Source organism: Primulina tabacum, chromosome 1, assembly GCF_025594145.1.
Source record: "Primulina tabacum isolate GXHZ01 chromosome 1, ASM2559414v2, whole genome shotgun sequence".
NCBI classification, from domain to species: domain Eukaryota; kingdom Viridiplantae; phylum Streptophyta; class Magnoliopsida; order Lamiales; family Gesneriaceae; genus Primulina; species Primulina tabacum.
In genome coordinates, this window is record NC_134550.1 from 51,335,601 (window position 1) to 51,397,305 (window position 61,705).

A 61,705-nucleotide genomic window follows, 5' to 3' on the forward strand; every position below is an offset into this window, starting at 1 on the left:
TGGCTTTTGTCTTAAATTGAAGCCATAGTTAACTGCACCGACTCGATGAGCCAGGAAGTAAGAGTGCATGATGCTTATTACTTTGAAACTTGCACCACTACTGGTTCAAAAGGGTCTTTTATAGTTGGTTCTTTGTAACAATAAATTTTAAGAAAGTGAAAATATAATTCAGTTAGTACTACTCTCGAGTATCGAATGTATATAGTAGTTTGTTATTTTTTTGGTAAGATCTAAACATATACACTCAATTTTATCCATACGATCTTCATAATCTGGGGTCGAATTTTTTTAACCGGTTTTCGGATGTCAAATACTATGGATGTGTTACTTTTTTATTGGGATTGGAAGCACATCATGTTATGGTAGGGTAACAATTTACGGTGTAGTGAATCTTCTTCTTATTTGATGGACTGATTAAGAAATTATTTATGATTAAACTCTTCACAAATTATCAATGGATAATAACCCTTTTCGTATGAATAGTCTGCTTCGAATCATTTCTATTTGAATCGAAAATATTCTAGAAATGGTGGATGTGTTTCGAATTGTTTGTTGTCATGGACAAAGTCGAGAAAATCTACGAAATTATTTCAATATTGAACTTTATACATAGAGGAGTTCTAGACAAAATCTCTTTAGAAATAAGATTTTTTATCTCGTGGTAACCTGCCCAAGTCTCTTACAAAACCTTCATTATTGAATTAAACATACATTTCACATGTTTCTAGCGATTGACATGACATCATGATCAAATGATGCTAGTTGTCTTGATAAGAATATATAACGCATCAGAACATCATTGTTAACGATCCTTTACTCCGACATCATCTAGGATTTTGTGAAAGAATTTTTTGGCTTATTGAAAACGGTATTTGTGTTTGTGGAAATTATCGAGTAACTTCGAGATTAGATTGGAAAGCTATTTAAGTTGTATTTGAATTGAAAATTTTGTGTGGATTTGATTTCAATTCCAAATATCAAATTCATTGTATGCATTTGGCTCAAAATTGAACTAATGATTTGAAATAACTTGTTTTGTTCAAGTATTTTTTTTTTTTGGCTTCAATTTCAAATTCAATATCCAATAATGGCTGGATTTACGTGAAGTGGCTTGATATCATAATGGTTTTATGTCTTTCATATGATACTTATGCCCCATGAATTTTAAATCCATCAATATTATAAGTCAAAAATTTGTGTGATACGGTCTCACAAGTCGTATTTTGTGAGACATATCTCTTATTTGGGTCATCCATGAAAAAGTATTATTTTTTGACAATAACTTGTGTGAGACGGTCTCATGGGTCGTATTTTGTGAGACAAATCTCTTATTTGGGTCATTCATGAAAAAGTATTACTTGTTATGCTAAAATTATTATTTTTTATCGTAAATATCGATAGGGTTGACCTGTCTCACAGATAAAGATTCGTGAGACCGTCTCACAAGAGATCTACACTTTTTTTTATGTTAAGAGTATTATTTTTTATTATGAGTATCGGTAGGGTTGACTCGTCTCACAGATAAAGATTCGGAGATCATCTCACAAGAGACATACTCTTATTATAAATGATGGATTTCAAGTTTTTTCGGCAGCTTGTTTGGATGAACCTAATTCAAGTAAATTTTAAATTTTTTTATGTCGTTATGTAATCCTAATAATAATTGCGACAGATTTTTATGAAATCAAATATTTGCGTCCAAATTAAATAATTCAATCCAATTACAACCCAAAAGAAATTCAAATACAATAATAAGATTTTTAAATTTTCTTCAATATAAGCATGGGAACTTCCATGTATCAAATTAAAATACTATCAACGATCCCTAGATAAATTGTAATTAATATTATACTTTTGTTTTTTGCTTTTTTTTTTTCAATTTCAACACACAATCTTCCAATTTTACCCTTATATGATACTAATATTACCTTTTGTTTTTTGTTTTTTTTTTCAATTTCAACACACACTTTTTTTTATTTCAACAATTCAAATATCAATTTAATCCCTCCATAATTTGTCAAACTTCACTTTAATCCATCGATAATGATAAAAAAAATTGTACACACGCATCGCGTGTGCAGAGTAACTAGTATAATTAAAGAGTGCCCACCCTAATACCTAATGCCACGCCCGGAAATCAATTTTATTGAATTTTCAAAAAAATAATAATTATATTATGCCAAATAAAATTTTTATTTTCCGTGATGCATCTGGACTAGTTTGGACGCGTGAATCATGTGCACGTGTCTATTGATTTGGCAGTACAGGTTATGTTGATTAGGCACAAAAAGCTCCTTAAAATATTTAATGAAAGTTAGGGATGATTATTTCTTTCGAACTCAGAGAATCTGATACTTAACTTGAATGGAGGATTGTATGAATAAATTTTTTTATCTGATTATGTTGGGTGCAATAATTGTCCCTACTTGGTAGAGCGATTGAACCATTGTGCGGTTTAAAAAAGATTTAAGTTGCATCATTACCACCAGCTATAGCTTTTGGTAAAGCGGCAAGCGCTCAGTCCTACAGACTAAATAAATAAGTAATCGAGTATAGGGATTTTGGATATGTGGATGGAGACTGATATTTAAGATTCGTTCTCATACCCAACTCGAATACCCAATCACACACACACATATACGATTTTTCGTTATGATATTAATTATAATATGTTTTTGTTCAATGATATTAGTTGGATGAACTGAAGAATATTATTTGTATATAGTTGATGTTATTTTTATAGGATAAATTGTTTCTAATTTCTAATTTTTATATTTACTTTTTTTTATTCTGAATAGTTTTTTAAATATTCATAGCTTACTCGAGTAATTCAAATATGAGAAAATACAATTATGAGTGGTAATATGATATCTGGGTATGATATGAATATTCAATCCTCTGACGGGTATAGGAATGTAGATGAAATTCAGGACTCGGTGGGGATGATGAAGAAGAAGTTGAATATAATAAATAAAAATGTGGATATAGAATAAAATATTTTACCCAAATCCAACCCAATTGTCATCTGTAATGAAAGCTTATAGCTTGATTATTAGGTACAAAAGAGTAAAATTAAAGGAGTGTGCCTGATTGGTCAAATTTTTCGGGTAGCCATCAAAATTCTCGACTCTTTTAATGTATAAGATAAGATATTTGAAGCTACTAAAAAGTAGCACATGTTAAAATACGTCGAAAGATGATCATGAATCAAATCTAACCATTCACTTTAGTCCATCGATAATGATAAAAAAGATTGTACACACACGTATTGCGTGTGCAGAGTAACTAGTTCAAAATATATTTGTTTATCAAATAAAAAAGTGAGACGACTTACGCAAAAGACGGAACCACTGTGGTGGTGCTCGAATCAGTATACAATTCAATGAGAAAAAGTACTGAAATTGTAGGATTGTGCACAAGTAATTACATATGAAAAACGTATCTTATTGAAGATTATGAGCCCTCTATACAAATCTACGTAACATTCTAAATAATCAATAAAATAAAATCAAAGTTATTATGATATTTTTACCATGAGTAGGTCTCTTGTGAGACAGTCTCACGAATATTTATTTGTAAGACGGGTCAACCCTACCGATATTCACAATAAAAAGTAATACTCTTAGCATAAAAAGTAATATTTTTCATGGATGACCCAAAATAAGAGATCCGTCTCACAAAATACAATCCGTGAGACCGTCTCACACAAGTTTTTGTCTTTTACCATATCATCATTAATTATAGTAGCCACCTTTTGTTTTTTTCAATGGTTAATGTTTTATATATATATATACATATATAAAGCTCAATTTAGATGAGAACTAGAGTATTCAAAAAGCTACAATAAAAAAAATGTTCAAAAAACTATATAACAATAATTCCATTAAGAACCTGTTATTTTTATCATAGGGAGCAACTCAATGAGGGGAAAAAAAGAGGTGTTTTACACATAGAAGCAGGTGTGCAATATGTCATATTAACAATTGATGATTTTGAAATAAAAATGGACACCCTAAAGAAAAAATCTAGCTTCGTTACTTATCAACTCGATGAATTTAGTAGATCAATTTAGAAAATCCAAATCAGATTACAATAGATGAACCAATCCAATTTTTTTTACTTTGGCTAGTTGTTCATGATCTGGATCTTGATTATCGTCTAAAATTTTGAGTATTAGATGAAATAAAAGGGTTATAATAAATGTAAAAATGGAATACCATTTAGACCAACAATTATATTGTGTAGGGTCATGCTACATCGAAGTATTACTTTCGATGTATTTTTATACAAGATGTTAATATGAATATCTTATATAAAAACAAACAATATGGGTTAAATTTGAGTTGTCTCATATGATATATTTTTCAATGTTACACCTCGAGTGTTTCTATCTGTGTGACGTGTGTTGGAGTGAATAATTGTCCTTGTTTGTTATTACAATCGAAACGTGGTGTTTTGGCTATTATACAGTTTAAAATATTTGAGTTGCACCATTACAACCAGCTATAACTTTTGGTAAAACGGCAGACGCTAAGTCCTACAATTGGAATCATAGCCAAGATCAAGGGTTCGATTCTCATTGATTGTTTAGGAGTGCAATTATTGAGATGGAGATTGTCTGAGTGATAATTGTTTGTGTTTGTTATAGCAATCGAAACGTGGTGCTTGAGCTGCTTTAAAAGATTTGAGTTGCAACATTACCATCAACTATATTTTTTTGTAAAGCTGCAAGTTTTCAGTCCTTCGTTGTGATAGAATTTTAGCATTTGGATATTCAACACACGATGTCAACTTCTATTAAAATTTGAGGGACTCGTATGATATAATGACGTTGGAATACAGAGAGAATTATTTTGAGTAAACTATCTCCTAGAAACAGGTTGTTTTTACTTCAAGGTTGTTGGTTTACTTCAATTAATTTTTTCTTTTCCAGTTTTTTTTGTTAGTCGTTCAAATTTCTGTAAATATTGATTTAGTCGCCCTTCTAACTAGTTTATTTATTTAAAATAACTAGTTTATTTATTTAAAAACTATAATGCATTATCAATAAAGCAGTAATTTTTTAAAAAAACAAATTAAAAAATGTAATATATAACCAGATTATTAATGGCTACTGTTTATGAGATTCAATAAAGATATGTTGAAGTTTCAACCAAAATTTATTATCAGATGGCAAATCTTAAACATTTATATTTGTTAAGGAGTTATATAACGAGTTATTAATTATATAAAATGAAATGTAATTTAAGAAATCTGGTTTATTATTAAAACTTTGTAATTACAGGTTAGTGATAGATTAGGTGCCCTTTCTATGATGTCAAATAGATTTAAAAAATTGACATTTAACCACCAATTATGTCCTGACTTTCAATTTTATGAGTAACAATGTAACATAAACTTTATTAACGCTACATATGCTATGTAGGAGAACATCGATGTCAGTTAAGCAATATTCAATGAACTTAACTACGTCGGACAAAAAAAGAAGATAAAAACGAAAAAACATATCAATTTATAATAGTGAAATTGTAACTTTTCTATTATGTTTATAAATGATTGCGGTTTGATTTTGGTTTTGAAAGAAATTAAACAAGTCTGTATTATTTTATTGAGTAAGTCTTTTGTGAGACAGACTTACGGATCTATATTTGTGAAACAGTTTAACTCAATCCATATTTATAAGGAAAATTAATATTTTTTATATAAAAAAATAATTTTTTCATGGACTAGATCGAGTTGAAATTATATCTCACAAAATTAATATGTTAGATAATCTCATAAGAATTTTTCTATATTTTATTCATATACAATATTTTTTAGTTAACATGATAATGTTCAACTATATAATGCAAGTAAAATTAAGTGGAAAGAGAAGTCTTCTCCACCAATATAATTTTCCTTGGTGGCTTGCGTTTCGCATTCAATAAAAAAGGTCATTCATCAAACTTCGGTTGAATCAAATAGACTACAGAAGTTTTTTTTTTTTTTTTTTTTTTTATGTATATACGAACTTATTTCATAAATTACATTTTATATATCCAAAAACTCACTGGGCCAAAGATCCAGCCATTTTTTTGGGTTAATTGAGAATCAGTACCTAAAATGATTTGTATTTGGTTTTAGTATCAAGAGAGAGAAAAATTCTTTAAAAATGCCAAATTGCCCTTATTCAATATTTGATTTTAATTGGTCCCCGCGCTTCTCAAAATGATATCAGAGCATGGTTAATTTATTTCAAACACAAGATTTATTATTACAAAGAAACTAAAATGTTTGAGGAGGAGAATTTCGAAAAAATTATGAATCCGAACTTAGGTTCGAGAAAAATAATTTGAAATATCTATTCCAATATTTTGGAATATATACAAGTTAATCTAACTATTGTTAGATATCAGAAGCAGAAAGGGAAGTATCAGCACCCTCAGGTAAATTCTCAGGTAAAATTATGATTCAAGCAAATAAGTTTTTGGAGATAGTACCAGATTCTTCTAAACTCTTTTCAGATCTTAGGGAAATCCAGAAAACAGTACAAAATTATGGCAATATGCTATACTTTGTACCCCAATTAGTTGAAGAAATCCATAAAAACCAGGAAGAGATTCTTGGAATATTTAAAGATATTCAAACAAGAATTCAGAAACTAGAACAACAACCAGGTTCTAGTAAAAGAACTTCAGGAGGTTGGTTACCACCATCATTTGGTATTGAACCTTTGTTACATCAACAAGGAAAGGCCAGAGTGGTGTCAAAACCTTTGACTGAAAAAGAAAAGATGATCAATCTGATTAAATCTGTCTCAGAAAAGAAATTAATCTGATGACAAAATTAGAAAGGATTGGTCTGGAGGATCTACAAGAGCTTGCGGAATCCTTCGCAAATCTCAAAGTTGTAGATCTGAATATGAACACAACATGAGGTGGTCCACCTGCTATCACCTGGTCATCTTCTCAGGAACCACCAAAAGAAAGTGAGGGATCTCAAAATGTTAACATGAGATAATCTCAAACTGATTTCCATACTGGTGGAGGATCACACCCAGCGGGAACAAGGACAAGGAGAAGTCAAACTCCCTTGCACCAAACACCCTACGGGAAGACTGTTTTAGATCGATATATCCTTATGGGGTTATACTTAACCTTGATGATTAGATTTCAAAAACAGAGAAGATCTCATAGATGATTGGACATCTACTATGAGAATCGCAGCATGAACACTTGATCTCAACAAAAAAGGATTCATTAAACTTTTAGAAATGAGTCTTATGGGATCAGTGAAAATTGCTTGGGACATGACTTCATTAGAAATGAAAGAATCAGTCCTGGCCGGAGAATCTATGAGCGAGATAGCCGGAAAAATGGCTACCCTATTTAAAGCACAATTTATAGGGGTAGACTATTTTAACAGTCAAATGCAGAGAAAAGGAAGAAATACACTCAAGTTCTGTATAGTCTTGAATTACATGATATATGTTTAGTGGATGAATACATTATGTTATTCACTAAATATAGATGGAATTCAGGAGTCGAAGAAGATATAGCTATGCAGCTTTTCTTCGCAAAAATGCCATGTCCCTGGAGAGAAATGCTCATAGGGGAATACGTACCTGGTAATCCAGATACGTTAGCACGAAGAGCCTCTTTTCTTAAAGGAAAATTGACAGAATGGTGTCATATGGCAACATTACAAAAGAATTACAAACGCTTAAGGGGTATCAACAAAAGAACTCATTTGTGTTGTAAGAAAAATGATCTTCCAACAATTATTGGAAGTAAACCATAGAAGCATAAGAGGAGAAGTTTCAGGACTCATCCTTATGCTAGAAGTGGAAGAAGTTCTTGGAAGCCGAGAACTGTTTGGTCTAGACAGAAAGCCAGATCTTATAAATCTGGGCAAAGAAGTGGACCCTCAAGGAGTAGGATATCATCCCAAGCATCGAGTATATCTCGAAGCACAGGAAGAACACCTACGAAGAAAACTTTCAGAAGAGCTCATACTCGAGCAAATGAAAGTTTCAAGGATTGTAATTGCTGGACATGTGGAGTAAGAGGTCATATCTCGACCAACTGTCCAGAAAATGAAAAAAGAGGTATTAAATGCTTCAATCCAACCCCGGATATCGAAGAAGCAGTTTATTACCAAGATCTTGTTCAGGTATACCGATTTGAGGACATTGCCTCAGATGAAAGTATATATGAAGAAGAAGAAGTCTTAAGTCAGGGAGAATCTGATGGAACAAAATCGGAATCTGACTGAGGACGATGTGTTTCGATACGAAACACATGAAGATTTGTCTGGGTTTTTCAGCCAGACAACAATATCTCATAACATGGTCCAAAGGATCATGAGAGAAAATCCTAGCCTACAGAGATATCAAAGATTCTCTGCAGGACATGTAGAAAAGTTCTTAGGAAGTCTTGGCCTAAGAAACAGAAAGCATCATCTAATTTATAAAGTTTCTAGAAGGAAATGACAATCCCGATGGAACTTACAGGAAATAGAATGGAGATGCAGTTAATTCCGTCTGAAGAGATTAAGGATGAATTACAAAAACTCAAGATAGAAATAGCAAGGACTATGTCCTGGATTCATATCGGAGCAATCCAGATTATGATAAAGGCTACTTTTAAAGTAGGAATAGATTTGCTTATTGATATCGCTATATGCGATAAAAGAATGAGGAATCTACAAGATTCAGTACTGGGAACAATCTCAGGAAATCTCTGTGCAGGAAAAATTGTAGGAGTGATCTATCCAAGGATAGCCTACAACCTGGCAGATCGAGATTTCAGTCGAACCTTGACATTACATCAGAATTTCAAGGAAAAAAAATTGATGAAAGAAGGTAATAGGCCATATTCTGTTACCTATCAGATTTCATATGCTCTATCTAATACACATCATTCAGAATTGTTTATTAGAAATGAGTTTATCGAAATACCTGAGATATTTGGAAAAGTTGCCCAGGAAATTTATCCAGAACGAGTTGAGTTTCCTTTAATACAGGAAACAGATATCCAAATACAAGACAAACCAATTCTACAAAGGAATCAAAGTCTTAGATTGGAATCAAGAAGACTATCTTTCCAAGGAAATAGAATTACTAGTTACAGGTGGAGAAAAACACCTATCCAAGAAACCCAACAGGAGCCGAAAAGCTTTTCAACCATGGGAAAGCTCAGATGCCCAGAAGGGTGGAAGGAAGTAGAAATAATATTTGATATTACGAAGCAAAGGAATCAATTTCCTTGTAATACAATATACTATTTGGAACAACCTATGATAGGAACTTACAAAGGATTGATTAATATCGGAGAATTGGGAGTTCATATTCAAGGAATTCCAGGGAAAGAATCAGATCGACTAATTCTTGGACTAGAGTTTCTCGAGGAACACAAACCTTGAAAATGACTAGAGTATAGAATGGAGTTTGTGGCAGATGATAAGATGTGGAAAATCCAATGACCACAAGTCCATTCTCCATATACATTCCAGTAGGAATGTTATACGAAAAATATAAGGCAGAATATTTTATTGCTTATATTGATTCAGGTGATGGAATCTGTACAGCAAAACGAGGAGTTTTTCCAAATAATTTGGAAGAAGAATTACCAAAGATTGCTGGAAGAGATGTTTCCAGAAAAATCTTAATATTATGTAAAGGGATTAAGATGACGGAAATTATGATTGGCGGTGCTGGACAAACACCTTGGTACAAGGTAAAGACACCACCAATTTATTTTCATGATACATGAGCTGACATATTGTTAGGAAATAATTTTCTACAAATGTTCAAATCATATACTCAAGAAAATGAGACTAGAAGATTAGTGTTCACCACACCGTGTGATCACAAAATCATAGTCCAGAGACTAAGAGAGGCATTTTATAGAAAATTGCCAATCCAGTTTCGCAGCAAGCCTGGTGATGAAGGAAAACTTCTGAACCTAAAAATGAAGGATTCTAGATGGTTTGGAGAAACAATGCTCCAGTTAAGAGCAGAAAAAATACTCCAACCAGAAGATATAGAATGCCTAAAGATAACTCTACAAACGAATGAAGTAGAGTTCGAATCTAAGGTATCATTAGAAGATATCAAGAAGAGGATCAAAGAAAATTACAATGAAGATCCCTCGGCATGGTGGGACAGAAATCAAATCAAAGCTTGCCTAAAAATTAAGTAAGGCAAAGAGTATGAATTTGTCCGTTGCAAGCCTATCCCAATGAATATCATTGATCAAAGGGATATGCAGATTATAATCAAGGAACATTTGGATCTTGGTTTGATCAAAGCAGGAATGTCACCATATAGCAGTCCAGGTTTCCTGGTAATAAATCATGGTGAGATAAAACGAGGAAAACCCAAATTGGTTATTAATTATCAAGAAATTAATAAAATTCTGGAGTTTGATGGGTATTTTATACCTAGCAGAGAACATCTAATTAGTTGCATACGTAATGCCAATATCTTCTCTAAGTTTGATTGTAAGTCCGGATTTTATCAAATACGGATGCAGGAAGAAAGCAAGAAACTCACAGCTTTCTCCACACCTCAAGAACATTATATTTGGGAGGTATTACCAATGGGATTGGCTAATTCACCTCAGATATTTCAAAGAAAGATGGATAATCTTTTTAAAGATTATTTTAAATTTATGTTTGTCTATATTGACGATGTTTTAATAGCATCTAAAAACATGGAAGAACATGTTAAACATTTAGAAATTTTCTCTAATGTTTGCAAAAAAGAAGGATTGGTTTTATCTGAAAAGAAAGCAGTCATTGCCACAAGAAAGATCGAATTTCTAGGAATAGAAATTGATGAGCCTGGAATAATTTTGCAAGATCATATTGTAGAGAAAGTGCAAAATTTTCCAAACGAGTTAAAAGAAAAGAAGCAACTTCAAAGTTTTCTGGGAGTTGTTAATTTTGCTGGGATGTTTATTAAAAACCTAGCAAAACACATGAAAGTGTTTAGTCCATTATTGAAAAAAAGATGCAAGATTTATATGGACAAAAGAACACACAGAAGGACTTGTCTATTTAAAGAAGATTTGTAAAAATCATCCAAAAATGGCTATTCCTCAAGATGAAGATGATCTGTTATTATACACAGATGCCAGTGATCATTGGTGGGCTGCAGTATTAACCAAGATCACACCAGAGGGAGAACAACCATGCAGATATTGTAGCGGTTTATTTTCCGATGCAGAAGCCATAAGATGGCATACCAATGAAAAAAATTTATGCAGTAAAAATGGCTTTTGAAAAATGGCCATTGTTTTTACTTGCAAAGAAATTCACTTTGAAAGTTGAGAACACATAGGTTAAAGCTTTCTTAAGGAATAGAATTGAATTTAAACCTGAGAAGACCAGATTATTAAGATGGCAAGCTCTATGTCAGAATTATATTTTTTGATATTGTGATAAAATCTCATGAAAATATTCTTGCAGATTTTTTAACAAGAGATGGACAGCGGTAATATCGATGTCATCATCAAGATGCAGAGGCATTTGAGGGAACACCTTGAAATGCTTCAAAACGAGTTTAACAAGCTGGTCTTAAACGCAGAAGTTGCGGGAAGACTACAACAAGCCGATAAGAGAGTTGTCTCTGATCGAATTACAGGATGTTTACAGGCTTATACTCAGTTATGGTCTGTAACACAAAGGCCTATCCTCCAAGGCATTGAGAAGCCATTGGTTTCCCAAATGAAGAGTTTTTGAGTACAGGACTTTATACCTGGAGCAGGGGATTCAAATACTCCTAGCACAAGTGTTAAGTCGGGATCATCTCCAGATGAGTCGGCTGAAACAAAAATTAAGACTCCCGATCCTTATCTTGAGTTCTCAAGTCAACCCTTCACCTCGGGGATTGAAGAGGGAGAGATCAACCTTAGGCCTCGTACTGACAAAGGCAAATCTAAGGTTGGTACTAATGAAGTTACAATTTCTCCATTTCAGGTCTACCAACAGAACTGGGAGAAATTAAAAACAAGAGTTGGCATTAACCCAGCTACCAACAGGGTTGATGTTTCAGGAAAATATCCTAGGATATGGATGAAACCTAATTCATATCCCAAGGAGGTCAAAGCCTGGTATGAATTCGGGGCTCTTGCCTCAATTTATACCACATCACCCAGCTTTCCAGAAATTTCAAGACTACTTAAATGGATTCAGGAAGCTGTTCATGAAACTTGGGCGAATAACGATTATTTGTCCAGAGAAGATGTTTTGGAGCTATACTTTTTCAGTGCAGCACCAGAACCAGCAGGGAAAGGCTCACACGAAGCCTTTCATTTTATCAAGTTAAGGAGGCCAGATACAAATATTCAGAAATTTATCAAGGACCCTCCGACAGAAGAAACACCCCTGGTTGCTTCAATAACTGAAGACGATATTTCAACCAGAAGAGCATGGGGTTTATGGGTTTGTATGGATAAAGTCAAGTTTTCATTTAAGTTTTATCAAAATTCTTTAAATGGATCGTTCCTGTTAAATACAAATACAGGAAAAACCACAAGTCTTGCAGAAGAAATATTTGAAAAGAAAAGAAATCTTCTGTGGAACAGCAAGCTGCCGGCAAGTAATGAGACTCGTCGAAAATTCTGCAATATGGCACATGTAAGAAGATGGTCAGAAAACATCTGTCCTGAATGCCAGAATCAGAAAGAACCAGAGTTCGGTAAAGGTTTCAAACCGAGATCTGATCAAAAACATTTTACCGAAACAAGGACAAGTGGGGAAGGACCACAATCGCATTTTCCTCGAGGATACAAAAAGCCAAAGATTCCTCGACAAAGCTAAAAGAGACATGTGATCATTCCACTGAGAAAGAGAAGAACCACCATGTGAAAAACCATGTGAGTGGAATTCAAAGACCACCAATAATCGGTGGTAAAAGAACAAGGACCACCAATAATAGGTGGAAAATGACAAAGAACATTGGATTCCTTATCTTTAAAGATAAATAAAATCTGATAAAAAGACAAGAAAACTGGACCCATAAAACATATTATAAATAAGGGTAAATGGGAACCACTAAACCACACTAGAAAGAAACCTAAAGAAAATTTATTACACATATCTGAAGGTTTTAAAAAGAAGGATCAAATACAAGAGAAAAGATATGAAAGCTCTTAGGGAGCTAGTAAAACATTTCCAAGAAGAAGGAAATGAGATTACAACGGATCTCTTACAGACTCATTTCTACTGGTATCACGGGGAAATGAAAGAAGATGAAAAGTTGATTTCTAGATTAATAATCTAGAAGAAGACAAATCAAGAAAGATGGAGGGACCATCTCAATGGACCACTCAACCACTACATGGTCCATGTGCAAGTTGTAAAGCCTTATCAAGATTTGGAATCCGAATTTCAAATCCGAAGAAGCCTTCTATAAATAAGGAAGGAAGAAAGAAGTGAAGATCATCGAACATTTTCCTCATTTCTTTCAACAAATAAATTGTAATATTTATCTTTCTAGTTTATGTTTTTTTCAAGTTCGGCTACTATAAGTAGCTAAAACAAGTTTCTCTTCCTCTATAGGAGGTTTCAATGTAATAAAAATGTTTGTGTTTGAATAAAGAGATCTTTGCTCTTAGCCCTCTCATGTATTATTTTCAAAATTTTATCTTCTACTATACATCCTAAGGTAGGAAACGAATTAGGGTTGTGCCAAGTGCTGCTGAAGGAATCTGCGTCGGTAACCATCGGTTGCGATCGCGTGGTTGGACTGTGAGGAGCAGTTTGTAAAATACGGTGGATATAACCCGGTGGTACTATGGTCAAAGAGGTAAAAGATTTAATTTATTTTACGGAAGCATGATGGGCCATTATTTAAAACGAAATTTCAAATTTAAAAATAGGGTTGAGGGGTATTTTGGGGAACAAGGTAGTAAAACCAAATCTAATAAGAAATGGGTACCGAAACATAAGTTGCTTTTTTTTTTTTTTTTTTTTTTTGTCAAAATGACGTTTGATTTTAGCTTACATAGGAAATTATTGGACCATAAATTTATTTTAATCATAATATATAGAGTAGGTATCTTGTGAGAAAGTCTCACGAATCTTTATCTGTGAGACGGGTTAACCCTGCCAATATTTACAATAAAAAGTAATACTCTTAGCATAAAAATAATACTTTTTCATTGATGACCCAAATAAGATACCTGTCTCACAAAATACGACCCGTGAGACCGTCTCACACAAAGTTTTGCCTAAAATCTATTAAAAAAAATTTATATTTGTTATTCATTTGAATTTAATTTAATTTTATTCATAAATTCAATCATTAAACCATTGAGGATGATTATATGCATGCGGAAATGTATATATAGTCATAAAATAATCTTTAATTTTTATAAAAAATTTAAATGTATAATATACGGCGAAAGATCAAATGAAATTAAATATAAAATATGTTTTTTTAAGACGATCACAGACACAGACGAAGCCACCCGAAAGGCCAGGATAGAAAAAAAATTAGTAATATACCATATATTTTAATCATTACGTTGGCCCAATCAAGATTTGGTTAAACCCACGAGTTGGCCAAAGAATTATTGTATTGACAGCATATAGAAACCTTTCGATATCTTCTCAAATATTTCCTTCGTTTTCAATCGACTTGGAGACATTATCTCGTGGATTACTCATCGAACCTTCCCACACCATCTGCGCTTTCGTGTTACCTTCTAGCGAGTTTTATGGCCCTCTTTTTCTCTATCATTGCTTCTTTTTTTTCTTTTATGTGAAATTATCATTTTGGATTTTTGAATACCTTGGATTTTATTTAAAAAAAAAACATCGAAAGATGATTATTTAAATAAAATACTATTACGAAAGTGATTAGAAGCTTGATTACTGGAAATTTGATTTACAAAATAAAAAACAACAGACATTATATAAAGTATCGAACTTTCTTATTATTTATTCATGAATGTGGGGTTAAAAAGTGGTTGAGCAATCTCGTGTTTGATTTTTTTCCCCCCTTAAGGATCCAAATTTCATTAAATAAACAGTAGATCAGTTTTCACGTAAGCGTATATATTATTGTAAGTCATTATTATTTTTCTTGGAAATTTATTGTCTTGTATTTCCTTTACTTGTGCCTCTATGTTGTGGGTTGTAACTATTTGGGTGAAGCAACCCAAATAAAATAATGGTATTTCCTTATGTTTGGTCAAGATGGATGAACTGATACATCAGGAATTATTCAGTTCGAGAACATTTCAATTCATTGATTAAATATTGGTTTTTGTGTTGGGTTTGGGGGATTAATTTATTGAAATGTGATATTTACTGTTTTAATTATATTCAATATCTTTTAAGGCTGAAAAGTTTCGCTAGTTGATTAGTTTCACCAAAGGTGAATAAATGGTTCTATGTACTTTAATAATCACTTATTAATAGCATCGCGGTGTACCATCGTTTAAAGTGTTTGGAATTGTTTAAATTTTTTATTTTTAATAAGCATGTGATAGTTGATTGGATTAATACTTCAAAATAATAATTTTTTTCAGTACCTGATAGGTTGGTTTCTCTTATGGAAGCTCAAGGTGGCAAGAATAAAAATATGTTTTCATTTTTTAAACCAAAAGATAGTATATCAACTGGAGAAGATCATTCCCCAACTAATGTTGAGATCTTAAACCATGATGACTAACTTACCACTAAATATCAAATGGTTGAAAGTGATGTTAGTTGTTATGTTCAATTAGATCCGGTTATGCATACTCCACTATGGCAATGTCCTATCAATGAAAGATATGCAATCAGACGAGCCTATATCTTAAGGGGACATATCAACCTGTTATGGAGTATCCGCGAACCAAATTAAGAGAACAATATCGACGATTTCAAAAATGTTGGTGTGAGCAGTTTCCTTGGTTTGAGTACTCTCCTAATAAATATGTGGCATTTTGCTTCCCATTCCCATGTTTCATTATCCTCGGAAAAAAAATTTGTTATTCTACATTCACAGTTAATGGTTTTCGAAGTTGGAAAAAGAGTTAATAATGAGAAGAGATATGCTTTATTGATGCATGTGAGAGTCCCACTTCACCACATAACAATGCAGTTCAATCTATGTGTTTTGATGAATGTAAGTGATTACATAGATAAAGTGATGAATGCACAAATATCAAGAGAATCGAAGAAGAACAGATCGAGGCTTAAGACCACAATCGAAAGCATTCGTTGGCTTTGTTTGCAAGTGTAAGGCCCGATATTTTATTACCGTAATCTGAGATTAATCTGAAATGATTTATTTATTAATCGAGATGATTATAAACGGAACGGATCAGACCAGGAGAGCCGAAAGAGATTTGACATGAGATGTAAGGAGAAGTCCTCGCGCACATGCGCGACGTGTTGGGCGCACATGCGCGAGGAAGGCAGAATGTTTGGCGCATATGCGCGACGTAGATGGCGCACATGCACGGGATGGGCAGAATGTTTGGCGCATATGCGCGACGTAGATGGCGCATATGCGCGAGCTGACAGAATGCTGGTTCGAACTACCGGCACATATGCGCGAATTTGTGCGCGCATATGCGCGCAACGTGCAGAACATGCACGATGCCACTTGCCTTGCTGCATGCCTGGTGTGTGTATATATATATAAGAACAAGCCAATCTTCAGAAAAAAAAAAAAAAAGAGGAAGTCGAGAAGCTCCAATTCCTTCGAGTGAGAATTTGAGTGTTACGCAAAATCCGTCCGTTTGTTTTTAAATCCGACTTCAGTACTGTGTTCCTATCAACGCAGGCTAAACTGGACGTAGGTTTTGTTACGTTTAGACGTGATTTGAAATTATGATATTGTCGGAATTGAATATGAATCAGATATGATGTTTCTGCTACAGTAGGCATTGTATAATTGAAGTCAGATTAAAGAATAGACTGGTTATACAATTGTTATGATTTTCAGAGTTGAATTGATTGAAATTTGATATCAGAGTTGAGTTATTACTGATTTTAAGTGTACCGATATTGAGATTAGGAATTGTATTGATACTGATTATGAATTCTGGTAGTATCTTTGTGATGTTGAGATTGACGGGGATATCGAAACTGTATCGTTATGCCGTCGAAACATCAGTTGATTTAGATTGATCAGATTCAGTAATGATTTCGATTGTATCGTGATATTGTTGATATGAATTAGATTGTACCTTGTTGAGATATGGATCAGATTATGTATTGATTTGACTATTGATCAGAACAAGTCTTGAATTGAGTTATATACTGATATGGTATTTATGTGACTTGTCATTGCCAGACTGGGCATGGACACAGATTGGAATACAAGACTTCGTCTTCATCAGACCGAGAAGAGAAAGGTATAAATTGATGTTAATTGGGAGATCGACTTGAGTTAGATTTAACTCGAGTTTCCCTAAACCACATACTTGTATGGTATTGTTTTTATACCTTTGTATTTTAATGATTATGTTTATTCTATTGAATTAGAAGTAGAAAGCAGAGAACTATTGAGTGAGAGTCACTGACAGAGGGGTTAGATTTTGACAGTATAGTCACTGACCCATTGCACATTGTCAGACTAGGCTTAGTCTTGGTGGACGTTTGGTGTATCGATATGCTTAAGATACAGACATTGTTCTTATTGTAGATTATTCGATACAGCTAGACCAAAGTTCAGAAATAAGAACGTACCGCCACCGCGACTGGTAATAGTAGGTGGGAGACTTGTTACGTTTTTATTCACCGGGATCCCTAGATTAGAATGAGAGATGAGTCGAGTCTTAGATATCGAGACTAGAACTTGATTACAGATTTGTATTGATTTATGTTTCGTAGATTACGATTCAGATATTATTTACAGATTGGTATTGATACATGTTGTTTGATTATGCTACATGTGATAAGATATAATTCATGCTTTTATGTTAATTCAGTTAACTGCATGTATACATTATTTATACTGGGATTTATTCTCACCGGAGTATCCGGCTGTTGTCTTGTTTCTATGTGTGCATGACAACAGGTGGGGCAGGATCAGGGTCAAGAGGATGATGAGAGATCGAGATTAGAGTGGTGATTCCGGACTTGGATGTAGACTTGGTTTAACACTGGAAATTAGTAGTTGAACCTTAGACTAGTTTGAATAATTGTTGTACATTATTGTACTTTTATACTGAGATGTATATTAGTTAAATTCCATTACGTTCCACACTTATATTTTAAAAAGAAAAATTTTTAGACCCTGTTTATCTTAATTGATAATTAAATCCCAAAGATGATTAAGAAGATGATTAGCGTCCGGTCCCCACAACAGGTGGTATCAGAGCGATAGATCCTTTAGACTGAGATAGAAGAGAATGAGCGGGGTAGATAGATTGAGTTTTCTTTCCTTGCATGTAATTGCTAGCATGAGAATTATTTTAATGTTGATTGACATTGTGTATGCTAGCATGAGATTATGTTTTACTGCTTTAACATACATGTTATCTAATTATCTGATTTGAATTGGTAATATGTATTATTGAGTTTGAATCAGATTTGATTCTCGATCAGCAGTAAGATGATCAGAGAAGGATTTGGAACAGATTTGTAGTATTTGAGTACTAATATTTTGATAAGTAGATATACCTCCACGGAGAATTCCAGAAAGGGGTAGTACTTCGACTGAACAGATAGATATATCAGAAACTTCGATGGAAATACAGTTGGAAAAGTTTCAGGTATTTCAGCCGCCGATTCTTAGTGGTATCGAGACGTCTGAAGATTGTGAGAACTGGTTTGATGACATAGAAATACTGTTTGATTTACTTGATTATTCAGATGAGCAGAGAATTAAACTGATATTCCACCAGTTACGAGAGACTGCCAGGAGTTGGTGGATTACAAGTAAAAGAATGCTAGAACAGAGAGGTACAGTGATTTCGTGAGAAATATTCAGAATTGAATTTTATCGAAGATTTTTCTCAGTTTCGTATCGGGAGGACAAAAGAGCAGAATTTGAGAATTTGAGACAAGGCCAACTGAATATTGAAGAATATGTTGCTAAATTCTCTACTTTACTGCGTTTTGTTCCTCAGATAGCTGGGAATGATGAAGCTGTAGCTGAGCAGTTCATCAAAGGATTAAATTCAGAGATATTTGCATTGATAAATATGCAGCGACCTTACCATTTTGCTGATACTTTGAGTAGGGCAAAGAGAGCTGAGGTGAGTTTGATTCGACAACGTGAAAGGTTAGAGGTGATTCAATTCCCTCTTAGACTTGATAAAGGCAGTACGAGTGGAAAGCAAGATTTGCTGAAAGCTCGAAAGAAACAGTTTAAGAAGTTAGGGAGCTGACTGAGCGGTTCATCTAGCTCCAGTGGTTCCAGCCCAAGTTATACTGGAGTGTATTACAGGATTTGCAGAGGAAGACATTCCACAGAGCAATGCCAGGGAGTGATTGGTAGTTGTCGTATCTGCCGACAGCCGGGATACTTTGCTAGAGTTTGTCCACAGAGAGGTTCCCAAAGATTTCAGAGAACAGAATCATCTGGTGGCAATGACCGAAGAACAGCCCCAGGAGGCACTTGATAATATAGTGGCAGGTACTGTTACTCTATGATTATGTTGCATATGTATTGATATATACTAATGCATTCATTACGAATATGTTGGAATGAGTTGCATAGAGATATGCTTTATCGGTTGGGTCTGTTTGTACTGTAGTATCGATTTCTTTACCTTTTGGGAGACATGTTGATATCAGTGAATTCTATAACCTATCGTATACTACGGTAAGATAAGAATGAGATTGAGTGGGACGATGTTGTACTTGTATTGTCCGATTTGACTGCATTATTGATATTAATATACAGACCAAGTACAGAATCATGATAGACTCCTTTTAGGACAGTATAAGATTCAGACCAGATATGGCTAAGTGGAGATTCCACAGTAAGGATTCTAGATCCCGAATTCCTTTGATATTTATATCATCTATGACTCGATAGTTACAGAAAGGAACAGATGGTATCCATATGTATTCAGTAGATGTACTGAAATCGAGCCTAGCATTGGCAGATTTGCCAGTGATGTACGAGTTGGCTGATATTTGCCCAGATAAGATTTCAAATTTGCCTTGTATTAGAAAGATGAATTTCAGAATTGAATCGATACCAAGTATTGGTTGTCGTTTTAGAATTCCGTACAGAATGATATTGAATGTACAGAATGACACTGAATGAATTGAAAGAATTGAAAGATCAGTAGAAGAGTACCGACCAGGAGTTATATCTGATTTAGTGTTTCTCTTTGGCATGTTTCAGTATATTCAGAGATATTATGATGATTTCATGCTTATTGTATCTATGATATTTTGATATATTTGCAGCATTTGATGGATTGAATCGAATATCTGAAAATTGTATTGAATACTCTGAGAACTGTGATTATTGTATACATAAATTATTCAGATATGAATCCTGCTTGAAACAGATTGTATTCAAAGTATGCGATATCTGAAGTTAGTATACTGATTGATTTTGACACAGTTGAGATTGTGATCAGTGACTGAGAACGATACCGATATCAAAACGATCAGAAATATCAGAAATTTCAGAAATGTCAGAAATTTATTTTTGGTCTGAGTTGGCAGATTATCTTATACGATTGTTATTTTGTGTCTGCCTGAGTATTGTTATATTTTTACAGCAGTATTTAATATAGATCATTGTGAACCGTTGAAATTATATACAGTTCAAACCGAATCAGAGCTGAATTCGAGAATTACAGCAGTTCAGAACGTGATCAGAGTGACAGATATGTGATTGTTACTGTATGAGAATGATTATCTTGTGATGTCTAATGTTTCAGAATTGTACAACAGAATTGATATCGATAGTCAGAACCGAATACCAGGTAGGTATTTTTCTTTAATTTATATTATTAACTGATTTGTTTGTACCAAATAGTTCGAATCTGAAATTGACAGATAGTGTCAGAAACACACAGTAGTGGATTCAGTTTTCATTTTGGTGACAAAGAATGCATAATATTCGGACAGACAGCTTTGATATACACAGAATAAATCAATTGTGACAGAATTGTACTGATATGTTTGAATTATCAACCGATGAAGCTAGAAAGATAGAAATAAGAAGATATATTACAGAATTGTTTATGTCTGAATAGAAATTATGTTCATTCTTTCAAGATTTTGATATGATATGATTGTTATTGATAGATTATTCAATATACAGATGTTAGTTTGTACCAGATAACGTACAAACATGACCAGAGGACAAAGATCGATGTCAAAGAAATGGTTAGATTGACCAGAATGTAACAGTAGATTATATCAGATTGTGATTTTTGCTTGATTTTGTACTTGTGGCAGAATATACCACAAACTCCTTCGCATACTATCCAGATCTGAGAGATTATGTATAGAGCTATAGTGCTGGATGTTAGCACTAGTTAATACGATGCAGTGTCACTTGGTGCAATGAGAATCATCAAATGAGTATTGGGATAGCTACATACGAAGCATTGTACAGTAAGTACTGCAGATTTCTTTGGTATAAGAATAATGTCTCAAAGATATCTGAGATAAGATCTGATACAGTCAGAGATAGAGCAAGAAAAATGAAACTGATTCAGAAGAAAATGAAAATTATTCTGTTGTTGAAAACACAGTAAGATTTTCAGAATAGCAAAGAGATTATTTGAAAGACAGAATCTGATATGAGATTGAGATTTCAGAATGGATTCATTGAGATGAGTTTCTGATTTAAACTCTGTATACATTCTTCTGATATATCTGAATTGAATACTTGCGAGTTCGAGGACGAACTCAGATCTAAGAGGGGGAGAAATGTAAGGCCCGAGATTTTATTACCGTAATCTGAGATTAATCTGAAATGATTTATTTATTAATCGAGATGATTATAAACGGAACGGATCAGACAGGGAAAGCCGAAAGAAGATTTGACATGAGATGTAAGGAGAAGTCCTCGCGCACATGCGCGACGTGTTGGGCGCACATGCGCGAGGAAGGCAGAATGTTTGGCGCATATGCGCGACGTAGATGGCGCACATGCACGGGATGGGTAGAATGTTTGGCGTATATACGCGACGTAGATGGCGCATATGCGCGAGCTGACAGAATGCTGGTTCGAACTACCGGCACATATGCGCGCAACGTGCAGAACATGCACGATGCCACTTGCCTTGCTGCATGCCTGGTGTGTGTATATATATATAAGAACAAGCCAATCTTTAGAAAAAAAAAAGAGGAAGTCGAGAAGCTCCAATTCCTTCGGGTGAGAATTTGAGTGTTACGCAAAATCCGTCAGTTTGTTTTTAAATCCGACTTCAGTACTGTGTTCCTATCAACGATGGCTACAACTGGACGTAAGTTTTGTTACGTTTAGACATGATTTGAAATTATGATATTGTCTGAATTGAATATGAATCAGATATGATGTTTCTGCTACAGTAGGCATTGTATAATTGAAGTCAGATTAAAGAATAGACTGGTTATACAATTGTTATGATTTTCAGAGTTGAATTGATTGAGATTTGATATCAGAGTTGAGTTATTACTGATTTTAAGTGTACCGATATTGAGATTAGGAATTGTATTGATACTGATTATGAATTCTGGTAGTATCTTTGTGATGTTGAGATTGACGGGGATATCGAAACTGTATCGTTATGCCGTCGAAACATCAGTTGATTTAGATTGATCAGATTCAGTAATGATTTCGATTGTATCGTGATATTGTTGATATGAATTAGATTGTACCTTGTTGAGATATGGATCAGATTATGTATTGATTTGACTATTGATCAGAACAAGTCTTGAATTGAGTTATATACTGATATGGTATTTATGTGACTTGTCATTGCCAGACTGGGCATGGACACAGATTGGAATACAAGACTTCGTCTTCATCAGACCGAGAAGAGAAAGGTATAAATTGATGTTAATTGGGAGATCGACTTGAGTTAGATTTAACTCGAGTTTCCCTAAACCACATACTTGTATGGTATTGTTTTTATACCTTTGTATTTTAATGATTATGTTTATTCTATTGAATTAGAAGTAGAAAGCAGAGAACTATTGAGTGAGAGTCACTGACAGAGGGGTTAGATTTTGACAGTATAGTCACTGACCCATTGCACATTGTCAGACTAGGCTTAGTCTTGGTGGACGTTTGGTGTATCGATATGCTTAAGATACAGACATTGTTCTTATTGTAGATTATTCGATACAGCTAGACCAAAGTTCAGAAATAAGAACGTACCGCCACCGCGACTGGTAATAGTAGGTGGGAGACTTGTTACGTTTTTATTCACCGGGATCCCTAGATTAGAATGAGAGATGAGTCGAGTCTTAGATATCGAGACTAGAACTTGATTACAGATTTGTATTGATTTATGTTTCGTAGATTACGATTCAGATATTATTTACAGATTGGTATTGATACATGTTGTTTGATTATGCTACATGTGATAAGATATAATTCATGCTTTTATGTTAATTCAGTTAACTGCATGTATACATTATTTATACTGGGATTTATTCTCACCGGAGTATCCGGCTGTTGTCTTGTTTCTATGTGTGCATGACAACAGGTGGGGCAGGATCAGGGTCAAGAGGATGATGAGAGATCGAGATTAGAGTGGTGATTCCGGACTTGGATGTAGACTTGGTTTAACACTGGAAATTAGTAGTTGAACCTTAGACTAGTTTGAATAATTGTTGTACATTATTGTACTTTTATACTGAGATGTATATTAGTTAAATTCCATTACGTTCCGCACTTATATTTTAAAAAGAAAAATTTTTAGACCATGTTTATCTTAATTGATAATTAAATCCCAAAGATGATAAAAAAGATGATTAGCATCCGGGTCCCCACAGCAAGGATGTGCATAGAGAGGGCATGATGAATCTTCATCTTCCAACAATCAAAGTCATCTTACAGATGATAAATCATATAAGAAAAATAGATGTATCATTAATAATGTTGTTTTAGAAAAAACACCAAGAAATGCAAAATATATGTCATCAGGCATTCAAAAAGATATTTTGCATATTCTTGCTGAGAGAGTGAGAAAGAAAATATGTGAGGAGGTTGGAAGTACAAAATTTTGTATTTTGGTTGATAAGGCTAAAGATATATCATATAAAGAGAAAATGATTATTCTGTTGAGATTTGTTGATCGTGAAAGTTTATTAATAGAGCGTTTCTTTGATATTGTGCACATTGTTGATACCACTACGATTACACTAAAAAGGAATATGTAATGTGCTTGGTCGAGATGACTTGCACATCAAAGATATTCGGGGTTAAGATACGATGGAGTTAGCAGTATGCGTGGCTCATGGAACGGGCTATAAGTTCTTTTTCTGAAGGATTCTCCACGAGAACATTATGTACATTGTTTTGCACATATACTTCAATTGGCATTGGTAGATGCTGCTGAAAAGGAGAGTACTATTTGATTTTTAAAAAAATTGACTTTTATTTGTAATCTCATTAAGCAACTCCAAAGCATCACACTAAGTTTCAATTTGACCAAGTTATTGACATTGCAAATATGATAGCAACTGGTATTCGCAAGACATGTATTGGCCTTAATCAGATTGATACTTTTCAAAGAGCTGGCAAGACGCGTTGGAGTCTCATTTTGAGTCGATTTACAGTATGATAGATATGTACAACTTTTGTATTATCGTGCTTGAGTACAATATGGAATAAGCATATTCGAATTTTATACCAGGAGAAGCTACGGGTTTTTTGATTGCATTGAGATAATTTGATTTTGTATTTATATTATATATGATCCAAAAAATTATGGGGATAACTGATTTGCTTTGTTGAGCTTTGCAAGAAAAATATTTAGACATTCTTAATGCAATGGATTTTGTCTCAACCACAAATGATTTACTTCAGACTTTGATAGCAGAATATTATGATATTTTCTAATAATCGTGAAATTAGTTTTTGAAAATATTGGCATTGAGATACTATATATGAATGTTTGTAATAGATCTGCTACAAGACGTTCAAGCTATGAAAGAGATTAGATTACATTCGAGCACCATTACTGCTTTGATGTATTTCATGATTCAATACATTTTCAAATGGAATAACTCAATAACAGCTTCAATGGGGTTGTAGAACTTCTTAGACTTAGCTCTGCCTTGGAAGATCGAGACAACTTTAAGTTGTTTAATGCTGATGATATTTACAATCTTGCAGAGAAATTCTATCCCGATAATTTCAATGTACAAGAACTACATAATCTAATAAGGCAGTTGGAGCATTATAAGCTTGATATAATTCATCATGAAATGTTTTAGAATATCTCTTCCATTTCTGAATTATATCGGCAATTATTAGAAAATGAAAAGGCACAACATTATCATTTAATTGACATATTGATTCATCTTGTTTTAACGATTTATGTTTCTACTGCAGCAACGGAACGATCAATTTCAGCTATGAGATTTCTTAAAACTTCTCCATGGAATAAGATGGAAGAAGATTTCTTGACAGATTCTAATGATTGTCTACATTGAAAAGAGCTACCACAGAAAACCGACACTTATTCAATAGTTGATTAATCCTATTCTATGAAAAACAGTAGAACACAACTTCAGTAATTTATATCTTGTTCATGTCACTATGTAATTTTTACAGTTACCATTAAATATTTGATAGTGTTCTAAGATTTTAACTAGTCTTTTTTCATATTTTAAATTTTAAGATTTAATTTTTATTATATTATTTTTTATCAATCACATAGCACAAGATAAAAAAAATTTACATGTTTTTCCCATGTTCACTTATCTATTTCTGTGAAAAAGGTCAACCCGATTAATGAGTAAAATAAAAGGTAATATTTTTAGCATAAAAATAATATTTTTCATGAATCAGGTCGGGTTGAAAACACGTCTCACAAAATTAACATACGTATGAGACAGTCTCACGAATATATATTACTGAGAAAGATTGATCTTGTCAATATTTAAAATGCAAAGTAATATTTTTGGTACAAACAATAATATTTTTTCATGGAACGAGTCGTGTTAGAGATTCGTCTCACAAAATTAACTCATAGGAGTTTTTGTGCGGCTGAAATAAATATAAGTTTAAGTTTTTTACGTATAAAATCAATTGTAAAATATTAATTCTCAAGATATATAAATCTAATATATTGTGTTCGAATACAAATAACCCTAAGTTTTGAACAAAAAATAACATCATTGAGTTGTTCTGGGTCTAGTTTTATCTATTATGTATTTACAGGTTTCTAATCACTAGACAAGTCAAATCGCTCAGCATAGTATCATAAGCTCAAGCTGCAGACAAGAAGTTCATCACTTATCTGTTTCAAGTCAGGCCAGTCTGTCGAATATATGTTCAAAGTATGACCATTCAACTCTAAATAATCATATATTAACAGATAAAGATGTATACTCCAAGTCAATAAGATATTTACAGATCAAGATGGATACTTAAAGTCAAGACTTTCAATGGCTATCAGATAAAGTGACAAGCATAATATCTTACCAACTTTAAATTGACAAAAATGTTTCTTAAAATGTCATGGAGTCAATCAAATTTCTAAAGCTAAGAATTGAAGCCGTAAAAAGCAAAGAAATATTAAATGAGTATCAAGAGAGATTGACAATGTCATTTTGTTGGGAGTTATTACAGATGGTCATTGAAAAGTTTTCCTACCATGGAAGATTTTCAAATATAAATATGCAAATTCACAAAGAGACAACGATTCAATTGACATATTCAAGCTTTCAATCTGCAAGATTTAGATCACACTTGTTCTTTTAACATCAAGATGCTCACTTAGCACACACATATCAGTTTACATCAGATCTTCTAAGGATCATTTGTGCTACCTCACCAATTCCAGCCATCAAAGCTAACCCTTGGTTGTTGTATTGGTTTTTGGTGTTTTTGGTGAAATGAGAGTTCTTAAATAGCTAGAGATTGTATTGAGATATCACTATGAATTTTAACTTGGGCAGTGATAAGTTTTAGTCGAAGTGAGCTGTTACGAAGAATCGTAAAACCAAAGTCTTTTAGTGAATTTCTTCTTAAGTGAAAGAAGTGACGCATGAATATTTATCTCCGAACATCTATAAATTTTATCTCATTCACTTGCGTACTTTATTGTGTTTGTCTGATTATTTCTAATTCTCTTGCTAATTGTTATTGCATTACATATATACTCAATCACCAAATCTAATCGGACCGTTTTTCGCAAATCTTTTGAAGTGGTCCTTTTAAACCTAGAAGTTCAAAAAAATATTTTTAACAGCTAATAATTATTAAAACAAGCTTAAGTTTAAAAAAAAAAATTTAAAAATTCATTCACACCTCTTCTAAACTCTTTTTCAATCATAACATATTAAACTCTTTTCCAATCATAACATATTGTAATGAAAATATTTCAACCGAATACATACACATGAACTTTTTCGTTAATGTATGGTAGAATGATATTATAAAATGAGATTGATAAATGCTGCAATTTAGTGATATTTGATTTAACTAAATGATATCCTTCCAAAATTAAAAGGATTTGATGAGATTTGAATTATTAATTATATTATATGATAAATATATGAGTATTACATTTTATTATGTGATTTTTTTTTATTTTTATCATATCATAATCGAAAACATATGAGGATTAAATATTATTAAGAAATAATGGATTTTAAAAAAATAAGTAAAACAAAAAAATAGAAATAATATTATTTTAAATATCAAATCCAATTCTTCAATGAAATCTACCAAAATATCGAAATAATATATAAAAATTTTAAAATAATAAAGTAATAAAAAAATATAACGTGTTTTTGGTACCAATATCGTACTGAAATCTCCATATCCTACGCAATTTTGGTACAATCCGTATACCAAAATTTTCAATTCAATATTAATACACATTTTTTATCGTAATTTTTCGATATAATATATATTATATAATTTTCAATTCGATATGAATCGAAAAATTAAACCAACATAGTGTTGATGTTTTTGAATTTTCGTTCTCAAAAATACTGGACTGATCACATTATTCTGTACACAACTAGCAATGATGTTTATCCCCACGTAAATTTGTATTGTTGTTGCGCTGTCTTCTTTCACCATGTTTCCATTTTTAACTCTTTAGCACGAGTTTGTATTATTTTATGTATGTTGTGGTAAAATTATGATTTGACAAATGTTTTATTGTTTCAAGGCAAAAACTTATGTGAGACGATCTCACGGGTCGTATTTTGTGAGACGGATCTCTTATTTGGCTAATCCATGAAAAAATATTACTTTTTATTATAAGAGTATTACTTTTTTATTGAATATTGGTAGGGTTGATCCGTTTCACAAATAAAGATTCGTGAGATCCTCTCATAAGAAACATACTCTTGTTTTAATTGCAATTCGATGCATTTTATTTTCCGAATTGTAAATGTAGTTACATTTTAAATTTGAATAATCATCTCATTTAATACTGTTTAAGTGGTATTTTAAATGAATTTTATTATAAATTGGTCAGTAATATATTATATATATACATCAATTTCTTGAAATAAATATCTTGATCATTTTTTTTATAGAGGGGGAAATGAGAATAAATGGGACTGGTGCGATTAGGGGTGGGAAAAAATACCGAAATACCGAAAAATTGTACCGAAAAAATACCGAACTTACCGAAAAAATCGGTATACCGAAAATTGATACCGTACCGAAATTTTCGGTATCAGTACGGTAACGGTATGAACTTTTTTCATACCGAAAATTTGGTATACCGGATGTGCGGTATACCGAATTTTCGGTATCGGTATCGGTATGAAAAAATTCTATACCGATATTTTCGGTACGGTATACGGTACCGTAGTTCGATACGGTATATCGTACCGTACCCACCTCTAGGTGCGACATGTGACTTTCTAAGGCTAAACATGTCACTTGACGTCTATTTTAAATACCAGATTTACATGAAGATCAAATCCGGAAAACAAAAAAAAATGAAGGACCAGTACGGGATAATTGGAAAATTAAGAACTAAATCAGGAACGTCACATAAATCGGTAGGTTTTTGTGAGACGATATCATAAATTTTTATTCGTGAGATTAGTCAACTATATTTATATTTACAACAAAAAAATAATCTTTTGACATAAAAAAATTGACTAATGAGATCGTCTCGCATGAGTTTTTATGTATATTAAAAAAGAGGGGCTATATTAAGAATTATCTGAATAAAAATTATTACAAGAACATATTTTAATAAATGTTAAAAATAGTTAAATGATTTGCTAATCATAATTTAAAGATTTTTAAAAAATTATTAACTATTTGTGAACACAAATTATTGAATGCATGAGTATGCACCCCTCAGTGTAGTCAACAAAGACAGCTGTTAAAAATGGTATCAAAAAAATAAAAAAATGATCGTAACTTGAACAATAAACAAAAGCTGGCTTGAGTAGCTTACGCAGTGACCGCGGTCACAAGAGGAAATCAGGCATCCATTGACAAGAACGAAGATTTAGAGATGAAGACTGTGTGTGTTACCGGAGCATCTGGATACATAGCTTCGTGGCTTGTCAAATTCTTGTTGCAGCGAGGTTACACTGTCAAAGCATCTGTTAGGGATCCCAGTTCTGTAACTTTCGAATTTTCCCCTTATTATTAATTTTTTTGGCGATTTTGTGTGTCTCACATCGTTTGGTGATATGGGCTTTGATTCTTACTTGGTTTAGTGTTTTATTTCTGATTTTTTGAGTTGAAATTTTCTGGATTTTGTGCTAAATAACTATCCGCCAACTTCAAGAAAATTTTCTGCCCAAAGGAAGTTGTTATTTGACATGATAGTTACTATCAGTGTTTGACTGCTGCACCAGAATATCAATTACAAGTTAATCTTTTGTTCAAAGATGAAACATTAATGGAGTGCTCGATATTCTGTTTATGGGGTTTACATTATTTGAATTTATTGATTATTTCATTTGGATATTTGGTTGAGCATATATATTTGGTTTTTGTCCTCTGTTCAGATTTGGCTTCTGCAAATATTTATTTCAACATTAATTCTATTCTTATGTTAAATGACTCTAATTTTAAATCATGACAAGATAATTTATTGATAGTTCTCGGAGTCATGGATTTGGACCTTGCGATAAGGGTTGACTCTCCTCCTGCTATTACGGATAAGAGTACCTATGATAAAAAAGGAGTTTGAAAGGTGGGAGAGATTGAATCGCATGTGTATGATGATCATGAAGAGGGTCATTCCAAAAACATTCAGAGGCACAATGTCTAGCAACATTGCTACGGCTAATGCTTTCCTTCAGGACCTTGAAAAGAGGTTTGCGAAAAGTGAAAAGCCTGAAATTGGTACATTTTCGGCAAGCTTTGTTTTAATGAGGTACATGGGTAAGGGCAACATCGGGGAGTACATTATGGAAATGTCTCATCTTCCTTCAAGGTTGAAAGCACTGAAGCTTGACCTCTCTGAGGACTTGCTGGTGTATCTGGTTTTGATATCTCTTCCTTCTCAGTTTAACCAGTTCAAGGTGAGCTATAACTGTCAAAAAGAGACTTGGTCTCTGAATGAGACCATCTCGCACTGTGTCCACGAAGAGGAAAGGTTGAAGTAAGACAAGATATAAAGTGCTCATTATGCATCTACCTCGAAGGATAAGGGAGCTGAGGATACACAACCTCCGAAGAAACAACAGAAGAATCTTAGTGATTCTCAAAGTTCCGGTTGTTTTTTCTGTGGCAGTGATGGGCATAATAAAAAGCAATGCAGTAATTACCACGCTTGGCGTGCTAAGAAAGGTATGCTTCTGAATATGGTTTGTTCTGAGGTTAATTTAACTTTATTGCCTAAGCACACGTGGTGGATAGATTCTGGGGCAACAACTCACATCAGTGTGTCTATGCAGGGTTTTCTGGATTGCCAAAAACCAAGTGATGCTGAAAGATTCATCTACGTTGGTGACGACAACAAAGTTGAAGTTGAGGCAATAGGAAAATTTAGATTATTGTTACTCGAATATATTTGGATCTTTATGAAACATTTGTTGTACTGTCTTTTAGATGGAATTTGATTTCCATTTCTGCATTGAACAAAGTTGGTTATTCTTGTTCTTTTGGAAATGGAATATTCAGTTTGTTTCTCGATTCAAAATTGGTTGGTTCCGGTTCTTTATCAGGATATGATAATCTTTATTATTTGGATGTTATTGCTTCGTTTGATGAATCAATGCAAACAAGTAGAGGCACTAAAAGAAAATTAACCAGCGAGAATTTAGCTGCGTTATGGTACAAAAGATTGGGTCATATGTCTGAAAAGAAAATAAGAAGACTTGTGGTAGACAAAATTCTCGAACATTTAGATTACACAGTTTTAATAATTGTGTTAATTGTATAAAGGGAAAACAAACCAACAAAAAGATATTTGAAGCCAACAGTGTCAAGCGTCTTAGAATTTATACATACCGATATTTCTGGACCATTCCCTTCGGCTTCTTGGAATGGTCAACAATATTTTATAACGTTCACGGATGATTTTTCAAGATATGACTTCTTCATTTATCTCATTCTTGAAAAGACACAATCATCGGATGTGTTCAAAAACTATAAACCTGAAGTTGAAATCAACTTGGCTGAAAGATTAAAATCATTAGATCTGACCATAGTGGTGAATACTATTGTAGATATGACGGTTCAGGTGAACAACTTCCAGGACCTTTTGCTAGATTCCTAGAGGAATGCAATATTGTCCCACAGTACACTATGTCGGGTTCGCTCACTATGAATGGTGTTGATGAAAGACGAAACAGAACGCTTAAGGACATGGTGAGGAGTATGATCAGTCATTCTACCTTACCAGAATCACTCTGGGGAGAAACACTAAAGACCGCAGCGTATATCCTTAACAGGATTCCAACTAAGGCAGCGACCAAAACCCCTTATGAACTTTAGATGGGTAAAAAGCCTAGTATTAAACATCTGCACGTTTGGGGATGTCCAGCTGAGGCAAGGCCTTACAAGCCTAATGAAAAGAAACTGGACTCAATGACAGTCAGTTGTTATTTTATTGGATGCTCTGGAAGATCCAGGGGATACAAGTTTTATGATCCCACAAGTAAGTCAATTTTTGAGTCAGGAAATGCACGGTTCTTTGAAGCTGTTGAGTTTGTGTGGGAGATAAAGTAAGGGATATTATCTTTGAAGATGAATATGTAAATATTCCCATAAGTGTCTTGGAATTTTATCAGGATCACAATCCTCACTTTGACAAAGACACAATACAGGAAGACAATATTAGAGATCCTCCCATTTTAGATGAACAAACTCAAGCACCTCCAGAACCTATGTCATTAAGGAGATCCACTAGAGAGCGGACAATTGCAGTGCCTGATGATTACATTGTATTTCTTCAAAAACATGAGGCAGACATTGGACCGATGGAGGACGATATTATTAACTTCCGTCAAGCCATGAAAAGTTCTAACTCTCAAAAGTGGAATGATGCTTGAATGAGGAGATAAAGTCCATGATGGACAATGACGTTTGGGATTTTGTCCCATTGCCTAAAGGTACGAAACCCGTTGGTTGCAAATGGATATAAAACCAAAAGGGATTCGAAAGGCGGAAAGATATAAGGCTCGTCTTGTCGCTAAAGGCTTTACACAGAAAGAAGGCATTGACTATAAAGAGACTTTCTCTCCGGTTTCTTCGAAAGACTCTTTAAGGATTATAATGGTTTTGGTGCACATTTCGATCTTGAGCTTCATCAAATAGATGTGATGACTGCGTTTTTAAATGGTGACATTGATGAAATGATTTATATGGTACAACCAGAAAATTTTGTGTCCAAAGACACAAATAATATGGTTTGCAAATTAAAGAAATCCATCTATGGGCTCAAGCAGTCATCTCGACAATGGTATTTCAATTTCATCAAGTGATCATTTCGTTTTGTTTTGATATGAATTTGGTCGATGATTGTGTGTACCATAAGTTCAGTGAGAGTAAGCGTATTTCTGGTTTTATATGTTGATGATATTCTATTCGCTAGCAACGATATAGAGTTGTTGCATGACACCAAGAGATTTCTAGCTAAGAATTTTGAGATGAAAGATCTTGGTGATGCATCTTTTGTGCTGGGTATTCAGATACATCGGGATCGTTCTCAAGGTGCTCTTGGATTATCTCAGAAAGGCTATATCGAGAAAGTTATCAAGCGTATGGGATGCAAGATTGTAAACCAACGGATACCTTGGTGGCTAAGGGACACAAATTTAGTATCAAACAATGCCCAAAGAATGATTTTGAGGAAAAAGAAATGCAGAAGATTCCATATGCATCTGCAAGAGTCTGATGTATGCTCAGGTTTGTATACGTCTAGATATTGCGTATGTGACAAGAATGTTGGGACGATATTTAAGTAATCCAGGAGTAGACATTGGAAAACAGTCAAAAGTGTTTTACGGTACCTATAGAGGACAAAAGATTACATGCTCATATATCGGAGGTTGGATCAGCATGAGATAATTGGGTATACTGACTCCGATTTTGCTGGATGCCAAGATAGTATGAAATCTACGTCGGGCTACATATATCTCCTTGCTGGAGGCGTCATTTCCTGGAAGAGTGCTAAACAGACACTTATAGCCTCTTCCACCATGGCAGCTGAGTTTGTAGCGTGTTATGAGGCATCCAATCATGGAATATGGATGCAAAATTTTGTCACGGGACTGCGCATTGTTAATGGCATTGAAAAGCCACTAAGAATACATTGTGACAATAAATCAGCAGTTATGTATTCCAATAACAACAGGAGCTCGACGAAGTCAAAACATATTGATATCAAGTTTCTGGTGGTTAAAGAAAGAATTCAGTGGAAAGTTGTCTATTGAGCATATCAGTACAAACTCCATGGTTGCGGATCCGCTTACTAAGGGAATACCACCCAAACAGTTTCATGAGCACACTGCTAGGATGGGTATTATGTCAATTGAGGAAATTCAGTTTTAGGGGGAGTTTGTTATTTTAAATGTTTTTCAGTCGTAGACTTTTTCAGTTACATTTATGTAAATTTATTTTCTGCAGAAATAAATTTCAAGTTAAGTCACACTCTGATTATGGTTTAAAGTTTGATCTCAATAAAGTTGAGGGAGGACCAGTTGGAAATAGGTATGTTACGCTCACATTGCATGAAATTTCCATACACGTCAACTTCGTGATCCATTTCATTCAGTTGTGTTGGCATACGTGACCATTGATGGGTCCAGTTACTTTGAGTGTAGCGAAGACTGCTTTAATCCTATTTTGATGTGATTGATGGACCGGATTGGTTATAGATACATTTCGGAATGACGACAATTTTGAGCTCATAAGATTATTTTCACAAACTTAATTATAAGGTTGCACATATAGCCCAAGTGTAAGATTGTTGGATAGATTTTATCTATATGGGTTTCTATGTGAATAATTATGCGTTGTGGATTGTCTATTAAGTTAAGCCCAAAATAAAGTGATCAACTAAGTTTTTGAGTTATTGGGCTTTAATCTATCTAATAGGTTGTCGGTCTTTAATGTGTAGAGACATAAGTGTAATTTATATTTTATAATGGGTTAAAACAGAAATATCAGAAGATAATTATAAACATTATCTATATATAAGGGTTATGGTCCCCAGATCACGCTCTATCACGTTCTCTATTCTCTTCCCCATTAACAAAATAGTTTAGAGGAGAAAACTAAAGGTTTCTCTCAAGGAAAGAGCGCGTAGATCTGGAATATCAATACACGTTCTAAAGAATTCAGGATTATGGCTTCAGGTACGCTTCCGCTTAAGTTTGCAGTCAAATTCTTAATGATTTAGCATGATGGATTCTGCAGTTAACAAGTATGAGGCGAAATATGGGGTTTTAAAACAAGCTTTTTTTTTAATGAGGGAACCGCTCCCCTCGTTCTCCTCTGGGTTCGCCCTGATTACCGTGTAGTGACACTAAATGAAGAACCTTGGATAGATCTTTAAGTTGAACGCTAGACTATTTCTCTTGTATATTTTTATTATACTTTATTCTACAAGTAAATAAGTTTTGCCTTATGTTTCATGTGTTAATGAGGATAGCTTCGATGCTAGGGTAGATCCAGTGGCCAGGGGCACATTTTTTCATGTTATGTAAGGATTGGTCTACGCCAGGGGTAGCATCTACTATCCGTCCATAAGACACTGTGTGTGTGCGGCCCGGGGGTGTGGATTGGGGTTGTCTTACAGGAAGAAATACGGATTAAAATTTGATGCATTTACAAGTTAATGTCACAATTTGTGAAAAGTGAAGAAGTCGAGCTGTATTTTTGAACTGTTAAAGTTGCATCAGAATCTTGCTGTTGATGACATATTGACATTCTTGAATGATCTGCAGATGATCCTAATAAAACACAGCACTTATTAGCACTTGACGGGGCCAAGGAGAGACTTGAATTGATAAAAGCAAATCTACTGGAAGAAGGGTCTTTTGATGCCGTCGTTGATGGATGTGATGGCGTTTTTCATACCGCGTCTCCTTTTTACCATGGAGTCACAGATCCACAGGTTAACTGCCCCTTTTATTTTTTCATTCACTTGGTGTGGCCGTTTATGAAAGAATATGCACTACTCAGGTGAAACCAAAGAAAAATAGGATTCCATGATTATGGAAGCATTAGAGGTATCAAAATGGCCACATAATTGTGGAACCATATTTTATTAAAAAAAAAAGTCCTAGAATTAAGAGGGAAATCAAAGATGGGAAGTCACCTTGATTGTCACTTGAATGGTACATAAAAAAATTTATGGTCTGATAGAATAAAATATAAATGAAGCTTGTGTTGGTCAGATTTAATTTTATATTTTAATAGTTTTTTTTCCCAACATATTTACTACTACCTATCAGCTGACTTCATTGTGTTCAGCTAGCATTTGCATATTAATTCAGCTTTCACTTCCATCAGGCAGAATTGATTGATCCTGCACTAAAAGGGACACTCAATGTGCTTCGCGCATGCGCTAAAGCGCCATCAGTAAAAAGGGTTATTTTAACATCTTCTATGGCTGCCGTTGCTTTCAATGGTAAACCTCGATCGCCGGAAGTTGTAATCGATGAGACATGGTGGTCTGACCCAGAATTTTGCAGGCAAGCGCAGGTGAATCTTCACTTTCTATATTTGTTGTGAGAAGCCTCGATCTTGTTAGTAAGGATCTAGCATTGTCACCTTTTTTGTTTCAGTCACTAGAACCATGTCCCTGTTTTAATCGAAACTTTGAAACGAAATGTGATTCTTTGCATTCATGTTTATAACTTAAGTGTGTGACGATCTTGTTTTTCGGGAGATAAGTAAATTAACTTTCTTATCACCTTCTTTGGTCAATTCGTTTCTATAGCAATGGTATGTTCTTTCAAAGACATTGGCTGAGGATGCTGCCTGGAAATTTGTGAAAGAGAAGGGAATTGATATGGTTACCATAAACCCAGCTATGGTAATTGGTCCACTATTGCAGCCAACCCCGAACACAAGTTCTGCTGCGATCTTGAGCTTAATAAATGGTATTTTTTTCCTTCTCTCTTTTTGAATTATGCCACCGATACAGAGACATCTACCAATTCAGGATGGCTAAAAGTCGAGGACGAAAAATAGAGCATTGCCTAAAGTGCTAAACATGGATGTAAGACCGGGGCCTTTACAACATCCAAGATAAAGTAACATTAGGACCTAAGCAACACCATGAAAACCAGAATCAAATTCTTGTTCCTAAATACAACCTTTTGATTTTATACTCTCTGTCTGTCTTTGAATGTGCAGGTGCAGATACATACCCAAATGCTACCTTTGGATGGGTAAATGTCAAAGATGTTGCAAATGCACACATTCTGGCATTTGAAAACCCTTTGGCCAGTGGAAGATATTGCATGGTGGAGAATGTCGCACACCACTCAGATATTGTGGAAATATTGCGTGAGCTGTACCCAACCTTCCACCTTCCTGAAAAGTGAGTCTTACTTGTTTTACATACGTTTTTTTTTGGCATTTGAACAATATAGGATCACGCAATTCTTTCTTTTTTGGAAATTGTGCTTGGATGCAGGTGTGCTGATGACAAGCCATTTCCACCCAAGTACCAGGTCTCAAAAGAGAGAGTTAAAGGCTTAGGCATTGAGTTAGTTCCTCTTAAAGATGGCATCAAGGAAACCGTGGAAAGCTTGAAGATGAAGAATTTCTTTTAATGCTGTTTGATTTGATTGCTCTGTGCATGTTCTAGCGAGAAAACACAGTAAACCTTTACACAACCATTTGTACAATAAACAGAACACAAAATTGTGTCGCATTAACTGTGGCTTAAACTGGAAATTCTGTTTTTTTTTAAAAAGTCACCGAGTTCATTCGACCGGTATGCTAATTCTTGATTCTTAAAAAATCCTCTCGCCTACTCAATCAGTCAAGTCTCTATTCATTTTCACTATTCCTTCATCTATTTTTCGATGTTTATCGAGTCCGTCCATTCTTCTTGATAATGAAACGTTTTCAATCCAATATATTATCCTACATGTTACGTTTACAGTATTCAAGATAATTTTGTATGTTTCGATTTTCCATTGATTTTCATTGAGATAACTGAAAATTTCAAACTAAGAAATACCAAATCTTATACCTTTTAGATTTTATCGTCAAAATATCTTAATTCTCATGTGGAAAAATGTTTTATTGATTCAAAAAAAAATTGGTAATTTTAAGGATAAAACGAAAGGGAATTTGTGGACACTAAAACGAAAAATCGAAGCCACCTTGGACTCTTGGAACCACCGATATTTTCTTCTACAGATAGAGATCCACACATGGCACCACACAATTGGAAGCACTTATCAATTCAAGATAAGAAAATGGATCACAATTGTATGAATCACTAATATTATAGTGTAGTGTGTAATATCCATTGGCACACTCCATTTTTTACTACCAACCAACACCCCACATTCATCCCATCTGTAGCATTGCAATGGCTTCCATGACTGTGACAGCCTCTTTCTTGGGTGGCTCCGCATCCACCAAGCAGCTCCCCGCCACTCCCCGCCGTGACACCTTCGTGGTGAGAGCCTCGAGGGAGACAGAGAAAACGGCCTCGAACGAGAATGAGGATAGCATCAGCACTAGGAGGGACTTGATGTTTGCTGTGGCTACGGCCGCTGCGTGCTCCGTTGCTAGAGTTGCGCTGGCAAATGAGCCGAAGTCAGGGTCTTTGGATGCCAAGAAGAAATATGCGCCTATTTGTGTCACCATGCCCACCGCGAAAATTTGCCACAAGTAAAATGCTTTACATAGATATCTTGTTGATCCATCACCAATCGTGATTCTTGTAAAATCTATATTAATCTCGTGCTTGTTGTGTTCTTGGCATTTTTCAAGTTTTAGTTTGATGCAATGGCACCGAGAAATGTGGATAATTGAAATCAGGAAATGAAAACTGGGGAATTTGTCCAATAATCATTTCCAGTTTCCAATTTCCAAATATGCATAATCCTAGCCGTTCTGCGTAGAGTAACCGAAAAAATCAAACTGATAAAACTTCAAATCTTCTCTTTGTGGATGTTTTGCCATAGCCTGGCTTCAACATCTTAAAATTGGTGACGCTCCAATCGCCTCCAGGGAGAGGATTGACACGGCCTCTCCAAGATGTAATCTTCTATTTGAATTTCAGAACCACATGGATGAGGGTACATCATAGTTCTCAGAAAATTTAATGAACCAAGAAAATTCCCACCTGCTTGGGGCTCAAAATCGATCCCTGAAGATCGAAAATTCAAGTGCATAGTCTCATAAAAGTGAAGGGTTCGTTAGCACCAACTTTAGTCTGAAATTTTAATGTTCTTGCTTAGTTTGAAATACTGACAGGACACAGATTGCACGATACGATAACAACACAAATTTCAATTCTCAATTCTCCAAACAAGGGTACGTCTCTGTGGTGTGTAGACAAAAGTAGAATCCAGTTGTTAATATTTTCAGATATAGCAGACAGCAGTCCGCAGTTTGCATATATACAGATAGGATGTACATGGTTTAAAACTTCCAGATACTTAAGAATTAAACAACTCGACCTAAATACGTACAGCCAACGCACCTTAGCCTGATGATGCTAATGAGTCCCCTCTAGCGCACGGAGAGGAAAAATAAGTGAAAGGTAAATAATGAAAAAGCAACGAGAAAAAATACCAGGGAACAGCCATTTTAGGATTAAATTCCCCGTTTAATTTCTGTGGTCTTTACCAGTTTATCGACCCTCGTTAGCAAAATGTACAGAACCATCCCTCATTAACTTCAAGCTGAGACTGTTGAATCTTTCACGAGAATATTGTCTTGATGCTTTTCTCCAATCAGTGCCGGCCTTCATCATTGCAGCAAATTCTTCATAACTTATACGGCCATCCTGCAAATCAAAATTATAAGACTGATAAATAATATATATGCTAACAAACAGATCCAGGAGGATCCACGAATTCAATGCTGAGGGGCGGCCAGATGGCACAGCAAAGCTGCACAAGGGGGGCAAAATGGGGCTTAAAATTTCACAAAACACTCTCATTAAAGAAGAGCATATATATGTTAAAGGAAAAGCATATATACATATACATGCGTTAACATACCTTATCTGCGTCAACATCATGCATGATAGCACTGATAACTTCCTCGGTATTGGCATCACCATCATCACTCAAAGCATCTCGAAGCTCTTCAATCTCAATATATCCACTCTTATTTCGATCAAAAAAGGAAAAAGCCCTGTGTAGGTGCTCATCGTTCGCCATCTTTCTAAGATGCACAGATACCGCAACAAATTCCCCGTAGCACAAAGTTCCATCTCCATCAACATCAGCCTGTGCAATATGGTCCCCAAAGGGCAGAAAAAGGGCCAGTGATAGAATATTCAAACAACACAACCCGTACATAAAGTAAAATCAAGAATTAAAATGGGTATGATGGAATATAATTCTTACAGCTTCCATTAGAATCTGAAGATCAACATCGGGTATCTGATGACCAAGCTTTTGCAAACCAACTCTAAGTTCTCCAAGGTGAATTTTACCCTTCTTCCCTGAGTCCATCATCTCAAATGCTTCCTTAATTCCCGCCACTTCCTCCACCGACAAGTGCTCCGCCACGATCTGCATGTGCAAAACAATCCCAGGGAATTAACAAAGAAGTCTTAAATTTGAAATACATTCTCCTTTTGGGGGATGGACGGGAGTCGAATAATTATGTTGTGCATGTAGTCATGTACCCTCAGAGCCTTTTTCTTGAGCTTATTCATCATAGAAAATTGTTTGAGCCTTGATTTCACAGTCTCACCCAACGATACATTTGGTGCCGTCTTCGCATTTTGTAACCAAGGATGCTCTGCATTCAAATAAACAAAAAACATGAAAATGTACTTCTACTTTGCCTCCCCATTCATTATAAGCACAAAACATCAATTTCTAATACACCCAAGAAAGTATCACCAAGAACTCGCTGAGCTGTGAGACGCCGGTTGGGGTCTGGATCAAGCATTTTTTTTATGAGATCTTTTGCATTATCAGATACCTTTGGCCAAGGATCCCTTTTAAAATCAACTACAGATCTAATAATTGCTTGTGCCACTCCTTGCTCAGTTTCTGCACAGTCACATTATGCCTTCTCAGAAATTAACTAAAAAATAACAAATGACCAGCCAATACGACTAGTGAATATACCAACTAACACAAAATCAAGCACACAATCCAACAAATTAGGTTCTTCTGCTTCTCATATAAGTTCCTGAATCCCCTTAGCAAGGAACATGACTCCTTTTGTCAAAAGTGGTTTGAAGAAGTAGAGATAAATGCTAGGAAAATAAACAAACATTTCGAAGCATAGAATTCCACTGCAAATGAGATGCAAATGCAATAAATGAGACTAAGAGGAGCAAAAAAATATTGATTTTCAAAGTCTGCCATTAGATGAATAAATTCAACACCTTGGACAAATAAACCATTAGCAAGCCACTTGCACATGTCCTTAGCTCTATTTTGGTTTATTAATATTTTCAGATTAAATTAAGAGGGCACAAAACTTTGGATTTAAATCTAGAAATCAATTCTACATCACCATAAAAATTTGAATCTTTATGCTTTAGATGCATAATAATCAATCACATATTGATTTCTTTAGCGATTTATATTCTGTATTTCAATTTGTACAAACACAATTGAACCGAACCAAGTGAATTTCTTGTAGCTTAAAAGTCTGGCACCAACATCTAATGATTATGGTATTGCACATTATAGGACAGCTTAATTAGACTCTTATATTAATTTTGAACTATAATTCACAGAGCCTTATAGCGTATACAGCATTTTCTACATTAGCTTAAGACTTGGAAACAGTAGCAGATAAAAACCACCACAACAAACCTGCCCAGAAAGGAGGAACACCGCAAAGAAGAATATAGAGGATAACTCCAGCACTCCAAACATCAACCTCTGGGCCATAATTGCGTTTTAGAACCTCCGGAGCCATGTAGTAAGGACTTCCAACAATCTCATTGAACCGCTCACCTAAAGAATGGTGAAATAAGACAATGCGAAAGGAAGAAAATGTTAGCCCCGGATAGGCAAGAGAAAGAGGTCAAACTTCAACAAGAAAACAGATTTAGATGATGACGTTTGCATACCATGTTTGAAGAAAACGGACAACCCAAAGTCAATAGTTTTTATGGGAGCTGTTTCTTTCTTATTAGCAAAAAGAAAATTTTCTGGTTTGAGATCTCGATGTATCACTCCATGCTGGTGGCACATCTAGGCATAATTAAGAGGAACTAGGAAATAAGTAAGATAATCATACAAATCTATATGGTAGAAACTAAAAAGACAAAAAAAGAAGAAAAATATGATCATCATCTGCAATAACATAAAGGTTAAACAAAATGAAGAAATTCAACTACAACACCTCCAAATAAGAAAAGCCATGGTAGAAAAAATTTACTGTGTGTGTACCAACCAAATCCAATTACGAGTTTGAAAGAATAGGCATGCTCCAGAACTCACACTGAAGGAAAAAAAACACAATATAGGATGCATAAAATCATGAAGCTTGTATTGACTGAAACTTTTGATGATCAAAGTTCAAAATTTGTAATCGGTAACAAAATAATAGCAACATTATGTCCTGACTTGCAAGGTTTTAAAGTAAAATTTTCATGTGGTGTGAATAACCTCTCATGCAAGCAACACAGAAAAGTTAGTTGTTTTGGACAGAGTACAGAAAACTCATTGAAAAAAGCACGGAACAAATACTTCCATAGACACATCATATGAAGACAAATGAATACAAAAATTCAAGCCATTCCAATTGAATTGAGAATTATTTTTGTTGCAATTTAACCTGAACAACTTCCACAATGGTCTTCATCACAGCCGCAGCTGCTCTCTCTGTATAATGTCCCCTTGCTACAATCCGATCAAACAATTCACCACCTTCACAAAGCTCCATGACTATATTTATAGCAGTATCATCCTCATAAGTGTCTTTCAAGCTAACGATATTCGGGTGCTTAGGCATCTGCTTCATGATCTCAACCTCCCTTCTAACATCCTCAATATCCACTGATGTCCTGAGCTTCTTCTTTGATATCGACTTGCAGGCGTATTTTTCACCAGTCACCAATTCAGTGCATAAATATGTGATCCCAAATTCACCTCTTCCGAGCTCACGTCCAAGATCATATCTTTCACTAATATCGTGTCCAGTTGGGTCTTTCAACACAACAAGCTTGTCCGTAACCCCAGATCCATGATTTCCACCATAATCAATTGAAAAAGGGTTTGGTCTATTCTTCTTTTTCTTCTTCTCCTCAGAAAAACCAGGAGTCGTACAGCAATTTCCCATGATTTTAGAACAATCTAATCTTGATGCTTAGAATAAAAATATAACCCCTGAGATTTTATCAAAGTACACCAAGAAATCATGTCAAGAAAAACTCGGTCCAACATTTCAGCTGCCTAAATAACAGGAAAAACCAATATAAAAATATAACTACCAAGCTTCGTAACACGTACTCAGATTTGACCATGATCCAATAAATGAAAATTACATTAAAAAATTTGAAAAAAAAAAATCTATCTTCAACGGTAAATAAATCGGTATCCCATGAAGGAAATCTCCAAAATAATCCATGAATCGATTCATCTGACCTTAGAATAAAAAAACACAACATAATTTCTCTCACATGTATAAACACCAGGCAAGAATTAAACTATCAAGAATCAAAGGGAAGCCATAGGCCATGCCACAGAACAAACAAACAAAAAGAACAAAAATGCAGGGAAACAAGAAGAAAACCCCCACCTCGAATGCAAACTATTCTTCGGACTCTTGATCACGAGAATAGAAATGAGCAATAAAAACCTCAGATTTGAAATGAATGAATCGGTGAAGGTGTGAATCTGCCATGTGAAGAGAGAGAGGCCCAAAAATTCCTTCGCAGAGACTTCTCTCTCTCTAAATTTCACATTTCTTGTGTAAATTTGTAACTTTTAACCCCACCAATTTGACTTTTCCCAAAAAAAAAAATTTACTATTTTTTCATATAAATTAAATCATATTGGGTTCTAATTAAATATATATATATATATATATATATATATATTCTATTTTATTAAGATCGATGACATGATAGTAACCATCTAGTAAAGACATCAATTTTTTCTTGTAATTTTGCCCTTATATAATACTAATATTACAATTTTATTTTTATTTTTTTATTTAAAAAATTCAAATATCAATTTATTCCCTTCATAATTTGTCAAATTTCATTTTAGCTCATCGATAATAATAAAAAATACTGTACATACACGCATCGCGTGTGCAGAATAACTAGTATATATACATATATGTGAAATGCTCTCTATTTTTAATTATTCAAACTTGGGTTCTTTTTATAAAATTTATAGATTATGATTTTCAAATGAAATTAGTAATGGAGTTGAAGTAGTGAGGGAAGATTATAAGGAATCCTACCAACTATTTTGTCACCCAAATGCCATTTCATTATTTCATAAGAAATATCACAAAAAGAAAAAAAATAAATAATAAAATGATGATATTTATTTTTACTAGCGCATTATTTAATTTTAACATATTATATAAAATTACGATATTTCATTTTTTTGAATTTATTTAGCCTGGGACATCACGAGTTTTTTATGAATGTAAATAAATTTATGTTTTAGGCTCATGATTTGTCAAACACTTCTAGAAGCAAACTCCACGTGTGCCAATATAGCCCACCACTTCCAAAAGAGTCAAATTTCGATTTCGATTAATTCAACGCCTCAAATAAAATAAAGAAATTTATAGTTTTCAATTAAAACATATAAACTATAACTGCTTTAAAATCATATAACAGTCTAAACAATACATGTCGATCGATATTTTTAAATTTTTTCCTAATTTTTCGTTTAAATTAAATTTTTTTTATTCGACTTATATTCGATACGATACTAAATGTTTTGGTGGACGTTAATACGTTGGGAGGTGTGACTTCGACTGTTGTAGGGATGTAATTGTTATTTTGTGCATGGCCACATACTTGCATGTTTGACATAGTTACGTCGTCCTCATTTGATGGAACTTCCAGAAATTGAGATATATATATATATATAAATATATATATATATATATTATCTTGCAATATTTTTAAAGTAGTTCAACGACATTTTTAATTGTGGAACAACACACAACCACATAAAGAGAAGAAATCAAGAAAATGATGACGAGGAGATGACTGATATTCATCACTGGTGAATATACTACATATATACATCAATGGTCAGTCAAGAACTTGCGGGGATTTGGGGGCTCGTACGTGGACAGTTGCTGCTGCAAAATTGTTTCTTGATTGGCTTCCGTATCACTCGTAGCGAAAACCCACAGATTTTCCTCCATCTATGGATGGTTTTATAACTGTAAGGAACATGACGTTGTAAAATATGCTGAAAACGTACAAGCAGAACGGTGGCTGCAGAAGCCAAGAAGATCATGATATTTCTGGTGTTTCTTCATTTACCCGGGAACTTGCTTGTTTAAGGTCCACGGCTGAGATAATGCAAAGAAAAATGCATCAGATTCGTATCGGGAAAAAATTGATTATCCTGTTCTAACCGAGACAGATTGATACCTGATAACTGTTACCATCAACTCAAAGCAAGAAAATCACAGGAAAATGGAAAAGAAGAATAGGAATGTGAAAAATTGAATATTTCACTGAAGAAGGTAAGGTGATCGATGCATTATATATCTTGTTATTTGCGCGTATTTACCAAGGTTAAATAAATATGACTGAGTAGAAGTTATCCAGGTATACAAACTAATTAATTGGTAAACCAAGCACGCCTTTTTCTTCAGCGAATTGACATCGATGACCAAGTCTATTATGATCAACTTGTTAATCATGTTATCTCTCACTCTACTCTTTCTTCCACCTTTTTGACTTCTACACACACACACACACACACATATATATATATATATATATATATTAGATGGAAATCAAATCTATTTTCTTTAAGATTCTGGGAGCCGAGCCGAGCGAGCTAAAAATCTGCTTTTTTGCAGCAGCCAAAACTCAAGGGAGGAATTATTTCAAGGTCTTGTTGGGCCAAAAATGGAAGCCCAAGAGAAAGAGGCCCACATTTTTTACTAAGTTAGTTAAAGAAACTCCTGAAGCCCAAGAAACAAATCTATAGAGCCCATTGTATTAAGCCCATGGGATATATGGCAAGCCCATTATTTAAGAATAATCTAGAGGTATCAATCAGTTACAATGGAAGTGTATATAACTCTGATCAAATGTAAATGCAAAGGACAGTGAGAAATGAAATTCACATTGCGCATCTCTTTCTTCCTTCTTTTGTTTTTCTAATTTGGTATCAGAGCTGTATATCCATGGCTGACGCCATCTCCGGTAGTGGGTTTACAACTCATACCTCTGTTAATCCATCAGCCAATACAAGCTTCTTACTCGTGAATCCGGCTAACCAGATTAATTCGGTTAAGCTTAATGACGAGAATTTTCTTTTGTGGAATCTCCAGGTTGTCGCTGGAATTCGTGGGTTGGGGTTAGAAAACTTCATACTCAAGCACCCTCAGGTTCCTCCTAATGTGGTTCATAGCGAGAACTCTGCCGACGACGTCAATCCCCAGTTCATTACCTGGAGTAGACAGGATCAACTTCTATTTTCCTTTCTATTGTCTTCCATGTCTGAATCTGTCCAAAGCCAAATGATCGGTTGTGATACGTCCTCCCAACTTTGGCTTCGGGTATCAACATTATTTGCCTCAAGATCAAAAGCTAAGGTGATGCAATATAAGCTACAACTGCAAACCATGAAGAAAGGAAATCATAATATGAAAGATTACCTAAGCAAAATGAAAAATATTATGGATACTTTAGCTGCCTGTGGTCACTCAATCAGTGAGGATGATCAAATTTTATATGTTCTCGGTGGCATTGGATTGGAATACGACTCTGTTGTCGTACACATTACCTCAAGAATTGATACTCTAGCATTATCAGAGGTGAATGCTCTTCTGTTAGCTCATGAAGGACGCCTGAGTCTCATAATGCTAACAATGAAACGTTGCCTCACTCAGTTAATTCAGCTACTTTTGCTCCTACTAAGAGGATCGATGATTCTGTTTCATCACGAAGCTCCTTTCCTGATTCTTTTTCATCTCGAAACTCCTTTCCTCGAGGTCGTGGTCGTGGCAGAAATACTCGGGGAGGCAAGCGTTTTTGGAACAACAACAATGGCAGACCTGTTTGTCAAATTTGTGGAGTCACAGGTCATGTGGCTGGAATATGCTATTACAGATTTGATGCCGAGTATACTGCCAAATCTCCAAGTTCTGTTCGTTTTCCTTCATCGGGTCTTTTTCGACCACCACAACAAGGTCAATATCGATCTCCTCAGCCTCCTTATCCATCAGCAGCTATTGCAACTACCACCTCTGAATCTGCAGGAGATGAGTGGTGGTTTCTAGATTCCGGAGCTTCTCACCATGTTACGAATAATCTTGGCAATCTCACACTAGGTTCCGAGTACACTGGCGGTGGTAAGGTTCATATGGGCAATGGTGCAGGTCTGTTTATCTCACATATTGGTGAATCTACATTTGGTTCATCTTCATTTTCCTCGACCTTTGCATTTGAAAAACCTACTTCATGTTCCTCAAATAACAAAAAATCTTTTAAGCGTTCACCAATTTACCCGTGATAATAATGTCATGTTTGAGTTTTATCCTTCTTATTGTCTTGTGAAGGATCTAGCCACGCGAGTTGTTCTTCTCCGAGGAATTTTACATGAAGGATTATACAAGTTCAACCTTGGGCCACTTCATTCTACTGCTGCATCCCAACCTACATGTCTTCACTGTACACTCTCTGACGAGTACACCAGTCCTCCTTCTTCACAACATCATTCAATTAAGGCCTTGTCAAGTGTACTAGATCAGTGGCACTATAGATTAGGCCATCCTCCCCTTTCTACTGTTAAACCAATTCTATCAAATTGTAATTTTCGTTTTCCAAGAAATGAACGTATGCATTTATGCGAAGCTTGTGAACTTGGCAAAAATCATAAACTCCCATTTCCATCTTCTCAAACACAATTCTCCGAACCACTTGAACTTATTTTTGCAGATGTTTGGGGTCCTGCCCACACCCTTTCTCGAAATGGTTTCAAGTATTACGTAAGCTTTGTTGATGCTTTTAGCCGTTTTACCTGGATCTACTTTCTTAAGTTAAAATCAGAAGTTGTTCAAGTGTTTGCGCACTTCAAAACTCATGTTGAACTTCAACTAAACAGAAAAATCAAAGCCCTTCAGTCTGATTGGGGTGGGGAATTTCAAGCTATGAACTCCTTCCTTCAAACCAATGGAATAAAGCATCGTGTCTCTTGCCCTTACACTTCGAAGCAAAACGGAGTTGTTGAACGAAAACATCGGTACATTGTTGACACCGGGCTTTCTCTTTTAGCTCATGCATCAATGCCTTTAGCCTTTTGGGATGATGCTTTCTCCACAGCAGTCTACCTTATAAATAGATTACCTACTGCAGCTCTTCAAGGCAAAATTCCCATCCAATATTTAATCAACAAGCCACCAGAGTATTCCCATCTTAAAACATTTGGATGTCTTTGTTTTCCATGTCTTCGTGATTATAATACTCACAAACTTGACTTCCGCTCAACCCCATGTACATTCATTGGTTACAGTGACAAACACAAAGGTTACAAATGCATTAGTGCTACTGGTCGTGTCTTCATTTCTAGACATGTTAAATTTCATGAACAAAGTTTTCCCTTCTCCAAGTCCCATGTTGTGTCTAGCTCCACTGTCACGCCTCAATCTTCCTTTTACTTACCCAAAGTTCCTGCATCTACATCTGTTTTTCCTTCCCATTCCTTGCCTCCACCCATCAACGCCTCTGCCACTCCTTATCCTCCACAATCGACCGATACACCTACTGTATCATCTTCTACTTCTCTTCAATTTCAGTCAGTCTCCACATCAAGTGATACACTTTCCCCATCTCCTTCACCTACTCTCACAGCTCATGTGCCTCCCATATTGAATTTTCATCCAATGGTTACTCGCTCCAAGGACGAGATGTTTAAGCCTAAGGTTAATCTATCTTTGCATTATAATATTTGGGAACCATCTTCTTTTCAAGAAGCAAGTAGAATTCCTGAATGGTGCAAAGCTATGGAAGCCGAATATCAAGCCTTGATGCAAAACCATACCTGGACCCTTATTGCAGCACCCTCTAATATGCCCATCATCGGCTGTAAGTGGGTTTTCAAACTAAAAACTAATCCTGATGGTTCCATCGCTAGACACAAAGCTCGTCTTGTTGCTAAAGGCTATTCTCAGACTCCAGGACTTGATTATACAGAAACATTCAGCCCAGCTGTGAAACCCACAACCATTCGACTTGTTCTCTCTGTGGCTGTTGCTAAGGGTTGGAGAATTCAACAAGTTGATGTCAATAATGCTTTTCTCCATGGCAGACTTACTGAGCTTGTGTATATGCGTCAACCCCCAGGTTTTGAAGCTCCAAACAACAACAATTCTCTTGTGTGCAAACTGAATAAAGCCATATATGGTCTCAAGCAAGCCCCGCGAGCTTGGTTTGCACGGCTCTGTCATTCTCTCAAGCTTATGGGCTTTGTTGAATCCAAAGCTGATGCCTCCTTATTTGTTCAAACTCATGCTGATTTTTTCATTTATGTTTTAGTATATGTTGATGACATTTTAATCACAGGAAGTGATAATGCTCGGGTTCGATCACTCATTTCAGCCTTAAACAATCAGTTTTCCCTTAAAGATTTGGGAGATGTGAATTATTTTTTAGGTATTGAGGTTTGTCGATCATTGGATAAATCAATGGTTCTTACTCAAACCAAGTATGTGCAGGACCTGCTTCTTCGCACCAAGATGAACAATGCCAAAGCCTTGCCAACTCCGATGATTTCAGGCCTTCGGTTATCTTGTAAAGATGGGGATCCATTTCCTGACAGCACTCTTTACAGGAGTACAGTAGGAGCTCTTCAATATCTAACCATTACCAGACCTGACATTGCATTTAGTGTCAACAAAGTCTGTTAGTTTATGCATGCTCCCTCATATTCTCATTGGAAGGCAGTCAAACGTATTCTACGGTATTTAAGTGGCACTCTTGGTTTTGGTATTCGTTTACATCCTAACTCTGAATTTACCCTTAATGGTTTCTGTGATGCCGATTGGGGTAGTGACCCTGATGATCGTCGCTCCACGTCCGGTTTTTGCTGGTTCTTTGGATCCTCTCCTATTTCTTGGAGCTCCAAGAAGCAACCTATTGTATCCAGGTCTAGCATTGAAGCGGAATACAGAAGTGTTGCAAATGCTACATCCGAGCTGTTGTGGATTCAGTCCCTTCTTTCTGAACTACACATTGCTGTCTCAACTCCACCTATTCTATGGTGTGACAATCTCAACACCATTGCACTCACTGCTAATCCAGTTTTACATGCTAGAACAAAGCACATGGAGCTTGATCTTCACTTCGTTCGTGAGAAAGTTTTGGCCAAACAACTGTCAGTACGTCATGTTCCTTCGGCTGATCAACTTGCAGACGTACTTACTAAACCATTATCTACAATGATGTTTCATCGACTTCGGTTCAAGCTTAGCGTGGTTCCTCACTCCTGAAGCCCAAGAAACAAATCTATAGAGCCCATTGTATTAAGCCCATAGGATATATGGCAAGCCCATTGTTTAAGAATAATCTAGAGGTATCAATCAGTTACAACAGAAGTGTATATAACTCTGATCAAATGTAAATGCAAAGGACAGTGAGAAATGAAATTCACATTGCGCATCTCTTTCTTCCTTCTTCTGTTTTTTTAATTAAGTTAATCAAAGAAGAGCCAAGAAAACTCTTATTTCAGAAAACTATCAATACCATAGAATCTATCGGTACCAAAAAAAATACAGTAATTCACATGTTCAATATAGTAACCACGATAATATACAGTATGGGAAAATTATTTGCATAACTAAAAAAAATCAATCGTAATCAATATATAATTTTTTAATAAAAAATTATATTATGTCAAAACATGAAATATTGCCCCTTGCAAGTAGATAGAATCTACTCATCATCATGAAATTCCGTGGCATGTTGTTTCAACATAGTTGTTAAAAACATTTGTCTCGGTCGCTTAAGCTCGGGGCGACTCAAGGCGCAAACGCCCGCTTTGGGGAACTCTGAAGTGCAGCAGGTTCACGCTTCTGTGCGCTTCGTTTTGAGGCGCTAAGCACTTTCTTATGCGCTTCATAAAAGCCACAAAACTTTTTTTTTTAAGTTTGTGACATGCTAAAATCGCACTTCTCCATAAAAAAAATTAAATAAATGAAGCTTCTAAACCATCATATTGCTTCTCGCTTTCTCATTGCCTTCGCCTCTCATTGTCTTGCCTCTGCCTCTGCCTCGCCACCCACTCTGCCCTGTCGTCCCTATGTTTTGCTAGGAATTATTTGTAATTCATTGTATTCGAGAATAGTTTGTATATTATTTCTGAGTTTTTGTTTTAATAATATTAAGTCAAACTGAACTGAGTCTTTTGCAAATTGATTGTAGAGATCAAAGTCTTCTAATGTGAGTCTTCCCAAAGGAAGAAGGAGTGACGAAGGAGCTTGGGTTCTCCAAATATCCAGAAACAAACATGTGGCTATTTATCATTCTATCATCCGACTTAACATGGATCTCGTGTCACTACAAATGAAGATAAAGTACAGGGAAAGTGATAACAAATTGTTCGAGTCAGTGGAGGCCAAGGACAAAAATGATGCTGGATCATCATCTCAGTCTGCCTCTGAGCACCGGAGTGAACCAGCTCCTCAAGAAACCAAACTGCCAATACAAATCAGAGAGTGACATCTCAACCTCTGAGGCATATCACCTTGGCAAACGTAGATGAAGTTGTGCAATCAATTGAACAACAAGAAGAATCGGATGATGGTGATGACATTACTTTGAGCAAACTCTTGTCTATATCTTAATGAATTCACAAGACTAATGCAGTGGCTACTAAAGAAGATTTCGTCATATCTGAGTATGTACTCTTAGGAGAGTTTGATGAAGTTGCATTCATTCAAGCCATAGAGCAAGAAATAGTTGAAATAGCTATGGTTGGCCAAGCTCTGATTGAAACTGATGTAGAGCCAATCAGTCAAGTCGAAGAAGCTCAAATCGAAGCATTTGTCAGTCACACTAACTCAAGTTTAATGATGATTGAACAGACATGTCCTGCAAATAGTCACGCTCCTGATTTGACATTTGTTGTATTTAAGGAACCTCCAAGAATATATTCATCTTCTCCTTATCTGGATCTATCAGATGAAAACACCTTGGACAAAATTCATTCTAGCATCACAGCTATTTTTTCTTAAAAATTATTCTCAAGAAGAGTAACCTGAATACCGAGGAAGCTTATTGGACATATCAAAAGGCATGAATGATATATTTACTCGACTAGATAGATTAAGAAGGCTCAGGCGGCTACTCGTCTCGGTAGGCAAATACAAGATAACGATTTACAAATTTTACATCAAGATTGAGGATGTTTAGGCTAACTTTAATTAGAAGATTGATGGAGTTAGCGACTGTTCCTTCCTATTTGAAGGCACCATCTGGTGTTGACAAAAAAGAAGAAGAAAAAAAAGCAAACTAAATCCTCCAGTTAGGCTCATAAGAAAGAAAAGTCGAGCCAACTGACCGGTCTAAGAAGCCAACTGACAAGCACTTTGGATCTCAAAAATGTTATCATAAAAGATAGTGCTTAGAGGATATGTTTTGTATATTTGGCAAGTCAAACCAGATGTAATTTTATTCTGATTAATGAACCAATATTTTGATTCAAGGACACAATTTTGTCAAACACCAAAAAATAAGAAATTGTTAAAACATTTCAGTTTTTGGTGACAAGGCAATTGATCCAATAGTTATAGAGAGCCTAATTAAATTGAATTCAAGAAGAAAAATGAACATTCATGAGCAAACGTTTTCTAAGTCAATCAGAGTCTAACTGACTATCGAGCCAAACTAATAATACACTATCAAAGGTAGAAGAGATACTGATAAGTAAACCGATCAACGACAATTGATGGAGCTCAATTGATAGCAGGTTATTTCAGTCGATCAGTCAGCCCAAATCCAAATATTTTCCGAAGATTAGCATTATACTCATAAATTAAGAATCAGAGCTCAGCTGAAATGTCAAATAAATTTGTTTGTACCAATAGTCAATGGTTCCAACAGAATGTCAGAATTCATGTGCACTACCAAAATATGCCAGAAAGAACAGTGACAAGAAAAAAATGAATATGTATTTGAAAATGGATATATCACTTAAAAAGATGTCTATTGCAGATGAAATATATATATATAGGTCGGTTAGACAAGCTTTTAAATCTCTTGACTCTCTGGTTTTCTGAATTCTCCGGTCCTTTGAATTTCTTGAAAAAGCTTTTTGCAAGCCAAACTGATCAAAGCTAGCACACACTGATAATTTATTATCTGATCAATTGATAAACAATTTGTGCTTAGAAATTTCCTTGGGAAATCTTTATAATTGAGAGTAAGGAGTCTAACTGCTAATTTTGATTAATATTGAAGTATATTAAGATTTTCATTTAGGCAGTGATAACTCCTACTAAAGTGGCTGATTTCAAATTGTTTGTAATTACCAAAGTCTTTTAATGCAATCTTTCCAGAAAGAAAAAATAGGTGACATAGGAGTATTGAAGTCTCCAAACATCCAGAAACAAATTGTGTATATTTACATTTCAATCTACGTACATTTAATTTTCATTTGATAGCCCAACTGAGTTTTTTTATATAAATCATGCATATTGTTCAAACAGTTTCAATCAATTTATTTTCATGCATTTTTCATTGTTTACTTACTGAGAATCCAACTGATAACAATTTCATTTCAGTATGGCTGATCCAACCAAAATATTTACAATTGTTGAGATTATTTATTCACATCCTCTAAATAAATCTCTAATCCTAACAGAGGTTGTGGAGTTCGAATTTTTTAGCCTTTTCTTTATCGTAGAGTTCCATAAATTCTTGATTTCATTATTTGTGCGACCATGGAGACGTGCTGTAATTTGAGACCACATATATATATATATATATATATATATATATATATATATAATTTAGATAATTTTTTTGATCAAGAATATGCTTAAACTAAAAAGAAAGACATATTCGTACATGAACGATGTGAATGGAAAAAAGAGGAAAATCAGTAAACTATAATGAAACAACATTTTATGACTACGAGAGGCTTTATTTAGTTGTGTTGATGGGATTGTATAGACGAATAACGATGTTATTATTAAAATATTTGAATATGATATCGTATAATATTAAATAAATAATATGTTTGATACGATTTATTTTTAAATAATTAATTAATCTAATATAAAAAAAGATATAAAAGATAATGTAATTATAATTCAATGATTTGATTGAAGTGATAAATTAATTACATAACCAGAGAGTATTAATCATTATAATTTTTTTAAAAAAACATGAAAAAATTTAATAAAATGTTTCTCTCATATTTTAAATTTAAAAAAGGTAAAAATATATTAAAATCTAAGTACCCAACTACCTCTTCAAAAGTTTAGCTTGGTATATAGTTATTAGGATCGACTGAGTATTTAGAAGTGGGTTGAATGAACACTCTCAACTTTTCTTTCTTCTGCTTTGAAACATGCGTTTTAAACCTTTTTAGGAGTTAAAAGCTAATCTCGATATTTGAAAGTGCAGTGGACTGCTAAAAGTGCGGTAACAGTTCACATCATTTGATGAACTTAAAAACAGTAGAAGGAAAAATAACACAATATTTGTTTCTAAAAGTTCGAATGACAAAACTCTTATATGTCTCCCATTCTTCTGTTTTCAGAAGGTATCACTAAAAGATTTTGATCAGTACTCACTTGTACAAATCCACTTCAGTAGGACTGTAATGCCTGAAGTAATATCACAAGTTGTTGATTTAGTAATATGAGATTACTAAATAATTAATGATTTTTAAAGAATAAAATATGACATATTTTGGTCATATGAAGTCCAAATGATTTGAAATTTGGATATAACGTAGAAAACTCAAAGATATAGAAGTTTCATGTTTTGAGTTTTGGAAATTTTTATCGTTTGACTGGTCCAAATGGATATACCGATGTTAAATATTATATATTATATTATATTATATTAATAATATAATATAATATAATATTTAAAAAAAATAAAAAAAATATTTAAAGCGGTGGAATTGATACCGCAAGAGCAGAAGGCAACAAAGATGCGAGGTGAGAGGGAAAGAAAGTTCCGATTTTTCTTTTTAATTCTTGCGACTTATCGGTTTATCCAATCGACGAACCGACTTCAGTTCTGGAATCGTTGACACGAGGTCTTAGATTTGAGGTATAAATTTTATATTTTTGGTGATGTTTGAAATTCGTCGATTTCTGGAATAAATCCAATAAATTGTTAAATCATACTGAAATTGAAGATTGTTGCGTAGTGTATGATTTTAACGAAGTAGAGAAGATTATTGTGTTGTTGTTTTGAATTATTCCTAATTTATTATAATTAGGGATTTTTAATCATTGGATTGAGATTGGAGAGTTGTTTTTCAGTTGTTATTAATTCTGATTATATATTCGGAGTCTACGAAGTATAGGCTACACGTTGATATAAAGTTTTCGCAATTTGACGGATGTTGTAAAATAGCCTATTATTTGATGTTAAATTAATTAAGGTGTATTTGATGGTAGTATTGTGAATTAAATACACCAGAATATTAAATTATTGAGCGATAATAATTTATAATCGAGTTTTATATTTTGTTGAATTAATTGTTGTTGGGCTATTTGATGTTATATATTGAGGATGTTATGATTATGTTGATACGGTGACAATGATCTGAAAATTGTTGTTGAATTATTTAGATACATCACAAGCCTCATGATAAAAAAAATAGCCAGATTGTATATATACTCGATTATCAGGTACGTGTTGACGTACGAGCATATGTTGTTATTGTTTAGTATTGATGAATACTATTGCGTTGAACGATGATAAATCACCGGAATTGGGTGATTTGATATTATATTTGTTGTTGTTTATTATTGTTGATATTGTTGACTATCGTTGTTGGGAGACGTCTCGTTGATGTTGTCACGTTGATGTTGTTCGTTCAACGATATTGCTGTCGCCGGTGTTGGGGTGCGACGTATCGTTGATGTTGTTATTCGTTCGACAATATTGTTGTCGCCGGTGTTGGGGTGCGACGTATCGTCGATGTTGTTGTTCGTTCGACGATATTGCTGTCGCCGGTGTTGGGGTGCGACGTATCGTCGATGTTGTTGCATTGTGATGTTGTTGAGGTTGTTGTTGGCTGATTGTCCAGAAACGGCAAAGGGGGTATTTCTATTATTATTTCAGTTATATTTTATGTTGTTAATATAATTGTTATGTATTACGATGATGATTGTTGTATATGATCACCCTTTGAGGGCTGTTTCTGTTGGGCAGGTTACAGGACTATGCGTGAGACATGATAGTGGTAAAGGACTAGGTGTGTCTAGTCAAACAGTCTTGTAGTTGATAGTAGATAGAGATAGTATAGCTTATTGTCTTATTTGAGTTGTATGTGTGTATTTATTATACTGTTTCTGCTACACTGACGTAGATAGTGGGGTGATTGCACTATTTTGTCGTATATGCATTATATTATTACGTCGTCGAAAAGAAAAAAAAATTTATGCATATGGCGTCACATGTTGCATGATTACGTGGCGAGATTTGGGGCGCCACATTTACCATTGCCTACTGAAACTCTTAGTATTACAACTCAACACTTAATGAATTTTGATTATGGGAAAGACTATTTCCATATATTACAAACAATTCACACTTTTCAGTAGGTAAATACAATGAAAGAGTGTGTGAATAATGATAGCACAGATGATCTTCTGAATCTGATATAACTTTATGATTTGGAGTGATATTTGTAGACTTTCAGTATGATAAGCTAGAAGATGTGAGTGATTTCGCAATTTCACAAAAATTCGGTATTTTTGAGCCCATCGTGAAGTCTTTTTTTAAACCATATTCAACGTTCGAATGAGAATGACTTTTTTCATATATGATTTTCTGAATCCAAGATTATACTTGTTATTTGTTTTTGTACTCAAAATGGTAGTGAGCAGTAAATGATATGTACGGTTCATTTAACAACTTTAAATAAAGTGTATTATTGTACAGAACAACTGCAATAAATAGGGACATCATCTATGATAGATAACACAAACAAAACGGATGTCACCAGTGTATCTGCCAGGTTATTGTAAAAGACTTCCTTCCTGACTGCTACTTCTGCTTCTGTATTACTTCATTCTCATTTCGGTCTACTAGTATTTCTTCTTAAGGTGTGTTCTGATTTTCCTTAAACAGCTCAATATAAAAAATTATAGTTTTGATTGTCCTTAAGATGAATATTGCTTCTGATTTTTCTTAAGCAGCACATCACCACACTTAAAAATATCCTTATCAATAATCATTGCCAATATATTGCACATTTAGTAACAGTTTTTATGTGTCAAATCACAACAATTTTTTTAAATATTTTAACCCCCGAATTTTAACATAACATTTTTTTGAGTTAAATCTCAAATTTCTAAATTATCAATATTTTTTCGGAATATCTGGGTATATGACCTTCGGAGAAAATTCAATTAAAATTTGACCTTCATACAATTTTATTTAGATAAATAACCTCTTTTCTATTTTAAAATTTTAATTAATTCCCTTAATACTAATCCTGGTAAAAATGGTATCAGAGCCTAAGGTTGATTTATTTCAAACATAATTTTATTATTACAACGAAACGAAATATTTGAGGAAGAGAATTTCGAAAAAATTATGAATCCGAACTTAGGTTCGAGAAGAGTAATTTACAAGAATTATTCCAATATTTTGGAATATATACAAGAGCATCTAACTATTGTTAGATATCAGGAGCAGAAAGGGAAGCCACAGTACCTTCAGGTAAACTCTTAGGTAAACTAATGATTCAAGCAAATAAGTTTTTGGAAATAGTACCAGACTCCTCTAAGCTCTCTTTAGATCTTAGAGAAATCCAGAAAACAGTACAAAATTATGGTAATATGCTATACTTTGTACCCCAACGAGTTGAAGAAATCCTTAAAAACCAGGAAGAAATTATTGGGATTAAAGGATATTCAAACAAGAATTCAGAAACTAGAACAACAACCAGGTTCTAGTAAAAGAACTTCAGGAGGATGGTTACCACCATCATTTGGTATTGAACCCTTGTTACATCAACAAAGAAAGGCCAGAGTGGTGTCAAAACCGTTGACTGAAGAAGAAAAGATGATCAATCTAATTAAATCTGTCTCAGAAAAGAAATTAATCTGATGACAACTTTAGAAAGGATTGGTCTGGAGGATCTAAAAGAGCTTGCGAAATCTTTCGCAAATCTCAAAGTGGTAGATCTAAAGATGAACACAGCAGGAGGTGAAATACTTGCTATAACTTGGTCATCTTCACAGGAACCACCAAGGGAAAGTGTGGGATCTCAGAATGTAAACATGAGAGAATCTCAATCCGATTTTCATACTGGTGGAGGATCACACCCCTTGGGAACTAGGACAATGAGAAATCAAATTCTCTTGCACCAAACACCCTATGGGAAAACTGTTTTAGATCCTATACATCCTTACGGGGTTATGCTTAACTTTGATGTATTAGATTTCAAAAATAGAGAAGATCTCATAGATGATTTGACATCTACTATAAGAATCGCAGCGGGAACACTTGATCTCAGCAAAGAAGGATTCATTAAACTTTTAGAAATGAGTCTTATGAGATCAGTAAAAATTGCTTGGGACATGACTTCATTAGAAATGAAAGAGTCAGTCCTGGCCGGAGAATCTCTGAGCGAGATAGCCGAAAAAATGGCTACCCTATTTAAATCACAATTTATAAGGGTAGACTATTTCAACAATCAAGATACATAGAAGAGGAAGAAGTATACTCAGGCTCTGTATATTCTTGAATTATACGATATATGTTTAGTGAATGAATACATTATGTTATGCACTAAATATCGATGGAATTCAGGAGTCGAAGAAGATATAGCTATGCAGCTGTTCCTCGCAAAAATGCCAAGTCCCTGGAGAGAAATGCTCATAAGGGAATACGTACTTGGTAATCCGGATACGTTAGCACGAAGAGCCTATTTTCTCAAAGGAAAATTGGCAGAATGGTGTCATATGGCAGCATTACAAAAGAATTACAAACGCTTAAGGGGTATCGACAAAAGAACTCCTTTGTGTTGTAAGGAAAATTATCTGTCAACAATTATTGGAAGTAAACCACAGAAGCATATAAGGAAAAGTTTCAGGACTCATCCTTATGCTCGAACTGGAAGAAGTTCTTGAAAACCAAGAACAATATGATCTAGAAAAAAAGCCAGATCTTACAAATCTGGACAAAGAAGTGGACCATCAAGGAGTAGGATATCATCCCAAGCATCGAGTACATCTCGAAGCACATGAAGAACATCTACGAAGAAAACTTTCAAAAGAACTCATACTCGAGCAAATGAAAGTTTCAAGGATTATAATTGCTGGACATGTGGAGCAATAGGCCATATCTCGACCAACTGTTCAGAAAATGAAAAAAGAGGTATTAAATGTTTCGATCCAACCCCGGATATTGAAGAAGCAGTTTATTACCAAGATCTTATTCAGGTATACCGATTTGAGGACATTGCCTCAGATGAAAGTATATATGAAGAAGAAGTCTTAAGTCAGGGAGAATCTGATGGAACAGAATCTGAATCTGACTGAGGACGAGGTGTTTCGACACGAAACACATGAAGATTTGTCTGGGTTTTTCAGCCAGACAATAATATCTCATAATATGGTCCAAAGGATCATGAGAGAAAATTCTAGTCTACAGAAATATCAAGGATTCTCTGCAGGATAGGTAGAAAAGTTCTTAGGAAGTCTTGGCCTAAGAAATAGAAAGCATCATCAAATCTATAAAGTTTCTATAAAGGAAATGGCAATCCCGATGGAACTTACAGGAAATATAATGGAGATGCAGTTAATTTCTTCTGAAGAAATTAAGGAGGAATTACAAAAACTCAAGATAGAAGTAGCAAGAACTATGTCCTGGATTCATATTGGAGCAATCCAGCTTATGACAAAGGCTGCTTTCAAATAAGGAATAGATTCGTCTATTGATATTGTTATATGCGATAAAAGAATGGGTAATCTACAAGATTCAGTACTGGGAACAATCTCAGGAAATCTCTGCGCAGGAAATATTGTGGGAGTAATCTATCCGAGGATAGCATACAACCTGGCAGATCGAGATTTTAGCCGAGCCTTGACATTGCACCAAAATTTCAAGGAAAAAAGGCTGATGAAAGAAGGTAATAGACCATACTCTATTACTTATCAGATTTCATATGCTCTATCTAATACACATCATTCTGAGTTGTTTATTAGAAATGGGTTCATTGAAATACCCGAGATATTTGGAAAAGTTGCCCAGGCAATTTATCCAGAACGAGGTGAATTTCCTTTAATACAGGAAACAGATATCCAAATACAAGACAAACCGATTCAAAGGAATCAAAGTCTTATATTGGAATCAAGAAAACTATCTTTCCAGGGAGATAGAATTACAAGTTACAGATGGGGAAAAACACCTATTCAATAAACCCAACAGGAGCCGAAAAGCTTTTCAACCATGGGAAAGCTCAGATGCCCAGAAGGGTGGAAGGAAGTAGAAATAATATTTGATATTACAAAGCAAATGAATCAATTTCCTTGTAATTCAATATACTATTTGGAACAACCGATGATAGGAACTTTCCAAGGACTGATTAATATCGGAGAATTGGAAGTTCATATTCAAGGGATTCCAGGGAAGGAATCAGACCGCCTGATTCTTGGACTAGAGTATCTCGAGGAACACAAACATTGGAAACGACTAGAGTATGGAATGGAGTTTATGACAGATGATAAGATGTGGAAAATACAATGACCACAAGTCCATTCTCCATATATATTCTAGTAGGAATGTTATATGAACAATATAAGGCAGAATATTTTGCTGCTCATATTGATTCAGGTGCTGGAATCTGTACAGCAAAACGAGGAGTTTTTCCAAATAATTTGGAAGAAGAATTACCAAAGATTGCTGGAAGAGATTTTTTCAGAAAAATCTTAATCTTATGTAAAGAGATTAAGATGACCGAAATCATGATTGACAGTGCCGAACAAACATCTTGGTACAAGGTAAAAACACCACCAATTTATTTTCATGATACAAGAGCTGACATATTATTAGGAAATAATTTTCTACAAATGTTCAAGTCCTATACTCAAGAAAATGAGACTAGAAGATTAGTGTTCACAACACCCTGTGATCACAAAATCATAGTCCAGAGACTACGAGAGGCATTTTACAGAAAATTGCCGATCCAGTTTCACAGCAAGCGTGGCGATGAAGAAAAACTTCTAAACCCAAAAATGAAGGATTCTAGACGGTTTGGAGAAACAATGCTCCAGTTAAGAGCAGACAAAGTACTCCAACCAGAAGATATAGAATGCCTTAAGATAACTCTACAAACGAATGAAGTAGAGTTCGAATCTAAGGTATCATTGGAAGATGTCAAGAAAAGGATCAAGGAAAATTACAATGAAGATCCCTTGGCATGGTGGGACAGAAATCAACTCAAAGCTTGCCTTAAAATTATGGAAGGCAAAGAGTATGAATTTGTCTGTTGCAAGCCTATCCCAATGAATATAATTGATCAAAGGGATATGCAGATTATAATCAAGGAACATTTGGACATTGGTTTGATCAAAGCAGGTATGTCACCATATAGCAGTCCATGTTTTCTGGTAAGAAATCATGGTGAGATAAAACGAGGAAAACCCATATTAGTAATTAATTATCAA

At 34.6% G+C, this 61,705-nt stretch overlaps 4 protein-coding genes across 5 annotated transcripts in view; 3 read left to right on the plus strand and 1 right to left on the minus strand.

The window, feature by feature from the left end:
• LOC142519428 (uncharacterized) overlaps positions 1-234 on the plus strand; it is a 1,842-nt gene extending 1,608 nt beyond the window's left edge. Inside the window, exon 3 of the mRNA XM_075622447.1 lies at positions 1-234. This exon is cut by the window's left edge and continues 655 nt beyond it. Within this exon, the coding sequence (XP_075478562.1) occupies positions 1-15 (15 nt within the window). The 3' untranslated portion in view covers positions 16-234.
• Positions 235-29,453: 29,219 nt separating this feature from the next.
• LOC142547369 (phenylacetaldehyde reductase-like) lies at positions 29,454-37,424 on the plus strand. Its single transcript, XM_075655630.1, has 6 exons — positions 29,454-29,667; positions 35,455-35,624; positions 36,023-36,214; positions 36,453-36,615; positions 36,872-37,058; positions 37,155-37,424. The coding sequence occupies exons 1-6, from the start codon at positions 29,562-29,564 to the stop codon at positions 37,291-37,293; spliced, it is 957 nt and encodes a 318-aa protein (XP_075511745.1). The 5' UTR covers positions 29,454-29,561; the 3' UTR covers positions 37,294-37,424.
• Positions 37,425-38,063: 639 nt separating this feature from the next.
• Positions 38,064-38,372, plus strand: LOC142512103 (photosystem II 5 kDa protein, chloroplastic-like). Its single transcript, XM_075619674.1, has one exon. It carries the CDS (start codon positions 38,064-38,066, stop codon positions 38,370-38,372), a length of 309 nt encoding a protein of 102 aa, XP_075475789.1.
• Positions 38,300-43,576, minus strand: LOC142547379 (calcium-dependent protein kinase 8-like). 2 transcript variants are annotated; one of them, XM_075655651.1, is made up of 9 exons: positions 43,487-43,576; positions 42,464-43,014; positions 41,754-41,877; positions 41,494-41,637; positions 40,564-40,716; positions 40,344-40,459; positions 40,060-40,227; positions 39,709-39,939; positions 38,300-39,491 (listed from the first exon to the last, which is right to left on the minus strand). In XM_075655651.1, exons 2-9 carry the CDS (start codon positions 42,965-42,967, stop codon positions 39,336-39,338), a joined length of 1,596 nt encoding a protein of 531 aa, XP_075511766.1. In that variant the 5' UTR covers positions 42,968-43,014; positions 43,487-43,576; the 3' UTR covers positions 38,300-39,335. The 2 variants fall into 2 exon arrangements, with proteins under 2 accessions (XP_075511766.1, XP_075511757.1); XM_075655642.1 differs by having other exon boundaries at positions 43,427-43,572.
• Between the last annotated feature and the right edge of the window lie 18,129 nt (positions 43,577-61,705).

What these genes read in the sequence shown, in the direction of transcription:
- LOC142547379 (XM_075655651.1), bottom strand. Translation starts at nt 42,967, where the DNA reads ATGGGAAATTGCTGTACGACTCCTGGTTTTTCTGAGGAGAAGAAGAAA. An exon ending in TGTTCCTCCTTTCTGGGCAG is followed by an intron (nt 40,717 to 41,493) that starts GTTTGTTGTGGT and finishes GTGACTGTGCAG; the next exon opens with AAACTGAGCAAGGAGTGGCA. An exon ending in TCAAGAAAAAGGCTCTGAGG is followed by an intron (nt 40,228 to 40,343) that starts GTACATGACTAC and finishes TTGCACATGCAG; the next exon opens with ATCGTGGCGGAGCACTTGTC.
- LOC142547369 (XM_075655630.1), top strand. Translation starts at nt 29,562, where the DNA reads ATGAAGACTGTGTGTGTTACCGGAGCATCTGGATACATAGCTTCGTGG. An exon ending in AGCATCTGTTAGGGATCCCA is followed by an intron (nt 29,668 to 35,454) that starts GTTCTGTAACTT and finishes AATGATCTGCAG; the next exon opens with ATGATCCTAATAAAACACAG. An exon ending in ACCTTCCACCTTCCTGAAAA is followed by an intron (nt 37,059 to 37,154) that starts GTGAGTCTTACT and finishes GCTTGGATGCAG; the next exon opens with GTGTGCTGATGACAAGCCAT.
- LOC142512103 (XM_075619674.1), top strand. Translation starts at nt 38,064, where the DNA reads ATGGCTTCCATGACTGTGACAGCCTCTTTCTTGGGTGGCTCCGCATCC.